The sequence below is a fragment of the Phyllobates terribilis genome, unplaced genomic scaffold (genome assembly GCF_046119375.1).
Source record: "Phyllobates terribilis strain yellow unplaced genomic scaffold, ASM4611937v1 Scaffold_3__8_contigs__length_932513732, whole genome shotgun sequence".
NCBI classification, from domain to species: domain Eukaryota; kingdom Metazoa; phylum Chordata; class Amphibia; order Anura; family Dendrobatidae; genus Phyllobates; species Phyllobates terribilis.
The window spans coordinates 776,798,028-776,870,116 of NW_027362763.1; positions in this window are offsets into that span (position 1 = coordinate 776,798,028).

Here is a 72,089-nt window from a genome sequence, read left to right on the forward strand (position 1 = left end):
ACCTGAGAGGAAGGTATAAATAGAGAAGCCATCTTGTTGAGTTCAGTTCAGTCTAGTCAGAACAGTGAGGAGTGAGTGAGAACAGTCTACAGTGAGTGGAGCAGGGCTCTGCAGGAGCTCTGCTCATGCAGAGGGCCTGAGGAGAGGCCCAGGACTAAATGAGAAGGAGAGGGAGCAGGAGAAGGGCTCCAGGAACGAAGGAAGGGACCCCAGGGGTACGCGCAGTGCTGGAGGCCACCCGTACGCCCGAATCTACCAGGAGGTGGAGGGGTCAGGCCACACAAAGGGGACCGGTCCCTCAACTAGCAGAGTACTTTATGACTCAACTAGAAACCGGAGGCTGCAGTATTTCAAGTCCTACAGCCAACAGTCCATATCAGTCTCACCAAGAAGGTAGCTATAGAGGACCCAGGGGACGGAACAGACGTCGCCCGACAAGGCCCGCAGGTACCGGATTTGGACACTTGGTATGAGGTGCAGGGAGACGGCCAGAGAAAGGACACAGAAGGGGGTCCCGTTAAGTACTCCAGGAGATATATGAGGGTTGCCCGAACCCCTCCCTTAGTAAGTGCAGCACGACGAGGGAAGTTACGCTGGTACCTGTAACTTGGACTGCAACAACCATGAGTAAAGACCCTGAGGACTGCACTCCATTGTCTCTGTGATTATTGCTGCGCCATCAAACCCTTCACTACAACGCGCAGCACAGCCTATCCCATCTACACTGCCCTGGAGCTAAGCTCTACCTGTGGAGAGCCACACCAGCTTTGCTGCACTGACAAAAGAGCCAAAAGACAACAAGAAACCGCCTCCCATCGTGGGCCGGGTTCCAGAATGGCGCCAAAAGAGGGGCCCGCCCGGAGCAACAGTGACCATGTATGTGGATGTGTCTATCAAGCTGAGGGGGCCGCCCCAAGGTGTGTCCGACAGCAAGTTGCCATGGAACCGCCCCCGAAAGGGGAGAAAAGAGAAGAAACCTGGGAGACAGGGCGGGGTCTCCAGGAGTCCAGACAGACCACACCCGGAGGGCAAGATGGAGAGTCAGGAGCCAGCTCCCATCCGAGGTCTGCAACAGACAGCAAGGCCTCTTACCTTGGAGGAGGCCATGGCAGAGCTATCCCTGGAGGATACTGAATTCCTCCAGACGGAAATCCAGAAGCTGGGAAGGAGAATGGAGAGGGCCCAGCAGGACGCCATCAACGGCTGGAAAAAGGAGCTGCTGGAGAAGCTCATGATCCGGCAGCAGCCAGCGCTGCACTCCACCAGCAGAGTCTCAGCCCCGGAGGAACCTGAACGGAGCCAGGAGGTAGAGGACGGCACAAGCGCGGCCACGGGAGCAGGTAAGGAGAGACTCCCTGTCCCGGGCACTGAGAGTGCTAGCCTGCTCCTGGGCTCCCCGGCGGAACCTCCGATCCCGGGCACCTGCTCCACCGACCTATCCCTGGGCCCACTGGCGGAACCTCGGATCCCAGGCGTCTGCTCCACCGACCGACCCCTGGGCCCCCTGGCGGAACCTCCAACCCCGGGCGCCTGCTCTGCCGATCTGCTCCCCGGTCTCCAGGCGGAATCTCCTGTCCCGGGCACCTACTTCACTGACTGGCTCCCAGACCCCCTGGCGGAAACCCCGATCCCGGGCACTTGCTCCGCCGATTTGCTCCTGGGCCCCCTACCGGAGCCACCTGCCCCCGCACCCAAGTGGGCCTACGGCAACACTGTCTATGACTGGTCCGCCTGATATGAGGACCAGCAAGGACCCCCACTAGCACCTGCGCCTGCACCCCCGGTTACCTGCCCAGGAGGAGAAGAGTTTTGGTGGGATAACCAGGAAGGGGACCTCATGGGGTTCCCGTGGGAGACGCAGGCCCAGGCCCTCCTGAGGGAAGAGCACTGCTGGAGGGAGCTCCTGCAGCTGGAGCGGGAACGTCACGACCGACAGGTGTGGTGGGAATGGATGGATGCCGGAACATGGCGGCCAAAACCCGGGCCCGCCAAGCAAAAGCTACCACCCTTAGTACCTGTCTGGAGGGGATAGTTGTCAAGTTCGATCTGGACGCGGGGTGGGGCTTTGTGAGGGAACCACATACCGACAGAGATGTGTTTGTGAACCGGCGGGATGTGGAACCCCACCTCCAACAGGGGAATCCCGGCCGAAATCTATATCCAGGTGACTATGTCACATTTACCGGTCACAAGGGCGAGCGTGGCTGGTATGCCCTTCAAGTATACCGTGTGGCAAAGAAAAGAGACATGCCTCTGACGCGCCCCTGGGCCTGTGTCGCGCTGCGTTGCGCACGCGGGAGCTTACCCGGAGCCGGATCTCTTGAGGGTTGTAGTCTCGTGGCGGTGATCCGGTCCGTGCCCAGGGAGTCAGACTAAGTGGCGCTGTATCAGCGGTAGATGATGGACGACTACGCCACCCGTTGAATGCAGCTATGGAGCTGCCGCTGCAGGGCAGACCGCTGAGGCCGGTGGTAGGATTGTGCAGCGTGATAGTATCACCCCCAACGGGAGGGGTATGGCCTCAGGGCAGCCGACGTGGATGATGGGGTATCAGGAATCACTCAGAGACGATGCGGTGTAATTCAGGGTCTTTACTGGTGATAAAGATAGACCCTCCCGGAGTACTGGCTAGCGATCGGGGCCTGGTCAGTCCTTGAGCAGATGGGATCTCCCCTGGCCAGGCGGAGTTGTAGGCCTCCCAAACTGACTGTACTCTTCTGGCTACCTTGCTAGAGGCGGGTATAAGTAGCCCACGTCCCTGAGTGTACCGTGTGGTGCTCACCCGTATGGCCGGTGACTCGGGGCCTTCTAGTGGCGTCCGCTCCACGACGGCGGTGCTGGTCCCACGCGTGTGACCGTGCCTTCGGGTTTCTTGGCCAGAGGACCTGAAATCCCCTGCCGGGCGGTTTCTGCTGCTGGGTAAAGATTGGTCCCCACAGCCTCGGACTCCGGGTCCGGTGATAGCTTCTCAGTCAGGGCGAGCTCTGCAGCTGCCAGCCCCTGACTCCTTATAGCACTGCTCCCACAGAGCTCCTGATGTTCTTTTCCTATATCTGCTTCTCTTCTCTGTCTCTACTTCTTCTCTACTCCTGGCATGGCCCAGGAGCTGGGCCCAGCCGGAGCCACAGCTCCCTGTCAGCCCTCCTGGCTCAACTCTCCCTCTGAACTCTCTAACCCTGCCTCAGCCCCAGGTTTATATAGGGGAAGTCCTTCCCCTCCCAGGACTGGGCAGGAGGTGTGGCATGCATAGGATTCCTGACCAAGAGACCTCCCACCTGCTCTCAGACATAACATTGCATTACTGTGGAAACCAGACCCCTGGGGTGCCACACCTCCACAGCCCCAGGCTGAAGGCCCGGCTGGGTCAGCCTGCAGGAATGAAGAGTTACCCCAGAGGGAGCACCCCTGTTAAAAACTGTTTACTTTAAAGAGACTGTTTATAGTTACCTGGAAGGGTACAACCCTGCCAGTTTAAAAAAGTTAAAATGTGTGCATTTAAAGTTTTATAGTTACCCGTTTAAAAAGACTACCAGGTTATGGACGGTGAATAACAAAAGAACTTTCCATTGTACATAATTGCACTTCTTAAAGTGCCCCTTATTGGTTTTATGCAACAACAAATGACCTCAGAACAAAAACCCAGGGCCTACGTTGAGAGTTTTCGGATGGGTCTCTCATACTCAAGTTGCTAGTTGCACCTTTGTCAGTGATATGGACATTCGGTTGCAGATCGTGCTGTAACCTGTTAAATAATGTTTTATATGAAAAATGTTATTTAAAAAAGTCTTATAATGTTTTGATAAAGAAAACCAGTAATGTTAAAGTAATGTGCCTCCCATAAAGGGAAGATAAAGTTTGTTTAAAGTCTTCTATGCGAATGCATTCTAAAAATTGCATGTCTGTAAAATACCCTGTTTTTACTCTGTTCCAGCCCGCGGACGTGCTGTGTTTTACCAGGGGGGTATGCGGCACCCCTGAGGGTTCAGTCGCCACAGAGGTACTGCATCTCAACCAGAGGTGTGGTATCTCACTCTCCGGTAAGGAAGTACAGCTCAGGACCCTAACACCTGCATCCAACACATACCCACAGTGGGGGTAGGGCGAGATTGCTCCTAAGGGAGAGCACAGTCCCGGGTCCCTAGCTGAGGGGAGGAGCTAAGTAGTGGGTGTGGCTGGAGGATGTAGTTAGGGGAGCACCTGAGAGGAAGGTACAAATAGAGAAGCCATCTTGTTGAGTTCAGTTCAGTCTAGTCAGAACAGTGAGGAGTGAGTGAGAACAGTCTACAGTGAGTGGAGCAGGGCTCCGCAGGAGCTCTGCTCAGGCAGATGGGCCTGAGGAGAGGCCCAGGACTAAATGAGAAGGAGAGGGAGCAGGAGAAGGGCTCCAGGAATGAAGGAAGGGACCCCAGGGGTACGCGCAGTGCTGGAGGCCACCCGTATGCCCGAATCTACCAGGAGGTGGAGGGGTCAGGCCACACAAAGGGGACCAGTCCCTCAACTAGCAGAGTACTTTATGAAATTTTAGATCGTAGAAGAAATTTTAGAACCACTCTCCATAATCTTTGAAAATTCTTGGAGAACAGGAGAAGTCCCAGAAGACTGGAGAAGAGCAAATGTTGTTCCTATCTTCAAAAAGGGGAAGAAGGTGGACCCAGGGAACTATAGGCCGGTGAGTCTGACTTCTATACCAGGAAAGATCTTTGAAAAAATTATTAAACAACATGTATGTAAGTACATGGATAAGAATGAAGTGATTAACCAGAGTCAGCATGGGTTTGTAACTAACAGGTCATGTCAGACTAACTTAATTTCCTTCTATGACAGAATCACTGACTGGGTGGATCAGGGAAATGCTGTAGATATAGTATATCTTGACTTCAGCAAAGCATTTGACAAAGTATCTCACACCATCCTTATTGAAAAAATGACCAAGTATGCAATGGACCAGGCAACTGTTAGGTGGATTCATAACTGGCTTAGTGATCGGACTCAAAGGGTGGTTGTAAATGGCTTCACATCCAGCTGGATGAATGTCTCAAGTGGGGTACCACAGGGCTCCGTCCTGGGACCTGTATTGTTCAACATCTTTATCAATGATTTAGATGAAGGAATTGAGGGTAAACTGATTAAATTTGCTGATGACACAAAGCTAGGAGGGATAGCTAATACTAGAGAAGAGAGAGAGAGGATTCAAAAAGACCTAAATAAACTGGAGCAGTGGGCAGCAACCAACAGAATGGTTTTTAACAGGGAAAAGTGCAAAGTACTACATCTGGGCAATAAAAATGAAAAAAGCATATACAGAATGGGAGGAATAGAGCTAAGCAACAGTACATGTGAAAAAGACTTAGGTATACTAATAGATCATAGACTGAACATGAGTCAACAGTGTGATGCAGCAGCAAAAAAGGCAAATACAATTCTGGGATGTATTAACAGAAGCATACAGTCTAGATCACGTGAAGTCATTATCGGTCTTTACTCCTCTTTGGTCAGACCTCATCTGGAATACTGTGTACAGTTTTGGGCACCACATTTTAAAAAAGACATAGACAAACTGGAGCAAGTTCAGAGAAGAGCGACCAGAATGGTGACTGGTCTGCAAACCATGTCCTATGAGGAACGGTTGCAGGATTTGGGAATGTTTAGCTTGCAAAAAAGAAGACTGAGAGGAGACTTAATAGCTGTCTACAAATATGTCAAGGGCTGTCACATTGTAGAAGGATCATCTTTATTCTCATTTGCACAAGGAAAGACTAGAAGCAATGGGATGAAACTAAATGGGAGGAGACACAGATTAGATATTAGAAAAAACTTTTTGACAGTTAGGGTGATTAATGAGTGGAACAGGCTGCCACGAGAGGTGGTGAGTTCCCCTTCAATGGACGTCTTCAAACAGAGGCTGGACAGACATCTGTCTGAGATGATCTAGTGAATCCTGCTTTGAGCAGGGGGTTGGACCAGATGACCCAGGAGGTCCCTTCCAACTCTACCATTCTATGATTCTATGATTCTATGACTCAACTAGAAACCGGAGGCTGCAGTATTTCAAGTCCTACAGCCAACAGTCCATATCAGTCTCACCAAGAAGGTAGCTATAGAGGACCCAGGGGACGGAACAGACGGCGCCCGACAAGGCCCGCAGGTACTGGATTGGGACACTTGGTATGAGGTGCAGGGAGAGAGAGGACACAGAAGGGGGTCCCGTTAAGTACTCCGGAGATATCTGAGGGTTGCCCGAACCCCTCCCTGAGTAAGCGCAGCACGACGAGGGAAGTTACGCTGGTACCTGTAACTTGGACTGCAACAACCGTGAGTAAAGACCCTGAGGACTGCACTCCATTGTCTCTGTGATTATTGCTGTGCCATCAAACCCTGCACTACAACACCCAGCAGAACCTATCCCATCTACACGGCCCTGGAGCTAAGCTCTACCAGTGGAGAGCCACACCAGCTTTGCTGCACTGACACCAGCTCCAGAGGACCTGCTCCGCAGCGGCGGCTCCCTTTAGCCGCATACCACAGGTGGCGTCACGAACTTTGTACATAAATCCCCAGTAAATATTCCCCTGTTGAATGACCGCCCTGGGTCACGGACTGGGTCACCGCTGCTGTGACATCTTCCCAAATGACGACCGGCCCGGCACCGAGTACCCCACGGCCCAGTGGGCGCGTCATATGCTTCACCTATGGTCTGCTGTGTCTGTCTGATTTGATATTTATTAAAAAGAAATGTCTACAATTCAGGAAGTTTTTCCTTATCATCAAATAATAATGATGAACCTTTTCATATGGAAAAACTTAAAGGGGTTATCCCATAAACAAAGTACATTTTAATTAATATATCTTAGAATGAAATATTGAAATAACATAGTATGTTATTTAAGAGCAGTAAAGCGCATATGGCCCAATGGCCTAATTTAAATATGCAATAACAAACGATAAAAAACCTTGAATAATGCAAGTAATAAAGTATGATGCCAACAATGCTCTCCCACAAACACAGTAAGATATCCCCACAATGAATTCCTCCACAGTACCCTCCACAGCGCACGGTATGATGACCCTATGGTACCCATCCCCTCAAGCCCCCCAGCAAAGTATGGTAACCCTATCACAGTATGATTCCCTAACTGTAATTATCACGTAGCCCTCCAGACATTATAATGGACTCCGCATAGTTCTCCATACAATATAATGGACCCCGAATAGTTCTCAATACAGTATAATGGCCCCACATAGTGCTCCGTACAGTGTAATGGCCCCACACAGTGCTCCATACAGTATAACGGCCCCACATAGTGCTCCATATAGCAATAATGACGGGTGGGACCCACCTGAGCCCTCATTACACTTGTGGAGAACAAAATCTGTCTAATTTTATTTTTGCGCAATTGAAGACTAAAGGCCCCGTCACACTTAGCGACGCTACAGCGATCCCAACAACGATACGACCTGGCAGGGATCGTTGCTGCGTCGCTGTGTGGTCGCTGGTGAGATGTCAAACAGGCAGATCTTCCCAATGACGCAGCAACGATACGGCGACCCGTAGCGACCTGTATAACAATGCAACGCAAATGCACGCCTATGTGTCTCAGTTCTGAGTCGCCAACGAGGTCGTTGGTAAGGTGTCAAACACACCAATGCATGCTACCCAGCGGGACCTCAACGATCAAAAAATGGTCCAGGCCATTTCAACACGACCAGCGATCTCACAGCAGGGGCCTGGTCGCTGCTATGTGTCAAACGTAGCGAGATCGCTGCTGAGGTCGCTGTTACGTCACAAAACTTGTGACTCAGCAGCGATCTCGCTAGCGATCTCGCTTAGTGTGACGGGGGCTTTACTTGCAACATTTTAAAGAGTCGTGACTTTGTTCTAAAAGGATGCAAAAAAGGTAAAAGACAAAAAAGAGTATAGTTTGAAGTATTTGGAACAGAAAAACTGAATGAATACCAGATGACAAAAGAAAAACCTTAAAAATAACTGCAAATAATGAATCGCGGTCATAGTCTACTGTACAGTGGCATGTAAAAGTTTGGGCACCCCTGGTCAAAGTTAGTGTTATTGTGAACAGTTAAGCAAGTTGAAGATGAAATGATCTCTAAAAGGCCTGAAGTTAAAGACAACAGATTTCCTTTGTATTTTAGGCAAAAAATATATATTTTTTAATCTTTTACTTTTTAAAAATGACGAAAAAGGAAAATGGACCAATGCAAAAGTTTGGGCATCCTGCATGGTTAGTACCTAGTAGCACCCCCTTTTGAAAGTATCACAGCTTGTAAAAGCTTTTTGTAGCAAGACAAGAGTCTTTCAATTCTTGTTTGAGGGATTTTCATCCATTCTTCCTTGGAAAATCCTTCCAGTTCTGTGAGATTCCTTGGTCATCTTGCATGCACTGCTATTTTGAGGTTTAGCCACAGATTTTCATTGATGTTCAGAAGAGGGGACTGTGAGGGTCATTGTAAAACCTTCAGCTTGCACCTTTTGAGGTAGCCTATTGTGTATTTTGATGTTTGTTTAGGATCATTAACCATTTGTAGAAGCCATCCTCTTTTCAACTTCAGCTTTTTTACAGATGGTGTTATGTTTGCATCAAGAATTTGTTGAAATTTCATTGAATCCATTGTTCCCTCTACCCGTGAAATGTCCCCTGTACCATTGGCTGCAACACAACCCCAAAGCATGACTGATCCACCCCCATGCTTAATAGTTGGCGAGATGTTATTTTCCTGAAATTTGGTGGCCTTTTTTCTCCACACATACCTTTGATCATTGTGGCCAAAGACTTCTATTTTAACCTTTTTGGTTGGCAGAACTTGTTTCCAAAATGTATCAGGCTTGTTTAGATGTTCTTTTGCATGCTTCTGATGCTGAATTTTATGGTGAGGCTGCAGGAGAGGTTTTCTTCTGATGACTCTTCCATGAAGGTCATATTTGTGCAGGTGTCTCTTCACAGTAGAACAATGAACCACAAAGCTAGAGTCTGTTAAATCTTTCTGTAGGTCTTTTGAGGTCAAGCGGGGGTTCTGATTTGCCTCTCTAGCAATCTTACGAACAGCTCTCACTGAAAGTTTGCTTGGTCTTCCAGACCTTATCTTGTCCTTCACTGTTCCTGTTAACTGCCATTTCTTAATTACATTTCAAACTGAGGAAAGGGCAACTTGAAAACACTTTGCTATCTTCTCTTCTTATAGCCTTCTCCTGTTTTATGGGCCTCCACCATTTTCATTTTCAGAGTGCTAGGCAGCTGCTTAGAAGAACCCATGGCTGCTGTTTTTTTGGCATAAAGTTAGAGGAGGCTTGGTTTTTATAAAGCTGGGAAATTTTCATCACCTGGCATTTCCTAAACATGGTAGTGAACAAGCCATAACCCTAACAGGCTAATTAAGGTCAGAAACCTTGGTCAAAATTATCAAAGCACACAAATCTCCAAGGGTGCCCAAACTTTTGCATAGTCCCATTTCCCTTATTGTAATTTTTTAAAACGAAAAAAAAAAGACCATCTATATACCGTATATTCCGGCGTATAAGACGACTTTTGAAGACTGAAAAATCTTCTGTCTAGTCTGGGGTCGTCTTATACGCCGGTAATGCTTTTGAACTTTCAGAAATTGACATGTGGGGATACTCTGGGGGTGTTAATAAGCTGCCGTGGCCGTATCCCTGCCATGTCGGAGTTAATATAAGGTGGAGGGAGTTAAAATACGGCGGCGGTAGGTCCAGACAGTCAGCGCTTCTGTGCTGAAACTGACACATCGCTGCGTATTCCCAGCTCCGGACACAGCGCAGGGCTTCTGTGCCGACAGCTTTCACTTGTCACAGAAGCGCTGCGCTGTGTCCGGAGCTGGGAAGTTCGCATCGCTTCTGTGACAATATATGAAAAGCCGGCAATTCAGCAGCGGCATAAGCCGGCACCCGACAATTTAGAATAGAAAGAATAGAGCATCACACATAGATTAGATAGATAGAAACATGTCAGTCACATATATATGAAGTACAGTGACAGTGTTGCTTACTGTACTTGTCATTTAGTGTAAAGGATTTATTAAAACAAATAATAGTGTTTTCATGCACCGTCTCTTTAAAAAAGCCGGCCGGCAATTCAGCATCTGTACCCGACAATTTATAACAGAAAGGTAGAGCATCACACATAGATTAGATAGATAGAAACATGTCAGTCACATATATATGAAGTACAGCGACAGTGCTGGTTACTGTACTTGTCATCTAGTGTTAAAATAACGGATTTATTAAAAAAAAAATTGGCGTGGGGTTCCCCTTAATTTTAGTCTCTAGCGGAGGTTAAGCAGACAGCTGGGGCAAATGTTTGAAGCCTGGGAAGGGGGTAATACCCACGGAGCTTCCCAGGCTACTAATATCAGCCCCCAGCTGAATACCTAGCCTTTACTAGCTATTAAAATGGGGGATCCCAAAAAAATGACGTGGGGACCCCCCTATTTTAATAGCTAGCAAAGGCTAGGCAGACAGCTGGAGGCTGATATTAATAGCCCAGGAAGGGTGCCATGAATATTGGCCCCCTCCCAGGCTAGAAACACCAGCCGTCAGCCACCCCAGAAATGGCGCATCCATAGGATGCGCCAAATCTGGCACTTAGCCTCGCTCTTCCCACTGCCCTGTAGCGGTGGCAGTGGGGTAATAGGGCTGGGGTTGATGTCAGCTTATAATGCCAGCTGACATCAAGCCCAGGTTAGTAATGGAGAGGCGTCTATAAGACACCCCATTACTAACCCCATAGTCAAAGTTAAAAAAAACACAAACACCCAGAATAAAGTCCTTTAATTGAAATAAACACACAATTCTTTATTGTTCTAAATTAAACCATACTTACCATCACGCCCATTCCAGCTGAAGCCAACGATCTCCTGCAATAAAAGAAAAATAATAAAGCAACCTCATCCTTACCTTTCCATGGTTCCCAGGACAGCTTCAGCTCTGCTACATCGAGATGACAGGCTGGACCGCAACAGAACGCTGCCATCCAGCCTGTCATCCCGCAGACACTGAGAAGCGCAGGCATGCTTGCGCTCCTCAGTGTCTCGCTGTGACGGCATCCAGATGAGCCGACAATGAACTCAGCTCACCTCCTGGACGTCCGTCACTGACAGCGTGGGAAACTTCTACTGCGCATGCGGGGAGCAGGAGAATTTTCCCACGCTGTCAGTGACGTGCATGAGGTGAGCCGAGTTCATTGGACATGATCTCGGCTCATCTGGATGCCGTCACAGTCAGACACTGAGGAGCACAAGCATGCCTGCGCTTCTCAGTGTCTGCCGCATGGCAAGCTGAACGGCAGCGTTCTGCTGCGGTGCAGCCTGTCATGTGAATGTAGCAGAGCTGGACCGGTCCTGGGAACCATGGAGAGGTAAGGATGATGTTGCTTTATTATTTTACTTTTATTGCAGGAGATCGTTGGCTTCAGCTGGAATGGGCGTGATGGTAAGTATGGTTTAATTTAGAACATTAAAAAATTGTGTCTTTATTTCAATTAAAGGACTTTATTCTGGGTGTTGTGTTTTTTTTAATTACTTTACTAGAAATTCATGGTGGTCATGTCTAATATTGGCGTGACCCCATGAATTTCGGGCTTAGGGCCAGCTGATAATGCCAAGCTGGCCCTAACCCCTTTATTACCCAGTGAGCCACCGCACCAGGGCCCTGGATGAGTTGGGTACAGCGCCAGAAGATGGCGCGTCTATGAACGCGCCATTTTCCGGGGTGGCTGCGGACTGCAATTTGCAGCGGGTGGGGCCCAGAAAGCTTGGGCCTCCCTGCGCTGCAGATTCCAGCCCCCAGCTGCCTAGTTGTACCTGGCTGGACACAAAAATAGGGCGAAGCCCCACGTATTTTTTTTTTAAATTATTTCATGAAATAATTAAAAAAAAAAGGGCTTCCCTATATTGTTGTGTCCGGCCAGGTACAAATAGGCAGCTGGTGGTTGGGGGCAGCCCGTTCCTGCCTGCTGTACCTGGCTGGACACAAAAATATGGCGAAGCCCCACGTCAACATTTTTGGGAAAAATTAATTACAAAATTAATAATTTAGGGACTGCATCTTTATTAACCCCTCAATTGTCATTTAGTGTTAAAATAAAGGATTTTTTAAAAAGAAAATTGGCGTGGGATCCACCATCATTATAGTCTCTAGCGGAGGTTAAGCAGACGGCTGGGGCAGATGTTTGAAGTCTGGGAAGAGGGTAATACCCACGGAGCTTCCCAGGCTACTAATATCAGCCCCCAGCTGAATACCTAGCCTTTACTAGCTATTAGAATGGGGGACCCCCCCAAAAAATGACGTGGGGTCCCCCCTATTTTAATATGTTTATGAGTGACAGTTTTCCTGCTATATGCCTGCATGTCATAAGAATTTAAATTAAAAAAGGACCATGTTAAATTCAAATCAGTTTTTTTTAAATTTTTACCGGTGTTTGGTATGCGTTGGAAAAGGGGTAGTCTTATACGGTGAATATATCCTAAACTCTATATTTTAACAGGAAAGTAGGGGGGTCGTCTTATACACCAGGTCGTCTTATACGCCGGAATATACGGTACTTATTTGCCTAAAATACAACTGAAATATGTCATCTTTAACAATATGCCTTTTAGAGATCATTTCATCTTCAACTTGCTTAACTGTTCACAATAACAGTGATTTTGACCAGGGGTGCCCAAACTTTTACATGCCACTGTATATGATTTTATGCTTTGCTTTTAAAATCTATTTCTTAATTCACAGTATTAACGATCTGGTCTGATTTTAGCAATTCTGAAAATAAAAACTGTAAAAATGGCACCGTGTCCTGCTGTCTATATAAAATTACAGGTATTTGTATTCCAGAAAGCATCATAAAATATCCCAAAAAAATACAAATTATGGCTATTATGGAGCTGTCATATTTGAAGCCATCATAAGACAAGAGTACTGTCCAGAGTTTCTTTCATTGGTCTAGAATCTGCTAAAAGCACTTTAGTCCTGTCAACAGACTAGCAATCACTGAAAATGCCAGGGGAGAAAGCACAATAGCTGTTGATACACAACTCAAATGCTGAAAGTTGGTCTGCTACATTTTTTTCTGTGTTATTATTTACATAAAAGGAAATGTGTCTTTTACTATGGAGAAAATGAAATATTTTCAAAATACTACTTTTATCCTTTATCCTTAACCTTGTTCCAAACATAGTAAGTTATCCCCTATCCTATGGGTATAGGGGATAACTTACCGATCAATCAGTCTGACCACAGGCAACCCTAGTGATCCCAAGAACTGGGCTCTGGAACCCAAGTGCTTTGAATGGTGCTGCCCTCTTCCAGCCTTGTTATCCATGACAGCCAATTTTCACTTTTGCACCCAGCATCTTGAAACCATCATCCTAAGTATCCTAAGGTCATGTTCACACGTTGCTTTTTGCTACCTTTTTTTCTGCAGCAAAAAACTGATTTCTTGCTGCATTTTTTATGTGTTTTTTTGCTGTGTTTTTTCAGGATCCCAAATTTCAGCTTTGCTTCCACCATACATGCATGAACAATACAAGGTGTTAGGCCACTAATGCAAGACATATGTGAAACCATAAAACATTTTGGGAAAAAAGGGCAATTTGATCAAATTATTTAGTGAAGAAAGTTTTCTTATGTCGGAAAAAATAACAATTCTGAACAAAAAACTTCATATGAGTTCATGAAAAGTGTGTGTGGTGGGGGGTGAGTTTACCTAAGACATTGGCAAAGCATTGATTTGGAAGACATTGTTTATTTTCACACATTGGTAGGCCATTGAGATGGTCATACATTGTTTAATTTCACACATATCACTAATTTAATTAAACTGTACTAATATTAACATCCATGCTTGGATGAGGAGACCAAAACATTTTGATTTAAACTTGGGAAATCTCAAAAATAAATGTGTTTCACATCCTGCTGTACATGCTTTTTTTCACTAAAAACGCTGCAATAATGTTTTTTGCTGCTTTTTTGCACTTACTCATTGCTTTCTATGGGTGAAAAATTGCTGCGAAAACGCCGCATAAACGCTTTTCAGTCAGGACAAAAAAAAAGCAAGTGTGTGCAACAAATTTCTGAAATCTCATAGCTTTAGCTGGTACTGTAAAAAGCATGTTTTGCATAAAAAATGCAGCAAAAACATAAGGTGTGAACATAGTATTTTTTTCACACAGGGCCCTGTAGGTTTGGATTTCTTTTTCTCTTAATAATAAAGACCTTCATTGAAAAACTGTATTTTTTGTTTACTTGTGTTATCTTTGTCTAATAATTACATTTATTTTGTGATCTTAAACATTTAAGTGTGTCAAACATGCAAAAGAATAAAAAATCAGGAAGGGGCAAACACTTTTTCACCCACTGTATATTGTGATTGGGAGTACAGTCGACAATGAATCAAGGGGTTATGGCGAACTTTAGGCTAACAGCTTAGTAACTTTGGAGCAGAGACTACTAGAAATATCTTTATAGGTTCTAGAAACACTTTTGGGGGAGTTTAATATTTTAATAATACTTGTTCTTAAGCTGCTATTGTAGGCCTAGTTACTGGGGACAACAGCCTTGATAGTGAGACTGGGAAGAATAAAGGCAGAGCTGCCACTAAATCCAATAAACTTGCCTGCATAGTGCCCATGAAGTTGAACATGGTAGATTACCATTTTTTTAAGGAGCCATTATTCTACAATGCTATAGATACAAGGCACTGTAAAATAGAACACCTAAATTACCAAAAAAAACCAAAAAAACATTAACGTGAATACACAGAAACGAAAAGCAAAAAGAATGTGTTTATTTTTTTACAAGGGAAATAATGGAGAATAAAATTATTAAAATACTGTGTGAAGACAATACTATTCAGACAACACAAGGTGAGATAACACAGCTTTTCTTCTTAATTATGCCAAACCTAAATTCAGTAAGTCAGGAGCTATAATCTTTTAACTTGATGTTGACTTTTGCATTTGTGTTCTTCTTTGGTTGATTATCCGGTTCCCGACCGCCCACTGTAGATAAACGTCGGCGCTTGCTGGGCTCTGTGCAGCGCTGACATTTAAAAACGGTCGGTGGTCTCGCAGCGCTCAGGACCCCCAGGGTCCTGCAAGCGCTGCGATTCCGGTGCAGAGCATTAGCTCTGACAGGGGACATCATCGGGACCTGATTGGATCAGGTCCCAGTGATGTTAACCCTTTGCTATGTTCTATATGCCGCGATCTATAGTGATCGCGGCATATAGAAGATAGACAGAGGAGAGGGGGTCATCTTACTTACCTCTCCGACGACCCCTGATACCTTCCAGGACCTGGGGTTGCTATGGCAGCTGGAGGTCACATGACCGCCTCCAGATCTGCCATATATGGTGTCCTGCCTGGCTCAGCCTGCAGCTGAAGCCAGGCAGGAGACTCTGACTGTGAAACAGTCAGCGAAGATCTCATGTAATGTAATACATGTCTATTACATTACATGAGATCAGTGATCAGAAAAATAAAAATTAATGTCCCATACAGGGACTAAGTAAAAATGTAAAAAAAAGTAAAAAAAAATGTTTTTAAACAGTTAAAAAGAAAAAATCACAAAAATAAATAAAATATTAAACTTCGGCCCCAGCTGGAGGAATACATTGACCATTGGTGAACACTCAGAGACGTCTTGAAGAATCCAGGTTGGGACAAACAGGTCACCTGGCACCAGACCTCACTGCTCTCAGCTAGTTTCCTCCTCTCTTTGGAGGCCTGCCAAAAGCGAGGTGCCACTGCTGGGGGTAGTCGGCCCTGGAAGCCCCAAAATCGCAGCTACTCTATTCCCGGCGGGTCAGCGGAAGGATGAGGACGCTGTAATTTGCAACATCTTGGGTACTTGCTGGGACTGTTGTATCTGTTTATTGTCCACTTTGCACCAGGGCAATCGGGAAGAGCTGGGAAAAGCACCAATATTGGCACATCTAATGTGATGCGCCACATCTGGGGTGGCTGCGGGTTGGTATTTTTACGCAGAAGGGCCCAATAACCAGGGAATATCAGCCCGCAGCTGTCTGCATTACCTTTTCTGGTTATCAAAAATGGGGGGAACCCATGTTGATTTTTTCATTTATTTATTTTTTAGCTTTATACAATCTATATTTCTATCTATTATCTATTTACCCCATATCTATCTATCTATATCTTTGCACATCTTTAATGCCTAAACATTAGTGATGAGCGAGCACTAAAATGCTCGGGTACTCGTTGTTCGAGTTGAGCAAATTGGAATACTTGGGTGCTCGGACCGAGTAACGAGCCTGATGGAAGTCTATGGGAAACTCCCAGGTGGTCTGCAGAGGGCCTAAAAATTGCCCAAATCGATGGGAACAGTGCTCAAATGACATGGGAACAGCAGGGGGAAGACCCCTGGAAGCATTTTTGACCCCCAGGTCACTTCTGTCAACAACGTTGTCGGGTACTATGCCACTTTTACAGACTCACAATAAAACATACAAAAACAAAACCAAAATGGTGTTTCCTTGGAAATATGTTAACCCTAGAACGCATGACCATAAAAATCTACTTTTTCACATACCTGGGGCCTTTTAGGCCCGTGTGCAAATAACAAGGAATGACTCAAACAAAAATGACAAACAACTATATACCTGAGGAATACCTAGAGTTTCAAAATTCTAACTAAAGTAATCTTGCAGAAAATAGAAAACAATTAACAGGGCGGGCCTGCGAGGCCCCAGGTGTGCGCTCTAGGGTTAAGGAACATCCTTTCCAGGGTAATGACTTGTATTTAAGGCAAAATAAATAACCAAAAACAAAAATGCTACTCCACACCTTGGGCTATGTTCACATGTAGCGTTTTTGATGCGTTTTTTTCACTTTTGCATTGTTTTCAACCAAGACAAATGCATTCACCAAGAAATGTCATTTTAACATTTTACAACCTTATCTGGCCATGTGGTGTGTGAGACATGATCAGACACATATTGTTTCATTTATGATGGACGGACTCTGAAAGTCACAAAGACTATTTTTATAGGACCATCAGGTGGCCCTTACTATTCTTAAAGGGCCAGCAGTCGGCTATGCTTTGTTGTTCCTATTATTAACGAGTGGATCTCCTATGCTGTTATTGCATATGCAGTGAATGCAACGGCTGCCAAAAATTTTGAGGAACTCCAATGCCCCTTGCAAAAGACGTAGAGGTCAGAGGGCCTCCTGAAAACAATGTTCCCATTATTAGGAAGTGTGTCTCCCATACTGTTTGCCTATGTCGTGAAGCAACGGCTGCCAAAAATTTGGAGGGGCTCCAATGCCCCTTGCAAGAGACGTAGAGGTTGGAGGGCCTCCAGCAAAAAATGCTTCCATTATTAAGAAGTGTGTCTCACATACTGTTTGCCTATGCAGTGAAGTAACGGCTGCCAAAAATTTGGAGGAACTCCAATGCCCCTTGCAAAAGACGTAGAGGTCGGAGGGCCTTCTGCAAAAAATGCTCCCATTATTAGGAAGCGTGTCTCCCATACTGTTTGGCTATACAGTGAAGCAACTGCTGCCAAAAATTTGGAGGAACTCCAATGCCCCTTGCAAGAGATGTAGAGGTCGGAGGGCCTCCTGAAAACAATGTTCCCATTATTAGGAAGTGTGTCTCCCATACTGTTTGGCTATGCAGTAAAGCAATGGCTGCCAAAAATTTTGAGGAACTCCAATGCCTCTTGCAAGAGACAAAGAGGTCAGAGGGCCTTCTGCAAAAAATGCTCCCACTATTAGGAAGTGTGTCTTCCTTACTGTTTGGCTATGCAGTGAAGCAACGGCTGCCAAAAATTTGGAGGAACTCCAATGCCCCTTGCAAGAGATGTAGAGGTCAGAGGGCCTCCTGAAAACAATGTCCCCATTATTGGGAAGTGAGTTTTCCATACTGTTTGCCTATGCAGTGAAGCAACGGCTGCCAAAAATTTGGAGGAACTCCAATGCCCCTTGCAAGAGACGTAGAGGTCAGAGGGCCTCCTGAAAACAATGTTCCCATTATTAGGAAGTGTGTCTCCCTTACTGTTTGGCTATGCAGTGAAGAAACTGCTGCCATAAATTTTGAGGAACTCCAATGCCCCTTGCAAGAGACATAGAGGTTAGACGGCCTCCAGCAAAAAATGCTTCCATTATTAAGAAGTGTGTCTCCCATACTGTTAACCTATGCAGTGAAGCAACGGCTGCCAAACATTTTGAGGAACTTTAATGCCCCTTGCAAAAGATGTAGAGGTCGGAGGGCCTCCTGAAAATAATATTTCCGTTATTAGGAAGCGTGTCTCCCATACTGTTTGGCTATACAGTGAAGCAACTGCTGCCAAAAATTTGGAGGAACTCCAATGCCCCTTGCAAGAGATGTAGAGGTCGGAGGGCCTCCTGAAAACAATGTTCCCATTATTAGGAAGTGTGTCTCCCATACTGTTTGGCTATGCAGTGAAGCAATGGCTGCCAAAAATTTTGAGGAACTCCAATGCCTCTTGCAAGAGACAAAGAGGTCAGAGGGCCTTCTGCAAAAAATGCTCCCACTATTAGGAAGTGTGTCTTCCTTACTGTTTGGCTATGCAGTGAAGCAACGGCTGCCAAAAATTTGGAGGAACTCCAATGCCCCTTGCAAGAGACATAGAGGTCAGTGGGCCTCCTAAAAACAATGTTCCCATTATTAGGAAGTGTGTCTGCCATACTGTTTGGCTATGCAGTGAAGCAACGGCTGCCAAAAATTTGGATGAACTCCAATGCCCCTTGCAAGAGATGTAGAGGTCGGAGGGCCTCCTGAAAACAATGTTCCCATTATTGGGAAGTGTGTTTTCCATACTGTTTGCCTATGGAGTGAAGCAACGGCTGCCAAAAATTTGGAGGAACTCCAATGCCCCTTGCAAGAGACGTAGAGGTCAGAGGGCCTCCTGAAAACAATGTTCCCATTATTAGGAAGTGTGTCTCCCATACTGTTTGGCTATGCAGTGAAGCAACAGCTGTCAAAAATTTGGAGGAACTCCAATGCCCCTTGCAAGAGATGTAGAGGTCGGAGGGCCTCCTGAAAACAATGTTCCCATTATTAGGAAGTGTGTTTTCCATACTGTTTGCCTATGCAGTGAAGCAACGGCTGCCAAAAATTTGGAGGAACTCCAATGCCCCTTGCAAGAGACGTAGAGGTCGGAGGGCCTTCTGCAAAAAATACTCCCATTATTAGGAAAATTAGGAAGCGTGTCTCCCTTACTGTTTGGCTATGCAGTGAAGCAACTGCTGCCATAAATTTTGAGGAACTCCAATGCCCCTTGCAAGAGACATAGATGTCAGACGGCCTCCAGCAAAAAATGCTTCCATTATTAAGAAGTGTGTCTCCCATACTGTTAACCTATGCAGTGAAGCAACAGCTGCCAAACATTTTGAGGAACTTTAATGCCCCTTGCAAGAGACGTAGAGGTCAGAGGGCCTCCTGAAATCAATGCTCCCATTATAAGGAAGTGTGTCTCCCATACTGTTTGCCTCTGCAGTGAAGCAACGGCAGCCAAAAATTTGGAGGAACTCCAATGCCCCTTGCAAGAGACGTAGAGGTCGGAGGGCCTCTTGAAAGCAATGTTCCCATTATTAGGAAGTGTGTATCCCTTACTGTTTGCCTATGCAATGAAGTAATGGCTGCCAAAAATTTGGAGGAGCTCCAATGCCCTTTGCAAGAGACGTAGGGGTCGGAGTGCCTCCTGAAAAAAATGTTCCCATTAGGCTGCGTGCCCACTATGCGTTTTTCAAGCGTTTTGGCGCGGAATTTCCACAGCGAAAGAACTTAAAAACGCTTGGTAATACGTGCCTCATGGTCCCCAATGATAATCCGCATGTGCTGTGCAAATGCTGCGGAAATTTCCGCTGCGGATTATCATTGTGGAAAAATCTGTAGCATATCCATTAATTTTGCAGACACGCAGTGTAATTGCCGCCATTGACTTGCATTGAAACGCATATTATCCGTGTCAGTACATTTGTACACACAGATAATATGCCTTTCTTTGTGCGGATGGTACCCAGGTTTGGAGAAAATGAGACTCTCCTCCAGACCCAGGTACCATAGTACCTGTAAAAAAAAGAATTTAAAATAAAAAATAAAGATTATACTCACCTTCTGATATCCTCACAGTGTTTTCTCCGCTCCGTCTGGTCTGCTGTATGGCTCGCGGTGTTGTGAAGGACCTGCCATGACATCATTGAGTCACGTGACCTGACACATGACTCAATGACGTCACCGCAGGTCCTTCACACCACCGCGAGCCGCCCAAGACACTGGACAGAGCGGAGAAAACACCGGGAGGACATTGGAAGGTGAGTATTATCTTTATTTTTTATTTTTTACCATTCTTATTCTTTTTTTTTAACTAACTTGGTCACACTACTATAAATCCATGCCGGTTGCATGGATTTATATAGTGTGAACAGGAACAGGTTTTCAAGCACTTTTCCAAATGATGCTAAAATCGCATGGAAAAGCGCTTGATAACCCGCATGCAGAAATGCATGCAAAAACGCTTGACAAACGCTTCTACCTGGTGGGAAAAACGCATGTAAAATCGGCATGCGTTTTTCCTGCCAGGAGAAGCGGAAAAAATATGCAGCATTTCTGCATCGTGGGCACATAGCCTTATTAGGAAATCGGTCTCACATACTGTTTGTCTATACAGCAAAGCAACGGCTGCCAAAAATTTGGAGGAACTCCAATGCCCCTTGCAAGAGACGTAGAGGTCGGAGGGCCTCCTGAAAACAATGTTCCCAATATTAGGATGTTGGTCTCCCATACTGTTTGCTTATACAGCGAAGCAACGGCTGCCAAAAATTTGGAGGCACTCCAATGCCCCCTGCAAGAGACGAAGAGGTCAGAGGGCCTCCTGCAAAAAATGCTTCCATTATTAGGAAGTGTGTCTCCCGTAATGTTTGCCTATGCAGTGAAGCAACTGCTGCCAAAAATTGGGAGGGACTCCAATGCCCCTTGCAAGAGACATAGAGGTCGGAGGGCCTCCTGCAAGAAATGCTCCCATTTTTAGGAATTGTGTCTCCCATACTGTTTGCCTATGCAGTGAAGCAACGGCTGCCAAAAATTTGGAGGAACTCCAATGCCCCTTGCAAGAAACGTAGAGGTCGGAGGGCCTCCTGAAAGCAATGTTCCCATTATTAGGAAGTGTGTCTCCCTTACTGTTTGCCTATGCAGTGAAGCAACGGCTGCCAAAAATTTAGAGGAACTCCAATGCCCCTTGCAAGAGACGGAGAGGTCGGAGGGCTTTTGGCAATAAATGTTCCCTTTATTAGGAAGTGTGTCTTCCATACTGCTTGCCTATGCAGTGAAGTAATGGCTGCCAAAAATTTGGAGGAGCTCCAATGCCCCTTGCAAGAGATGTAGAGGTCGGAGGGCCTCCTGAAAACAATGTTCCCATTATTAGGAAGTGTGTCTCCCATACTGCTTGCCTATGCAGTGAAGCAACTGCTGCCAAAAATTTGGAGGAACTCCAATGCCCATTGCAAGAGACGTAGGGGTCGGAGGGCCCCCTGAAAAAAATGTTCTCATTAGGCTGCGTGCCCACTATGCGTTTTTAAAGCTTTTTTGCCGCGGAATTTCCGCAGCGAAAGCGCTTAAAAAATTATTGGTAATACGTGCGCCATGGTCCCCAATGATAATCTGCATGTGCTGTGCACATGCTGCGGAAATTTCCGCTGCGGATTTTCATTGTGGAAAAATCTGCAGCATGTCCATGTCACATTACTGGCGATACTGGACTGGAGGTCAGTGGCCGGAGCAGATGTGTACAGGTGACCTGACCGTGGGAAGACTTCTGGAGATGCAGAATATGGCGGTAGTAGTTCACTATGTCAGCAGATGCAGTATATGGCGGTAGTAGTTCACTATGTCAGCAGATGCAGTATATCGCGGTAGTAGTTCACTATGTCAGCAGATGCAGGGGCCTGCCCGAGCAAGGGCCGGCCGGGATCACACACGAGCACCAGGTTCGTTTAGGCAATAGAAGTTCGAGGTAGGAGCAGCAGAGTCTTCACAAGAAGCAGGAAAGCACCAGCAGAACACCTTCCAAATCAGGAGTTCAGATAATGCTTCACTCAGTTAGACTGAGCACCACAATACTCAGCAACAGGAAGCTGCACAGGGCCAGGTATATATAGCAGGTCCAATCAATCTCAATCAGGGCGGGAACAATCAGCAGGGCAGGTGATGATCTCTATCCCAGACTAAGTTCATATGGTTTCAGGCAGGAGTTAAACAAGTTCCGAATAGCTCCACAGCAAAGGAACTGACTAGCAAGCAATGGGTCACAGGTTCAAATCCTAACAATTCTCCCCTCTTAACGGCAGCCTCTGGACGCAATTTGCCCGGGCTTTGCAGGATACCGCTGATGAAATTGTCTAATCAAATGGGGAGCATTGACGTTGCTTACTGGTTCCCATGAATTTTCTTCCGTGTCGTAGCCCTGCCATTTGATTAAGTATTGTAAACAATTTCTGTGTATTCGGGAATGTAAGATCTTTTCCACCACAAACTGCATCTGTCCGTCCACTTCAATTGCATCGGGAGGCGGAGGGGAACGTTCTGGAAATGGATTGGCTGTGGCGGCTTTCAACAAAGACACGTGAAACACGGGATGAATCCTCATTGATGTTGGTAGCTGTAGATGTACAGCCAATGGACTCACAATCTTACTGATTTTGTATGGTCCCATAAACTTTTGTCCTAATTTAGGAGAAGGAAACTTCAATTTCAAATTCTTAGTGGATAACCACACTCGATCTCCAATCCTAAACGTGGGAGTGGGTCTTCGATACTTGTCGGCAGCTTTTTTATATTTCTCCTGAGCTTCCCTTAATGTGTCTTTCAGAACATTCAGATTTTGCTGTAGAAGAGAGATTCTTTCTGCGACTGCTGGTATTAATGGTGCCACAGGATTCTTGGGAAGGATGTTTGGGTGATATCCAAGATTTGCAAAAAATGGCGTCTGTTTCGTAGAGGCATTCTGTGAATTGTTATATGAAAATTCCGCAAATGGCAACAGATCTACCCAGTCGTCTTGCAGATGGCAAATATAACAATGAAGATACTGCTCCAGCGTCTGATTTGTACGTTCTGTCTGACCGTTAGATTGCGGATGATAAGCGGTTGACAATCGTACCTTGATGTCTAGCGCTGAGCATAGACTGCACCAAAATTTAGATGTAAATTGCACACCTCGATCTGAGATGACTTCATCCGGCACTCCGTGGAGGCGAAAAACATTGCAAATTATCAGATCAGCTGTATCTTTTGCTGAAGGCAGACCTGAACACGGGATAAAATGCGCTGCTTTCGTAAGTCGATCCACTACTACCAGAATGGATGTTTTTCCCTTGGAATCTGGTAGGTCTACTATAAAGTCCATTGAAATCGATCCCCATGGTCGAGTTGGGATGGCGAGAGGCTGCAATAGTCCCATAGGAGATGCACGTGGAGTCTTATATCTGGCACAGATGTCACAGGAATTAACGTACTTCTTCACGTCTTCTTGAAAGTTCGGCCACCAAAAGAAACGTGACAAAAATTCCTGCGTTTTCTGAACCCCTTTGTGCCCTGCAACTTTAGAATCGTGCACTAGTTGTAGAACTTTTAACCGAGCTGCTTCTGGCACATATAGTCGTCGACCATCGGTCCATACTTGATTTTCAAAAAACAGATGTACGTCCCCTGATGGACGTGATAGAAACGAGTCTGTTTCGTATGCTGCTTTCAAATCTTCCAGCAAATCTCCATCATGTATTACTCCCAAGATCTTAGTATCTGCCACAATGGGTTTGGGTGCTGTCACGAGGTTAGCCTCACTTGAAAACATTCGGGATAATGCGTCTGCTTTCTTGTTACGGGAGCCTGGTCGGTATGAAATTACAAAATTGAATTGATTCAAAAACAGACTCCAACGGGTCTGCCGAGGAGAGAGGCATTTTGCAGACCTGATAAACTCTAGATTGCGATGATCGGTCAACACCAGAATTTGTTGTGCAGCCCCTTGGAGATGATGTCTCCACTCTTTGAATGCTGATATGATGGCGAGCAATTCTTTATTTCCCACGTCATAGTTTTTTTCGGCTAAAGACATACGTTGTGAGAAAAATGCGCAGGGATGCAGCAACTTCTTTTCCCCTGTCCTCTGAGAGAGGATAGCACCGACCGCACAGTCTGAAGCATCCACCTCGACGATAAAAGCCAATTCAGGGTCAGGATGGCGTAGTATGGGAGCCGTCGTGAATTTCATTTTTAAACGAGAGAATGCTTCTTGCGCTTGGGGGGTCCAGATGAATTTTGCTCCTTTTTTTGTTAGTTGTGTGATGGGTGCCACGATTTCTGAAAAATTCTTGATAAAACGTCTGTAAAAGTTGGCGAACCCCACAAAACACTGAACTTCTTTCACATTTTTAGGGATAGGCCACTCGGTGATAGCTTGCGTTTTCTTAGCATCCATCCGTAATCCTTGAGGTGAAATGATGTATCCCAAGAACTGGATCTCTTCTTGATGGAATTCACATTTTTCTAATTTAATATATAACGAATTCTCCCTTAACCGTTGCAGCACTCGTCTTACGTGCGTCTGATGTTCCTTCACAGAGTTTGAAAAGATCAGGATGTCATCTAGATAAACGACCATGAACTGGTCCAACAGGTCTCGGAAAATATCATTTGCCAGGTGCTGGAGAGTAGCTGGAGCATTGCAAAGTCTGAATGGTATCACTAGACTCTCAAAGTGTCCATATCGGGTACGAAAAGCCGTCTTCCATTCATCCCCAGGTTTTATATGCACTAAATTATATGCCCCACGTAAATCTAACTTAGTGAAGATTTTCGCACTTTGTACTTTTTCTAGGAGTTCCGGGATCAACGGTAAGGGATAACGATTTTTGACCGTGACTTTATTATGCTCCCTGTAGTCCACTACTGGCTGTAGTGCTGCATCCTTCTTTTTAACGAAGAATATAGGGACTCCAGCGGGCGAGGATGATGGACGGATGAATTTTTTGCTTAGATTTTCATCAATAAATTCTTTGAGAGCCTTCAGTTCAGGACCCGCTAGAGGGTGGATAGTTCCAAATGGTATAGCCGCCCCCGGGAGTAGCTCTATTGGGCAGTCGTACGGTCGATGCGGGGGAAGTGTATCCTCTCCCCTCTTGTCACAGACATCTAGGAAATCTTCATACACCACTGGCAGCTGAGGCATTCTGGATTCTGAGCTGCTTCTAATGAGGACTCACTTGGAACCTCCGCCTGAACTTCCTTTTCGGGGAAACTAATCTTTTTCATCTCCCAATCGATGATAGGGTTTTGCTTCTGCAACCATGGCAGACCTAAAATGATGGGAAAATGTGGAGAAGAAATAATTAGGAATGTCAACATCTCGCGATGCTGCGGCTCAATATAGATCTCCAAAAGTCCTGTCTCATGATCCACTGGCCCCGAATTCAGTGGAGATCCATCTACTGTCTCCATCACAATAGGTGAACGTCTTTTCTGCTCATCTATGCCATGTTTTTGAGCAAATGCAGAATCCATGAAAGTCCCACTGGCCCCAGAGTCGATCATGGCTGATGCGGTGATCCACTGGGAGTTAACCTTCAGTTTGATAGTTACAAAATAATGGGATTCTCGGCTCTCCTTCCTGATATGTGGAGCTATGGATGATATGGACTGGATCTCATCTTTAGCGTAATCAGTCTCTGAGATGAAAGACTCCTCGTCGGAAGAATCAGGATCCATTAAGGCCACCACCATTTTCCTTGAACGGTTTGTAGGATGACTTGGACAGTTAATGAGAAAATTTCCTGCTTCCCCGCAGTACAAACATAGATTCTCTTTAAATCTCTGTTCTCTTCGTTCTGCACTCGCTAGTCTCTGGATCGCACCCACTTGCATTGGCTCTAATTCTGTATCTCAGAAATTTCGGCTACGCACTTCTTTAGTGACCGATGGCAGGGAGGAGTTATACGAGTTAGTTGAACGATTCATGGAGGCCCACTTCTCTTGTCGTCGTTCAGACAGACGGGTGTCAACCCGGATGAAATGCTTGATAAAATCATCCAGATCCGAAGGGGTCTCTTCACGGGCAAGTTCGTCCTTTACTGCACTAGAAAGTCCTCTTTTAAAGAAAGTTACCTTTGCTGCATTATTCCATTCGGTGTTGACGGCCCACCTCCTATACTCCATAGCATACTCTGCGACGGGACGTTTGCCTTGTCGTAATGCCAGCAATGTTGATTCAGCTGTAGTTGCACGATTTGGGTCATCAAACATCTGCTGCATCGCTCGAATAAACTCATTCAAATTGTCTAAACGTGCGTCCCGAGTCTCAATCAGAGGATTAGCCCAAGCGATCGCTTTGTGGGTTAACAGCATAATGATGCATAACACCTTTGACCTATCGGTCGGGAACTGATTAGCATGTGTATCGAAGAACAGGTAGCATTGATTCAAAAATCCACGAAATTTGTCTCGATCACCGCCAAAACGAAAAGGTGGTAGCTTGGGGGGCATGGCAGACGCCGAGACGGAAGCTTGTCCTTCTAGCTGTGTAATTCGAGCAGTCAACACTTGTACCGCATTCTGCAGATCTTGGATAGCTTGTTGGTGATTCTGAACATTATGATCGCTCTGTACAATAAATGCGTCTACCCGTGATTTTCCATTCATCTGTTCGGCGTGCAGACTGGATATTGCACCCTGCAGTTTTCTGACACGTGTCTCCATAGTTTCTGCCCCAGCGGCCTCCATTTTTGAGAGGCTGAGTATTCTGTCACGTTACTGGCGATACTGGACTGGAGGTCAGTGGCCGGAGCAGATGTGTACAGGTGACCTGACCGTGGGAAGACTTCTGGAGATGCAGAATATGGTGGTAGTAGTTCACTATGTCAGCAGATGCAGTATATGGCGGTAGTAGTTCACTATGTCAGCAGATGCAGTATATCGCGGTAGTAGTTCACTATGTCAGCAGATGCAGGGGCCTGCCCGAGCAAGGGCCGGCCAGGATCACACACGAGCACCAGGTTCGTTTAGGCAATAGAAGTTCGAGGTAGGAACAGCAGAGTCTTCACAAGAAGCAGGAAAGCACCAGCAGAACACCTTCCAAATCAAGAGCTCAGATAATGCTTCACTCAGTTAGACTGAGCACCACAATACTCAGCAACAGGAAGCTGCACAGGGCCAGGTATATATAGCAGGTCCAATCAATCTCAATCAGGGCGGGAACAATCAGCAGAGCAGGTGATGATCTCTATCCCAGACTAAGTTCATATGGTTTCAGGCAGGAGTTAAACAAGTTCCGAATAGCTCCACATCAAAGGACAGACTAGCAAGCAATGGGTCACAGGTTCAAATCCTAACAGTCCATTAATTTTGCAGACATGAAGTGTAATTGCCGCCATTGACTTGCATTGAAACGCATATTATCCGTGTCAGTACATTTGTACACACAGATAATATACGTTTCTTTGTGCGGATGGTACCCAGGTTTGGAGAAAATGAGACTCTCCTCCAGACCCAGGTACCATAGTACCTGTAAAAAAAAGAATTAAAAATAAAAAATAAAGATTATACTCACCTTCTAATGTCCTCACGGTGTTTTCTCCGCTCCGTCTGGTCTGCTGTATGGCTCGCGGTGTTGTGAAGGACCTGCCATGACATCATTGAGTCATTTGACCTGACACATGACTCAATGACGTCACCGCAGCTCCTTCACACCACCGTGAGCCGCCCAAGACACCGGACAGAGCGGAGAAAACACCGGGAGGACATTGGAAGGTGAGTATAATTTTTATTTTTTATTTTTTACCATTCTTATTCTTTTTTTTAACTAACTTGGTCACACTACTACAAATCCATGCCGGTTGCATGGATTTATATAGTGTGAACAGGAACAGGTTTTCAAGCACTTTTCCAAGTGATGCTAAAATCGCATGGAAAAGCGCTTGATAACCCGCATGCAGAAATGCATGCAAAAACGCTTGACAAACGCTTCTACCTGGCGGGAAAAACGCATGTAAAATCAGCATGCGTTTTTCCTGCCAGAGAGAAGCGAAAAAAATATGCAGCATTTCTGCATCGTGGGCACATAGCCTTATTAGGAAATGGGTGTCACATACTGTTTGCCTATACAGCGAAGCAACGGCTGCCAAAAATTTGGAGGAACTCCAATGCCCCTTGCAAGAGACGTAGAGGTCGGAGGGCCTCCTGAAAACAATGTTCCCAATATTAGGAAGTTGGTCTCCCATACTGTTTGCTTATACAGCGAAGCAACGGCTGCCAAAAATTTGGAGGCACTCCAATGCTCCCTGCAAGAGACGTAGAGGTCAGAGGGCCTCCTGCAAAAAATGCTCCCATTATTAGGAAGTGTTTCTCCCGTACTGTTTGCCTATGCAGCGAAGCAACTGCTGCCAAAAATTGGGAGGTACTACAATGCCCCTTGCAAGAGACGTAGAGGTTGGAGGGCCTCCTGCAAGAAATGCTCCCATTATTAGGAATTGTGTCTCCCATACTGTTTGCCTATGCAGTGAAGCAATGGCTGCCAAAAATTTGGAGGCATTCCAATGCCCCTTGCAAGAGACGTAGAGGTCAGTGGGCCTCCTGAAAACAATGTTCCCATTAATAGGAAGTGTGTCTCCCATACTGTTTGCCTATGCAGTGAAGCAACAGCTGCCAAAAATTTGGAGGAACTCCAATGTCCCTTGCACGAGACGTAGATACACAAGTGGTCAAAATTGTTGGTACCCCTCGTTTAACCCCTTTCCGACATGGTACGTAATAGTACGCACTACGTCGGCACCCCCGGTTCAGCACTGGCTCCGGCGGTGAGCCCGTACTGAACCGGGCACATGTCAGCTGATTCTTACAGCGATCCACCGCGGCTGTTAACCAGATAAATGCCGCTGACAGCGACATTTAACATCACTGCACCGAAAGTGTGGCATTAGCCTCGCCCATCGGTGACCCTTTCACGTGATCGCGGGTCACCGATGCATGGGCATGACAACTTGTGGTTGTGATATAAAGATTGCTATGAGCGCCACCTAGTGGTTGGCGCTCGTAGCACATGAGCCTTTCTACTACATAGAGGCGATCTGCTCATAGCCTCTATGTAGCAGAGGCAATCAGACTGCTGCTGCTTCTAGTCTCTTATGGAGAGTATAGAAGCATGCAAAAAGTGTAAAAAAATGTTTTTAAAAATATTTAAAAAATTAAAAAAATATAAAAGTTTAAATCACCCCCCTTGTGCCCCATTCAAAATAAAATAATTAAAAAAAAAACACATACGCATATTTGATATCGCCGCGTTCAGAATCGCCCGATATATCAATATAAAAAAAGAATTAATCTGATCGGTAAACGGTGTAACGAGAAAAAATTCCAAATGCCAGAATTACGTTTTTTTGGTCGCCACAACATTGCAATGAAATTCAATAACGGACAATCAAAACATCGAATCTACCCCAAAATGGTATCAATAAAAACGTCAGCCCGGCACGCAAAAAATAAGCCCTCACCCGGCCGCAAATCCTGAAAAATGGATCTCGGAAAATGCCGCCATTTTTTTTTTTTTAGCAAACTTTGGAATTTTTTTTACCACTTAAATAAAAAAAAAACTATACATATTTGGGGTCTGCGAACTTGTAATGACCTGGAGAATAATAATGGCAGGTCTGTTTTAGCATTCAGTGAACGTGGTAAAAAAAAAAAAAATACAACTGTGGAATTGCATTTTTTTGCAATTTCACCGCACTTGGATTTTTTTTCCCGTTTTCCAGTACACAATATGGTAAAACCAGTGATGGCGTTTAAAAGTACAACTTGTTCCGTAAAAAATAAGCCCACACATGGCTATACTGAACAAAAAATAAAAAAGTTCTGGCTCTGGAAACAAGGGGAGCAAAATACGAAAACGCAAAAACGGAAAATGCTCCAGTCATGAAGGTGTTAATGAAAGAAAAACCCACAATGGTCACAGAAATAACTTGAATCTGACAAAAGTAATAATAAATTAAAAATCTTTGAAAATGAACAAATGAAAGTCAGACATTGCTTTTCAACCCTGTTTCCAAAGAATTTAAAAAAAAATTAAACTCATGAAATAGGCCTGGACAGAAATGATGGTTCTTCTTAACTTAATATTTTGTTGAACAACCTTTTGAGGCAATCACTGCAATCAAACTCCTGTAACTGTCAATGAGACTTCTGCACCTCTCGACAGGTATTTTGGCCCACTCCTCATGAGCAAACTGCTCCAGTTGTCTCGTGTTTGAAGGTTGCCTTTTCCAGACGGCATGTTTGAGCTCTTTCCAAAGATGCTCAATAGGATTTAGGTCAGGGCTCATAGAAGGCCACTTCGCAATAGTCCAATGTTTTCCTCTTAACCATTCTTGGGTGTTTTTAGCTGTGTGTTTTGGGTCATTATCCTGTTGCAAGACCCATGACCTGCGACTGAGACCAAGCTTTCTGACACTGGGCAGCACATTTCTCTCTAGAATGCCTTGATAGTCTTGAGATTTCATTGTACCCTGCACAGATTCAAGACACCCTGTGCTATATGCAACAAAGCAGCCGAGGAACATAACAGAGACTCCTCCATGTTTCACAGTAGGGACAGTGTTCTTTTCTTGATATGCTTCATTATTCCGTCTGTGAACATAAAGCTGATGTGCCTTGCCAAAAACTTCCATCTTTGTCTCATCTGTCCTTAGGACATTCTCCCAGATGCTTTGTGGCTTGTCAACATGTAGTTTGGCAAATTTAAGTCTGGCTTTTTTTTTAATTTTTTTTCAACAATGGTGTTCTCCTTGGTCGTCTCCCATGAAGTCCACTTTGGATCAAACAACAACAGATGGTGACACTGATGTTCCTTGGGCTTGAAGTTCACCTTTAATTTATTTAGAAGTTTTCCTGGGCTCTTTTGTTACCATTCGTATTATCCGTCTCTTTGATTTATCATCAATTTTCCTCATCCAGGAAGGTTGGCTACAGTCTCATGGATCTTAAATTTCTGAATAATATGTGCAACTGTAGTCACAGGAACATCAAGCTGCTTGGAGATGGTCTTATAACCTTTACCTTTAACATGCTTGTCTATAATTTTCTTTCTAATCTCCTGAGACAACTCTTTCCTTTGCCATGTTGAGTGTGGTACACACCATGTCACAAAACAGCACAGTGAGTATCTGTAGCCCTATATACAGGCCCACTGACTGATTACAAGATTGTAGACACCTGTGATGCTAATTAGTGGACACAACTTGATTTAAAATGTCCCTTTTGCCACATTATTTTCAGAAGTACCATCATTTCTGTTCAGGCCTATTTCATGAGTTTAATTTTTTTTTAATTCTGTGGAAGCAGGGTTGAAAAGCAATGTCTGACTTTCATTTGTTCATTTTCATAGATTTTTAATTTATTATTAATTTTGTCAGATTTAAATTATTTCTGTGACTATTGTGGGTTTTTCTTTCATTAAACGAGGGGTACCAGCAATTTTGACCACGTGTGTATGTTCATATGGTACATGGTGGTGATATGGTGGTGGAAGATGAGGATGCGGAGAAGGAGGAGGACAAGAGCAAATAGACAAAATCAGGAAGCGTATACCCATGTCTGGGTGTGAAGACAGAGGTGCATGGGAATAAAGTTAAACCTCCCCGAAAAAAGACACTGTATTTGAGTTTATTTTACGCTGCTGTCATTCGGTAGTGTTGAGAAGTCTGGCCCAATCCAGCTCTTTTATAAGAGTCAGTCTGTCAGCATTTTCAGTTGACATGTGGATGCGCCTATCGGTTATAATTCCACCGGCGGCACTAAAAACCGACTCTGACAAAACGCTAGCGGCAGGGCAGGCCAGGACCTCCAAGGCGCAGAGAGCCAGTTCACGCCACGTGTCCAGCTTGGATACCCAATAATTATAAGGCACAAAGGAATCACAGAGGACGTTGGTACGGTCGGCAAGGTACTCCCTCAGCATCTTCCGCAACTTTTCCTCCTTGAGAGAGTACCCCACGTACCATGGCTTGTGAGATGAGAGGGTCTAAGAAAACTGTCCCAGAACTTTGACACTTTTCCTCTGCTCGATTGCATTTGTGTCTCTCTCAAATGTATTGGGCCAGGCATGGCATGTGTGTGAGTTTGCCTCGCCTCAGAGCCACCACCAGGTTCCGGCCATTGTCACTAGAGATGAGTGTTGTTCTACTCGAACTATTCGCCAATCTCAAATTCGAGCTGTTTTGGGCGGTGTTCGAGCCGTTCGGCGAACACGAACAATTTGAGAAAAATTCGGCTGTTCGAGGTTATGTTCGATAACTGTTCGTGCACCAAAATCATAACTGGATTTTTTCTCAGTAATGATGAAAATTAATGTTAATACGCAGTTTGAGTGTACAGCGGGGTGGGGGGAGGGGCAGGGGATGGATCTCTGCAGGAACAATGAAGATCTCCATTTTTTTTTTCTCTTTCCCGCATTTACAGTGGGGAGGTGCAATCTGTCAGCCTATCAGCAGCGCACACACGGAGCGAAGTGCTTTTTTTCACACAAGCAAGGGCATGTGTCATTGGCAGTGTATGTCACATGTCCTTGCCCTATAAGACCAAGCCATTTTCCCCGTCGCCACCATTTTCTCACTGCTGCAGCTGCGTGTTAGACGGCACCGCTGTTGCTGTGTGCGCTATACCTTGTTAATTTCAAGCCAATTTTCGCACAAATCTACAGATAGCTTGGGAGTAGGGAATAGTTGTGATTGCAGTCCTTTTAAGGACTAGGTTACAGCATTTCCTACGACTTTTATCAGGCAGGTCTGTGCTCTTAAATAGATAGATTGTGGGAGTAAAGACTAATTGTAATTGGAGTCCTTTTCAGGACTAGGTTACATCAGTTCCTATCAGTTTTTGCCAGGCAGGTCTGTGCCAGTGCTGTGCAAGTTTTTTCACAGCATTTGGCTGAATCTAGCAAAGCTAATCCTTTTTGGCCTACTGCAGAGTGTGTTAGTCAGTGGAGTAGCCTATCTGTGTTGCAAGATATACCACCTGTGTATAGAATACCATTTTTTTACTGCACCTAGTGAAGTAAAATCTTTTGGGCATAGCATCATTCTATTAGTCCATCTATACTGACCTCCATCAGGTTGCAAATTGAATATAATTTTTTTCTGCATCTAGCTCTGAAAAAATATTGGGCTTCTAGCTGTGTGTGGGACTTGTTGTATTAGTCCATCTATACTGACCTCCATCAGGTTGCAAACTGCATATATTTTTTTCTTCATCTACCTCTGAAAAAATATTGGGCTTCTAGCTGTGTGTGGGACTTGTTCTATTAATCCATCTATACAGACCTCCATCAGGTTGCAAACTGAATATATTTTTTTCTGCATCTACCTCTGAAAAAATATTGGGCTTCTAGCTGTGTGTGGGACTTGTTGTATTAGTCCATCTATACTGACCTCCATCAGGTTGCAAACTGAATATATTTTTTTCTGCATCTACCTCTGAAAAAATATTGGGCTTCTAGCTGTGTGTGGGACTTGTTGTATTAGTCCATCTATACAGACCTCCATCAGGTTGCAAACTGAATATATTTTTTTCTGCATCTACCTCTGAAAAAATATTGGGCTTCTAGCTGTGTGTGGGACTTGTTCTATTAATCCATCTATACAGACCTCCATCAGGTTGCAAACTGAATATATTTTTTTCTGCATCTACCTCTGAAAAAATATTGGGCTTCTAGCTGTGTGTGGGACTTGTTGTATTAGTCCATCTATACTGACCTCCATCAGGTTGCAAACTGAATATATTTTTTTCTGCATCTACCTCTGAAAAAATATTGGGCTTCTAGCTGTGTGTGGGACTTGTTCTATTAATCCATCTATACAGACCTCCATCAGGTTGCAAACTGAATATATTTTTTTCTGCATCTACCTCTGAAAAAATATTGGGCTTCTAGCTGTGTGTGGGACTTGTTGTATTAGTCCATCTATACTGACCTCCATCAGGTTGCAAACTGAATATATTTTTTTCTGCATCTACCTCTGAAAAAATATTGGGCTTCTAGCTGTGTGTGGGACTTGTTCTATTAATCCATCTATACAGACCTCCATCAGGTTGCAAACTGAATATATTTTTTTCTGCATCTACCTCTGAAAAAATATTGGGCTTCTAGCTGTGTGTGGGACTTGTTGTATTAGTCCATCTATACTGACCTCCATCAGGTTGCAAACTGAATATATTTTTTTCTGCATCTACCTCTGAAAAAATATTGGGCTTCTAGCTGTGTGTGGGACTTGTTCTATTAATCCATCTATACAGACCTCCATCAGGTTGCAAACTGAATATATTTTTTTCTGCATCTACCTCTGAAAAAATATTGGGCTTTTAGCTGTGTGTGGGACTTGTTGTATTAGTCCATCTATACTGACCTCCATCAGGTTGCAAACTGAATATATTTTTTTCTGCATCTAGCTCTGAAAAAATATTTGGCCTTCTAGCAGTGTGTGGGACTTTCTCTATTAGTCCATCTATACTGACCTCCATCAGGTTGCAAATTGAATATAATTTTTTTCTGCATCTAACCCAGCCAATAGTTTTGGCCTAATACCACAGTTTGGCCACTCAGCTCTGCTCGGTTCCCATCCATTGTTTTTTTGTGCAAACAACTCCAGAGTTGTTAATTAGTTAACCACCAAAATGAGTGGAAAAAGACCTGCTGCTGGTGGAAAGGGGAATAGGCGTGTTGGGAAGGGGAAAAAAGGTTGTGTCCGTGGGGTAGGTGTTAAAGCAACAGTAACATCTGCAGAAGAAAGACCATCTTCCAGCCAAACTAAAATGTCTACTTCTTTTAGCTAACAATGTGATAAGATCCCTTTCTTACGGCCACGCCAATCGCTACAAATTCCAGATGAGGCACAAAAACAGCAGGTGCTTCAACGGATATCAAGTGCTCCTTTAAGTGGGCTCTCCTCCACATCAACTTCAACATCACAAATACTCCAGTCCTCAAAGGTGTCACCCCAATCGCACTTGCTTCCTCACAGCTCCCAAATCTCCAGCTGCCCGTCTGAGTATGAGGTAGAACAGATGGTTGAGTCTGCAGAGCTGTTTACTCATACTATAGCCTGGGAATCAGAGGTCGACTCCAGCGCTTCTGTGAATCCAGACGAGGAAATGATCTGCACTGATGCCCAGAATCTTTATGAGTCGGATCCAGGACCAGACGCAGAAGGTTCTGACCATAATGTAGACCCTCATTCCCAAACTGTAACTCCTGTTGGTGGAGACAATGAGGAAGACGATGATAAGACTCAAATACCTGATTGGAGCGACAACTTTAGTTTTTTGTCAGGGCAGGAACAGGTTGGCTCTGAGGACGACGGGTGTGATAACGCACAGGGTGATGATGATGAGGTTGGAGATACCACTTACTGTCAACCCACAGTCAGCCAAGAGATGAGGTCAGCAGAGGAGGTGGAGGAAGATGCTAGTGACGACGAGGTCAGGTTGCGCCTTCCTGGACAGAGACGTAGTACTGGAAGCACGTCAACAACTGCATCCTCAAACACAACTCTGCCTCTCACCACAAGTCGTGGTGGCTCTTCAGGTCGCATGGGTGCTAAGCCTTGCATAGCCTGGGCATTTTTTCAGATCGATAAAGATGACCCAACTCGTGTTATCTGTAACATTTGTCAGCAAAAGCTAAGTAGAGGCCAAAAAAGACATAGTTTGAGTACTTCATGCATGAACCGGCACATGGACATGAAGCATAAGTTGCAGTGGGAAGCTCAGTGTGCTACAATGCGGCCTAGCCGGCCGGGCCAACCACCGTCTGCCATATCTTGTGCATCCGCGGCCTCTTCATCCTCTGTGACTGGGGGGACAGCAGTCACACCTGTTTTGGGGCGCAGACCTGCCACCTCTTTACCCGCAACAGCCAGCGTGATTGGCAGGTCATCATTTTCTTTGGAGGTGGTAACACCAGCTGGTGTTGAGCGCTGTCCGACATCGATAGCACCACCTTTGGATCAAGGCAACCTAACATGTCCGCCTGCATCTTCCTCACAGACCGGCAGTTTGCCGGGGACACCCTTATCAACCCCGTCTAAGCACAATAGCCAGCCCTCGGTCCCTCAGATGTGGACAAGTAAAAGACCATTTCCTCCTAGCCATGAGAAAGCTAAGAGGTTGAATTTCACCATCTGCAAGTTCTTGGCTACAGAAATGCTGCCTTTCCGCCTGGTGGACACAGAGGATTTTCGAGACCTTATGTCCGTCGCAGTGCCCCAGTACCAGATGCCCAGTCGGCACTACTTCTCAAAGAAAGGTGTGCCTGCGCTCCACCAGCATGTCGCACACAACATCACCACTTCTTTGAGAAACTCTGTGTGTGACAGGGTGCATTTCACCACAGACACTTGGACGAGTAGGCATGGACAGGGGCGTTACATGTCGCTGACAGGGCACTGGGTAACTATGGTGACAGCAGGACAAGGGGCTGCTGTCCAAGTCTTGCCGTCCCCACGAGTTGTGCGTCAATCCTCTTTATGTCAAAGTTCCTCCACTGCTTCTGCCTCCTCAACCTCCTCTCGGTCTTCCACCTGCACCCAAAGCCTGTCTGGTCATGCCACAAGCTTTCTAACTGCGCAGAAGGGATCCTTCACACCTCCTTACTATGCTGGCAGTAGGGCTCAACGTCATCAGGCGGTTTTTACATTGGAATGTCTGGGAAATGTGAGTCACACAGCTGAGGAGTTGTGGTCAGCTCTGGAGAACCAATTTCATGAATGGTTGTCTCCACTGGACCTGAAACCAGGGAAGGCCGTGTGCGACAATGCTGCAAACCTGGGTGCGGCCCTTCGCCGGGGCAATGTCACACACGTGCCTTGTATGGCTCACGTGTTGAACCTGGTTGTCCAGCAATTTTTAGCCCACTATCCCAGACTAGATGGCCTTCTGCAGAGGGCACGGTCGCTGTGTGCTCACTTTCGCCGTTCGCATCTCGCAGCTCAGCGACTTACATCTCTACAGAAGTCGTTGGGCCTGCCACTTCACCGGCTAAAATGCGATGTGCCTACCCGGTGGAATTCAACTCTGCACATGTTGCAGCGACTGTGGCAGCACCGACAAGCCCTGGTGCAATACGTTCTGACGTATAGCCTGGGCCAACGAGATCCAGAGGTGGGGCAAATCACGCTGGAGGAGTGGTCTCAGATCAGGGACCTATGCACCCTTCTGCACAGTTTTGAAATGGCGACGAAGATGTTTACTGCTGACGATGCATTTATCAGCATGACTATTCCGGTGATTTACATGCTGGAGCACATGTTAAACAGAATTCGGAGTCAGGTGGTGGCACAAGAGGAGGTGGAGGAAGTAGAGGAGGAGGAGTTGTATGCGGAAGGGCTAACATCTGCAAGGTCCAGATGGTCGGCAGCACCAAGGCGGCAGGCATGTGAGGGTGGGGGAGATGGTTTTACCAGGGCGCATGGTAGCAGCCAAACTAGTGAGGAAGGTGCAGGAGCCCAGGAAGAAGTGGAGGACGAACTGATGGAAGACTCATCAGATGAGGGAGACCTTGATCACATTTCTGTTGTGCGAGGTTGGGGGGAGAGGACAGAGGAAGGAAGCATGATTGTTACCTCGCCACCAACACAACAGGGACTTGGTGCTCCTGGATGCGCAACACACATGAGTGCCTTCTTGCTGCACTACCTGCAACATGACCCTCGAATTGTGAGAATTAGAAATAATCCTGACTACTGGGTTGCCACACTGTTAGATCCCCGGTACAAAAGTAAATTTTCAGAAATTATTCCTGCCATAGAAAGGGATGCACGCATGCAGGAGTATCAGCAGAGACTGTTGCAGAATCTTACATGTGCTTTTCAACAAAATACCAGTGGTGCACGTAGTTCCAACTTGCCAACCGTGGGACCGTCAACTGTTCAGCACTCAAACCGTAACAGAACCACAGTATCTGCTGGTAACATCAATTTTGCGGAATCATTTCACCACTTTTTTAGCCCATCCTTTGCAAGGCCACAGGAGACAAGAAGTCTGACACATAGTCAACGCCTAGAGACGATGGTACAGGAGTATCTCCAAGTAAACGTTGAAGCCACGACTGTGTCACTGGACCCTTGCTCTTTTTGGGCTTCCAATCTGGATAAATGGCCGGAGCTAGCCACTTACGCCTTGGAGATCTTGTCATGCCCCGCAGCCAGCGTTCTGTCTGAACGTGTGTTCAGCGCTGCTGGTGGTGTGCTGACAGATAAGCGCACGCGGCTCTCCACTGATAATGTAGACAGACTCACGTTCATAAAGATGAACAAATCATGGATCCGAAACGACTTTTCTACCCCTGTGTCATCCTGGGGAGAGTAAAAGCTTGATGATTGGTTAAAATCACCCTACCAACCGTTTTAAGCTTTCAAATTACTAATCATGTTTATCTGTATCTTGGCTGGAAAATAATTTGGGCTTTGTAGCAGTGTGCAGCACTGATTCTATTAGACCATCTATAATAAGCTCCACCAGATTTAAAATTACTAATCATGTTTATCTGTATCTTGACTGGAAAATAATTTGGGCTTTGTAGCAGTGTGCAGCACTGATCCTATTAGGCCATCTATACTAAAGCTTCACCAGATTTAAAATTAATAATAATTTTTAGCTGCATCTAGCCCGGAAAATAATTTTGGGGCTCCGAGATGCGCAAGACACATAAGTGCCTTCTTGCTGCACTACCTGCAGCATGACCCTCATATTGTCAGAATTCGAAGTAATCATGACTACTGGGTTGCCACACTCTTAGATCCCCCAAACTTTTCGATCAACCTTTTCATTTTAATAAAGACCAAAAAAATGGTCATTTTTGAAATTATAAGCATTAGCAGGTTGTTAGAAACTGAAATCAAACAGTTTTCAACTCAAAACTTTATTCTAGGTGATGTTACATTTTCACATAGGACCCCTTGTTCGAAAGGAGCTTCTGAACTCTCTCGTCCATTGAATTTGTCAGGTTTTGGATGGTTTCTGCTTCAATTGTTTTGCATGAGGACAGAATACCCTCCCAGAGCTGTTGCTTAGATGTGAACTGCCTCCCGCCATCATAGACACTCCTTTTAATGATGCTCCAAAGGTTCTGAATGGGGTAGAGGTCAGGGGAGCATGGGGGTCACACCATAAGTTTGTCCCCTTTTATGCCCATATCAGCCAGAGATGCAGATGTTTTATGTGCAGCATGAGATGGTGCATTATCATGCAGAAAAATGATCTTGCTGTGAAATACACGGTTCTTCTTCTTGAACCATGGCAGGAAGTGCTGTTTGAGAAAATCCACATACATTATGGAGTTCATCTTTAGCGCCTTCAGGGATCCTAAAGGGGCCGACAATCTCTCTCCCCATGATTCCAGCCCAAAACATTACTCCACCTCCTCCTTGTTGGCGCTGTAGCCGTGTTTGCGTGGGGTGTCCATCAACCAGCCATCCTCCACTCCATCCATCTGGACCATCGAGCGCTGCACGGCACTCATCCGTGAACAAAACAGTTTTGAAATCAGTCTTCATGTAATGTTTGGCCCACTGGAGCCGTTTCTGCTTGTGTGAAGTGGATAGAGGAGGTCGACAGGATGGCGTATGCACAGCTGCAAACCTCTGAAGGACCCTGCATCTTGTTGTTCGGGGGACGTTGGAGGCACAAGCAGCTTCAAAAACTTGTCTGCTGCTATGACAAGGCTTTTTTGCCGCTGCTCTTTCAACCTGACGTAATTGCCTGTAGGAAAGAGTCCTCAATTTGCCCTTATCAGCACGCACACGTGTGTACTGTGAATCAGCTACATACTTCTTGATTGCCAAGACACTTCATCCTGATCATCGCACAATGTTGATTGTAGTCATGCCTTGACCTAAACACTCCACAATTTGTTCCTTCTCAGCAGCCGACACATCCTTTTTCTTTCCCATTTTGGCAGAAAATGTAGGCTGCTTAATAATGTGAGACAGCCTTCTTAAGTAGTCTTGCCTTTCATTGGACACACCTGCCAAACTAATTAGCACAGGTGTCTGCAATTGCTTACAGTGATATAAAGAGCCCTGACACACATCACCATCAATGAGTTTAACTGACAAACAAACAAATTCTTCCCTTATCACTCCTAAACACTTTTTGCATAATAATTTGGAACACAGTGTACATGTGCTTTTCCACAAAACACCAGTGGTTCACGTAGTGAATCTTACAGTTCTAACTTGCCAACCGTGGTCTGTATGGAGTTGTTCAATAAAGGGCCCAAAATTAAGATAACATAGATGGGAGAGGTCTCTATGAATAGGAATTCCTAAGTATTTGATACCCTGTGAGGGCCAGGCAAAGGGAAAGTTGGACTGGATGGAATCCTATATGGATTTGGGGAGGGAGACATCGAGGGCCTCAGACTTCGCTGCATTGATTTTAAAATTTGACCATGTAACAAAGTGATCTATTTCAGCCATAACAGCATGGATGGATATATGTGATTGAGTGATATATGCTAGGACATCATCAGCAAATAGAGAGCACTTGTACTCGGTGCCTCCCACCTCAATCCACCTAATATTGGGGTTATGGTGAATTGATGAGAGCAGGTGCTCCGTCACTAGGATGTATAAGAGAGGGGACAGAGAACATCCCTGCCTTGTCCCATTGGTGATTGTGAAAGGTGATGAAAATGTTCTGACGCGCCCCCTGGGCCTTGGGACACCCGGAGCCGGACCCTTTTTGGTGGATGCTGGTGGTGGTAGTCTCCGTGGCGGCAACCCGGTTCCGTGGCTCAGGGCGGTCAAACCAGTGGCGGAACTATTTATGTGGTTTTGATGTTTAAATGTCCGACTACGCCACCCGTGGATTGCGGTCAGAGTGAACCGCCGCTCCAGGGCAGACCGCTGAGGCTGGTGTTGTGGGTGCAGCAGAGCGTAGCATAACTCCCCACGGGAGGAGTATAGTCTCAGGGCAGTGTATGCGGAGGATGGGGGTGATGGTGCAGGGCAGCAGCAGTAATGACACGGAGTCAGTGATGCAGTCCAGGGCCTTTACTCACAGTTCTTATTATCCAGACCACGTCTGCAGGTAACGGCTGCCCACGTCGTACTGTGCTCACCAGGTGAGGGGCTCAGACAACTCCCAGATAACTTTGGAGTGCTTCACAGGACCCCCTTTGTGTGTCCTTTGTCTGGCCTTTCTTACCAACCCTTCTGTCCGGCTGCCTCGGGCCTCCTCTTGGTAAACTTGGTGCCAGTTTCCCTGACCCTATGTGGTGCCTTCCTAGCGGGTGTAGCGAGGGGCTGCGCCACATAAAATGTCACAGCCTCCTGTTTCTAGCTGAGGGTCGTTTCCTGCCTCCACTAGTTTCGGGGACCGGTCTCCCCCTTTGGCCTGACCCCTCCACGCAGGTGGATTCGGGCGTGCGGTGGCGACTCGCCCGTCCGCACCCCTGAGATCCCTTCGTTCCTCGTTCCTGGAGCCTTCTCCGCTCCTCTTCCTTCCTTCTCCCTCTTCCAGGCCTGGGCCTCTGTTACTAGGCCCGCCTCCGGAGCAGAGCTCATGCAGAGCCCCTGCTCCCTGCCACTTCTGCTCAGACTTCTCTGCACTGAACTAAGATGGTGCCCACCTTTTATACTCCCTTCTCAATGCACCCAGGAACTGCTTCCTCCCTGCTCCTGCACTACAGGGTTCCCCTTCCTCAGTGTTCCCTCCCCCCACTCCAGCCAGGGACAGGGACTGTCGTGCCCATCTCAGGGGCATATTGGTCGCCCTGCCCCACGGCAATGTGGTGTAATGCATGCAGGTGTCGGGTCCTGATCCACACTACATCCTTACCTGAGAGTGAGATATCACACCTCTGGGTGAGGTGCAATACCTCTGTAGCAACCGAGCCCTCAGGGTGCTACAGTTCCATTTATCTTCAGCCTAGGTGACGTATTGCGATACAGGGCCGTGATTTTGGCTATAAAAGGGTCCCCTAGACCCCTACCCCCAGCTTTTTAAGAGAATCATATATGGCGTGCCAGGAGACTGTATGGAATGCTTTCTCAGCATCCAACGAGAGTATCTAATTACAAATTTTTAACTGCATCTAGCCCAGGAAATACTTTGTGCCTAGTAGCAGTGTCTGCTAGTCAGCGGATTATCCCGGCTGTTAAGCAAGCTACACCACCTGTAGTTTGGACACTTCATTTTTTCAAAGGAAATGCTTCGGGACCACGGGATACTCAGTGAAGAGCATCAGGAGTAGAGATGAGCGTTGTTCTACTCGAACTGTTCGCCAATCTCAAATTCGAGCTGTTTTGGGCGGTGTTCGAGCCGTTCGGCAAACACGAACAATTTGAGAAAAATTCGGCTGTTCGAGGTTATGTTCGATAACTGTTCGTGCACCAAAATCATAACTGGATTTTTTTCTCAGTAATGATGAAAATTAATGTTAATACGCAGTTTGAGTGTACAGCGGGGTGGGGGGAGGGGCAGGGGATGGATCTCTGCAGGAACAATGAAGATCTCCATTTTTTTTCTCTTTCCCGCATTTGCAGTGGGGAGGTGCAATCTGTCAGCCTATCAGCAGCGCACACACGGAGCGAAGTGCTTTTTTTCACACAAGCAAGGGCATGTGTCATTGGCAGTGTATGTCACATGTCCTTGCCCTATAAGACCAAGCCATTTTCCCCGTCGCCACCATTTTCTCACTGCTGCAGCTGCGTGTTAGACGGCACCGCTGTTGCTGTGTGCGCTATACCTTGTTAATTTCAAGCCAATTTTCGCACAAATCTACAGATAGCTTGGGAGTAGGGAATAGTTGTGATTGCAGTCCTTTTAAGGACTAGGTTACAGCATTTCCTACGACTTTTATCAGGCAGGTCTGTGCTCTTAAATAGATAGATTGTGGGAGTAAAGACTAATTGTAATTGGAGTCCTTTTCAGGACTAGGTTACATCAGTTCCTATCAGTTTTTGCCAGGCAGGTCTGTGCCAGTGCTGTGCAAGTTTTTTTCACAGCATTTGGCTGAATCTAGCAAAGCTAATCCTTTTTGGCCTATTGCAGAGTGTGTTAGTCAGTGGAGTAGCCTATCTGTGTTGCAAGATATACCACCTGTGTATAGAATACCAATTTTTTTACTGCACCTAGTGAAGTAAAATCTTTTGGGCATAGCATCATTCTATTAGTCCATCTATACTGACCTCCATCAGGTTGCAAATTGAATATAATTTTTTTCTGCATCTAGCTCTGAAAAAATATTGGGCTTCTAGCTGTGTGTGGGACTTGTTCTATTAATCCATCTATACAGACCTCCATCAGGTTGCAAACTGAATATATTTTTTTCTGCATCTACCTCTGAAAAAATATTGGGCTTCTAGCTGTGTGTGGGACTTGTTCTATTAATCCATCTATACAGACCTCCATCAGGTTGCAAACTGAATATAATTTTTTTCTGCATCTACCTCTGAAAAAATATTTGGGCTTCTAGCTGTGTGTGGGACTTGTTCTATTAGTCCATCTATACTGACCTCTATAAGGTTGCAAACTGAATATAATTTTTTTCTGCATCTAGCACTGAGAAAATATTTGGCCTTCTAGCAGTGTGTGGGACTTTTTCTATTAGTCATCTATACTGACCTCCATCAGGTTGCAAATTCAAAATAATTTTTTGTCTGCATCTACCTCTGAAAAAATATTTGGCCTTCTAGCAGTGTGTGGGACTTGTTCTATTAGTCCATCTATACTGACCTCCATCAGGTTGCAAACTGAATATAATTTTTTTCTGCATCTAACTCTGAAAAAATATTTGGCCTTCTAGCAGTGTGTGGGTCTCATTGTATTAGGCCATCTATACCAAGCTCCACCAGCTTTTCAATTAATAATAATTTTTCGCTGCATCTAGCCCTGAAAATAATTTTTCTTCCCAATAGTGGTAGCAATAGAAATATGGGGCGCGCTCCTGGCTTACAAAAATATACGCTTCATAACAAAAAACACCAGCTTAGCGCACTGCATTAATAAGATGGCATCATTGTCTCTCCCAGTGCTAGGCCTACTACCCAGGCTAGCATTCCTGTGCCTAAAACACAATGTATGGGTCCGCGCTAGCCACTATGCTGAGGGGTCTAAAGCTGCTGCTAACGCTTTATAACAATTCAATTGGCAGATTTTCACAGAGCTCTTCCACAATGCCCACCCATCGGGACAACAGTTGCCCACCTTCCCTATGGGATCTAGTGGCGAATAGTTGATGCCATTAATCAGAGCGTCAGTTGCCCCGTTGACGTGGCAAGCATACGGTAAGGCATGGGAAGAGTGGACACGACTAGTAGCAGGCAGACGGGTTGACCAATGTGAACAAGCCAGATCACAAGTCACCATAGAATTTCTCCACCAGCTAATGATGAGGGACATATCAGGGGCGTCAGCGCAGCGGTGTCTGACCGGAGTAGCATTTCACTTCCAACTACTGAATTGGGGAGATGTGACAAAGATTCATCATCAGACAATCCATAAAAGGGTGGAAAAGGGGTCAGCCAAGTCAGGAGTGTAGACGTCCCGTCCCGTGTCACTAAAACTGATTTCTCACATCATATCCCTAACACCATTAACATGACACTCACAATTTGAAGCAACACTACTGTCTACTGCATTTGTGATCGCCTTCTTCGGGGCGCTATGCATAAGCGAATTAGTCCCTCAATCCAAAATTAGCACCAGTGGAGGCTTATTACACCAGGACGTAGTCATAGGCAATAATGCAATACGTCTACGCATACACAAATCGAAAATGGTTCCAGCGGGCAGGGGCACTTGGGTACTTCTACAACCCACAAACGGTACACTGAGTCGGGTAACAATAGTAAAACCATATCTAACCATCAGATCACAAAGTAATTTGTTCCTATCACACATTGATGGGACGCCATTATCAAGATACCAGTTCCAAGCTATATTTAATAAATGCATAACATCGGCAGGGAACCACCCCAAAGATTACGGGACACACTCATTCCGTATAGGCGCGGCCACAGAAGCAGCAAGAGCAGGACTGTCAGAAACGGAAGTTCAGAGGATAGAGAGATGGTGATCCACATGTTTGGCAAGATACATAAGACCGGACTTGTTATCTTAACGTGGTTTGTTTCTTTTACAGGTGACGCTAAGCCAACAGTGTGGGTGATAGGCCACTCGTATATATATTGGGCAGATTAAAGGGCGAAAGTCCGCCCAGGCGGGAGGAAATTAGAGTTTCATAACACATATTTCAACTGGAGAGGTATTAGAGGCCTGCTATGGCCACAGGTACTAATGGAGGTAATCAAGGTAGGGAGAGAGGCAAGATGTCTGGTCATCTTAGTTATACAGGCCGGGGGAAACAACCTAGGTCATCACAAGAGCGCATAACTAATGGCAATAATGAAACTAGACACTGAGCGCTTCAGAGAATTTTTCACAAAACTAGCTATAGTATGGTCAGAGATTGTGCCGATAGCGGTATGGCAAGGTGCGCGAGACATCACGGCCATCGAACAGACAAGGCGGGTAATAAATATTCGGATGGCAAAATTTAGAAGATACAGAGGCGGTGTAGTGGTACGACACCGACAACTGGAAGGAGATAAAGCAGGGCTCATACGGCCCGACGGTGTTCACTTAATGGATATTGGACTGGACATATTCCTGTCAGGACTCCAGGACGGAGTGGAACAAGCGTTAAGAGTGATGGGTGGGGGTCAGAGTCCTGCATACGAGTACGCAGGATCCTCCGTGGCCTGGAAATAGAAAGGACATGTTGGAGAGTTACACTTGTTGGCCAAGTTGCCGGAGTGGAGACCCAGGGCATGCTGCAACAAGCTGAATTATTTTAGAAATAAAATGTCTTTCTAATGGAATGAGTATAAAGAGTTAATAAAGCTGTGACCGATCCTCACCCATCCAGTTGTAAGAGTTACATTATTGTATTGTCAAGGAAAGGGGGGCGGTAGGGGGGCTGAGCGTCTGGGTTTGGTTGGGGGTCCCCACAGTCTGCCTAGGCTAGATGCATTTAAAAATTCTTATTAGATACACAGGCGGTGCAGCTTGCTTCGCAGCTGGGCTACTACGCCCAAAGTATTGCCTAGGCTAGATGCAGTTAAAAATTCTACGCTGACTAGCAGACACTGAAGATTTGGAGCAGACCTCTGAGTAAACAGCTCTTCAGACTCAATCATCTGTGTTACCCCAAGCCATAGTGTATGTAGTTTCTTACAGTTAAAAAGGGGGGGGGGGGGGCGACCCAACCCACCTGGAATTGACGATGCCAACGTCACGTAAGACACAGCAAGGGGACTCCAAAAAGAGTTTCCATTTTTTCCCAAAATTGTGGCACAGACACCACTTAACCCTAGAACGCATACCTGGGGCCTCGCAGTCCCGCCCTGTTAATTGTTTTCTATTTTCTGCAAGATTACTTTAGTTAGAATTTTGAAACTCTAGGTATTCTTCATGTATATAGTTGTTTGTCATTTGAGTTTGAGTTTTTCAATGTAATTTGCACACGGGCCTAAAAGGCCCCAGGTATATGAAAGTGTAGATTTTTATGGTCATGCGTTCTAGGGTTAAGTGGCATCAATTGCCCCACAGTTGCTTAAAACGGTTGGTGAGGTGATATTACCAAATCCTCAAGCTTTTAGCCTCCCAAGGATAACACAGGATTAGAAAAGTCCTTGCGAATCCATGATTTGTTCATCTTTATGAACGTGAGTCTGTCTACATTCTCAGTGGACAGCCGCGTGCGCTTATCTGTCAGCACACCATCAGCAGCGCTGAACACACGTTCAGAGAGAACACTGGCTGCAGGGCATGACAAGATCTCCAAGGCGTGAGTGGCGAGCTCCGGCCATTTTTCCAGATTGGAATACCAAAATGAGCAAGGGTCCAGTGACACAGTCATGGCTTCGATGTTCACTTGGAGATACTCCTGCACCATCCTCTCTAGGCATTGACTATGTGTCAGACTTCTTGTCTCCTGTGGCCTTGCAAAGGATGGTCTAAAAAAGTGGTGAAACGATTTCACAAAATTGCTGTTACCAGCAGATACTGTGTTACTGTTACGGTTTGAGTGATGAAGACTCGACAGTCCCGCGGTTGGCAAGTTAGAACTGTGAGATTCACTTCGTGCACCACTGGTGTTTTGTGGAAAAGCACATGTAAGATTCTGCAACAGCGTCTGCAGATACTCCTGCATGCGTCAATCCCTTTTTATGGCAGGAATTATTTCGGCAAATTTATTTTTGTACCGGGGATCTAAGAGTGTGGCAACCCAGTAGTCGAGATTACTTCGAATTCTGCAATCTGAGGGTTATGTTGCAGGTAGTGCAGCAAGAAGGCACTCATGTGTCTTGCGCATCCAGGAGGACCAAGTCCTTGTTGTGTTGATAGCGAGGTAAGAATCATGCTTCTTTCCTCTGCCCTCTCCCCCCAACCTCGCACAACAGAAATGTGATCAAGGTCTCCCTCATCTGATGAGTCTTCCATGCCCATCGCCAGTTCATCCTCCACTTCTTCCTCGGCTCCTGCACCTTCCTCAACAGTTTGGCTGCTACCATGCGCCCTGTTTAATCCCTCTCCCCCACCCTCCCATGCCTGCCTCCTTGGTGCTGCCAACCGTCTGGACCTTGGCGATGTTATCCCTTCCGCATACGACTCCTCCTCTACTTCCTGCACCTCCTCTTGTCCGACCACCTGACTCTGAATTCTGTTTAATGTGTGCTCCAGCATGTAAATCACCGGAATAGTTATGCTGATAATGGCATCGTCGTCAGCACTAAACATCTTCGTCGCCATTTCAAAACTGTGCAGAAAGGTGTGTGGCGCCCCTGAGGGTGCAGTCACCACAGAGTTACTGCATCTCACCCAGAGGTGTGGTATCTCACCCTCAGGTAAGGAAGGCGTATGGCTCGGGACCCTAACACCTGCATCCAACACATACCCGCAGTGGGGTTAGGGCGAGATTGCTCCTAAGGGAGAGCACAGTCCCAGGTCCCTAGCTGGTGGGAGGATCCTATGTAGTGGGTGCTTAGGGGAGCAGCTTAGGGGAGCACATGACAGGGAGAGTATAAATAGGAAGCCATCTTAGAAAGAGCAAGCCAGTCAGAGGAGGAAAAGTGACAGGAGCAGAGGCTCGGCATGAGCTCTGCTCCGGAGGCGGGCCTAGCCTGGGAGGCCCAGGACTGAAGGAGAGAAGAGAGGATTGGGAGCAGGAAGGCTCCAGGAACCGAAGGGACCCTAGGGCTACGGGCCGTGCAGAAGGCCACCTGTACTCCCGCTGCTACCAGGAGGTATAGAGGGGTCAGGCCAGATAAGGGGAACCGGTCCCTCAACTAGAGGAGAAACAGCAAGGCTCAACTAGAAACCGGAGGCTGCAGCATTTCATGTACTGCAGGCAAAAGTCCACACCAGTCTCACTAAGAAGGTAGCCACATAGGACCCAGGGGACGGAACACAAGTCGCCCGCCAAGGCCCGAGGATACCGGATAGAAGTGTCACTGGGTGTGAGGTGCAGGGAGAAGGCCAGAGAAAGGACACACAGAAGGGGGTCCTGCTAAGTACTCCGGAGCTATCTGGGGGTGAACTGAGCCCCTCACTGAGTACGCACAGCACGACGGGTGAGATAGCTCTGGTACCTGTAATCTGGACTGCAACAACTGTGAGTAAAGATCTTGGGACTGCATCACACGGACTCTGTGTTCATTACTGACTCCCTGCACTACAACCACCATCATCCACCCACACTGCCCTGAAGCTACACTCTTCCTGTGGTGAGTAATAATACCATTGCAGCAAAACCACCAGCTTCAGAGGACTGTTCCGCAGCGGCGGCCCCTTTGGCCGCACTCCACAGGTGGCGTAGTCGGACATTATAAAATCCATATATACAAATTACCGTTGGATTGACCGCCCTGGGTCAAGGACCGGGTCACCGCCACAGTGACTACAACCCCCAGCGTCTACCGGCCCGGCTCCGGGTACCCCACGGCCCAGGGGGCGCGTCAACTTCATAGGTCCCTGATCTGAGACCACTCCTGCTGTGTGATTTGCCCCACCTCTGGATCTCGTTGGCCCAGGCTATACGTCAGAAACTATTGCACCAGGGCTTGTTGGTGCTGCCACAGTCGCTGCAACATGTGCAGAGTTGAATTCCACCATGTCGGCACATCGCATTTCAGCCGGTGAACTGGCAGGCCCAACGACTTCTGTAGAGATGTAAGTCGTTGAGCTGCGGGATGCGAACGGCGGAAGTGAGCACACAGCGACCGTGCCCTCTGCAGAAGGCCATCTAGTCCGGGATAGTGGGCTAAAAATTTATGGACAACCAGGTTCAACACGTGAGCCATACAAGGCACGTGTGTAACATTGCCCCGGCGAAGGGCCGCACCCAGGTTTGCAGCATTGTCGCACACGGCCTTCCCTGGTTGCAGGTCCAGTGGAGACAACCATTCATGAAACTGGGTCTCCAGAGCTGACCACAAGTCCTCAGCTGTGTGACTCACATTTCCCAGACATTTCAAAGTAAACACTGATGCCGTTGAGCCCTGCTGCCAGCATAGTAAGGAGGTGCGCAGTTAGAAAGCAGGTGGCATTACCAGACAGGCTTTGGGTGCAGGTGGAGGACCGAGAGGAGGTTGAGGAGGCAGAAGCAGTGGAGGAACTTCTAGATAAAGAGGATTGACGTACAACTCGCGGGGACGGCAAGACTTGGACAGCAGCCCCTTGTCCTGCTGTCACCATAGTTACCCAGTGCCCTGTCAGCGACATGTAACGCCCCTGTCCATGCCTACTCGTCCAAGTGTCTGTGGTGAAATGCACCCTGTCACACACAGAGTTTCTCAAAGAAGCGGTGATGTTGTGTGCGACATGCTGGTGGAGCGCAGGCACACCTTTCTTTGAGAAGTAGTGCCGACTGGGCATCTGGTACTGGGGCACTGCGACGGACATAAGGTCTCAAAAATCCACTGTGTCCTCCAGGCGGAAAGGCAGCATCCTCTGGGAAGGGAGGAGAGCCAGGCGGAGGTGACCGAGCGGACCGGGAGGACCAGTAGGAGGCGACCGGAGGGACGAGCGCAAGAGAGCGCTGTGGCAGCGTGCAGTGCCGGCCAGCGGAGGGTGCCAGGTGGTGGTTATCAGGAGGTGATCAGGAGGACCGGTAAGAGGCGACCGGAGGGACAAGCGTGCTGTGATAGCGTGCAGCGTCCCTAGAGGAGGTGAGTGAGGGGCAGGAGGCCGCGATAAGCGGCCCTACTGAACCCAAGTGTGTACTGTACTGTATTGTATTTGTATCTGTATTGTAATTGTATTGTATTCCCTAGTCCATATTTAATTGATTACCCCCCCGTCCATATTTAAATTGATTCCCCTGAACACCCCCGTCCATATTTAACTGATCCCTCTGACCACATTAAATTGACCCCCCCGTCCTCATTTAATTGATCCCCGACCACCCCCCGTCCATATTAAAGTGATCCCCCTGACCACATTTAAATGATTGACCCCCCCAGCCCATAATTGATTGATCCCCCTTGTCCTATTTAATAGATTCCCCTTGTCGACTTTTACTCATCCCCAGTCCCTATCTATTTGCCTTATCCCCCACCATATTTAATTAACCCCTGTCCATAATTAATTGATTGATTCCCCAGACCACAATTAATTATTTCCCCAGTCCATATTTATTGATATTATTGATACTTATTGATCCCCAGTCCTTAGTTAATTGACCCACCGTCCATACCTATTTTTTTGCTTTACCCCCCATCCTATTTAATTAAACCCCCTGTCCATAATTAATTGATTGAATCCCTAGTCCACAATTAATTATTTCCCCAGTCCATACTTATTGATCCCAGTCCATAGTTAATTGACACACCGTCCACACTTAATTAATCCACCTGACCCACTCAGCTGATCCCCCGTCCATACTTAATTGATACTTAATTGATCCCCCGTCCATACTTAACTGATCCCGCGCCGATATCTAATCGATACACTTGCACATCCCTAATTGATCCCCGTCCATACACCTATATATAAATAATTGTGTTTTGTACTTGTACATATATACTGACTGTATCCCCATATTTAGAATGACGTCCATGTTGGCCGGAGCCGTGCAGTGTACATCTTGCGCAATGTATGCATTCCCTGAGCTACCGCTCAGGGATCCATACTGCTGCGAGAGATGTGAGCATATCGTGCACTTGGAAGCCCAAATCCTGGATCTAAGTGCTCAGATAGCGGTACTGAGGAGCATCGACAACATGGAACGGAGTTTGCTGCTCACCGAGCAGACACTCAATGGGTCAACACTGGGGGTGGAGCTTAGTGGGGAAGCGCAGGCTGAACAGGCAGGGAGCTGGGTAACGGTTAGAAGGGATAGAGGGAAGAAGTATAGGAAGGCTGGTTCAGAACCGGCATTATTGGAGCACGACAGATCCTCTGACCGCCGGGGGAGTGTATGCTCCAGTAATGAGGGGGAGGGGGGAAGTGTAGGGCAGGCTAGACAGGTCCTGGTAGTGGGTGACTCTATTATTAGGGGGACAGACAGGGCAATCTGTCACAAAGACCGGGATCGCCGAACGGTGTGCTGCCTCCCTGGCGCTCGAGTCCGGCACATCGCGGATCGGGTTGACAGGTTACTGGGTGGGGCTGGCGAAGACCCAGCGGTCATGGTCCACATTGGCACCAATGACAAAGTGAGTGGTAGATGGAGGGTCCTTAAAAATGATTTCAGGGATCTAGGTAGGAAGCTTAGGGCAAGGACCTCCAAGGTAGTTTTCTCAGAAATACTACCAATCCCGCGAGCCACACAGGAGCGCCAATGGGAGGTTAGGGAGGTGAATAAGTGGCTAAAGAGTTGGTGCAAGGCAGAAGGGTTTGGGTTCATGGAGAACTGGGCCGACTTCGCTGTCGGCTACAGGCTCTACCGTAGGGACGGGCTGCACCTCAATGGGGAGGGTGCAGCGGTGCTGGGGAAGAAGATGGCTAATAGGTTGGAGGAGTTTTTAAACTAGAGACGGGGGGGGGGAACCAAGGAAATAGGTGGGATGTGAGGCAAGCAAGGGGGAAGGGGAGAAGTGAATATAATGAGGGTGGAGAGGGGGGTGGGGATAGTACAGTTAGATCGTTAGAGAAGAATAGGATGCTAAATAACCCCAAAGTTTTATCTTGCATGCTGACCAACGCAAGAAGCCTGACCAATAAGGCGGATGAGCTGCGGGCGCTTGTATCGGAGGAGAGGTATGACATCGTAGGTATAACAGAGACTTGGCTAGATGATAGCTACGACTGGGCGGTAAATTTAACAGATTATAGTTTATTTAGAAGGGACCGGAAACAGGGGAAGGGCGGAGGAGTCTGCTTATATGTAAAGTCACGTCTAAAGCCGAGACTAAGGGAAGATATAGGAGAGGGAGAAGAGGGGGTCGAGTCCATGTGGGTAGAGATAGAGGGGGCAAAAAATAATAATAAAATATTACTGGGGGTCTGCTATAAGCCACCCAATATAACAGAGGAGAATGAGAAACTGCTATTAGGACAAATAGACAAAGTAGCAAAACATAATGAGGTGATTGTAATGGGGGACTTCAACTACCCGGATATTGACTGGGAAACAGAAACCTGTAGATCGCAGAAAGGAAAAAGGTTCTTGACAAATATCAAGGATAATTATCTCTCCCAACTAGTGCAGGAACCAACGAGAGGGAAGGCAGTGTTGGACTTAATATTGACTAATAGGCCTGATAGAATAACTGAGGTACAGATAGGGGGGCACCTAGGTAATAGCGATCATAATATTATCAATTTCAAAATGCCCTTCAGTAGGGTTATCAATAAGGGAACAACTAAAACATTAAACTTTAGGAGGGCGAAGTTTGATCAGCTGAAAGAAAACCTTCAACTTATAGACTGGGACAAAGTTCTTAATCAAGGAAATACGAATAGTAAATGGGAAACCTTCAAAAGAATTCTGAATACTCAGTGCGAGAGGTATATACCGTATGGGAATAAAAGGGCCAGAAATAAGAGGAAACCAATATGGTTGAATAAGAACGTAAAAGGGGCGTTAAATAGCAAAAAAGAGGCATTCAAGAGATTAAAACAGGAAAACAGCAAGGAGGCACTAATGTGTTACAAGGAAAAAACGAGAACCTGCAAAAAACAAATAAAAATAGCAAAGGAGGAAACAGAGAGACGTATTGCTAGGGAAAGTAGATCAAATCCCAAACTGTTCTTTACGTATATAAATAGTAAAAGGATTAAATCGAATAATATTGGACCGATAAAAAGTGATGAAGGCAAAATCATAGAGAAAGATGAGGATAAAGCTAATCTATTAAATAAATTTTTTTCGTCAACTTTCACAAAGGAAAAAGAACTAACAGGCGAAATGAGAAGTGACAAACTTAATCCTCCACTAAGTATGACAAATCTAACCCAAGCTGGGGTACAGAAACGCCTCAGTAACATTAAAATAAACAAATCACCAGGACCTGATGGCATACACCCACGGGTACTAAGGGAACTAAGTAATGTGATAGACAGACCGTTATATCTTATATTTAAGGACTCTGTTGAGACTGGGTCTGTACCACTTGATTGGCGACAGGCGAATGTAGTGCTAATATTCAAAAAGGGAGCAAAAAGTGACGCCGGAAACTATCGGCCGGTGAGTCTGACGTCCGTTGTGGGGGAACCAGTGGATGTCGTGTATCTCGACTTCTCAAAAGCGTTCGATAGCGTGCCACATAATAGGTTGGTATACAAAATGAGAATGATGGGGCTGGGGGAAAATGTCTGCAAGTGGGTAGCTAACTGGCTAAAGGATAGAAGGCAGAGGGTGGTTATAAATGGAATATACTCAGATTGGGTAAGCGTCACTAGTGGGGTACCACAGGGGTCTGTACTAGGCCCAATGTTATTTAATATCTTTATTAACGACATAGTCAACGGGATAAATAGTAAAATATCAATATTTGCAGATGACACAAAGTTATGTAAAACAATTAATACAAAAGAGGATAGTGAAGACCTTCAGAGGGATTTGGATAAGCTGGGTAGGTGGAGCATTAAATGGCAAATGAGGTTTAACGAGGAGAAATGTAAGGTCATACATATGGGAAGGAAAAATGGAAGTCACCAGTACTCACTGAATGGGAAATCATTGGGGAATTCAGAGATGGAGAAGGACTTGGGCATCTTGATTGATAGCAAACTAAATTGGAGTGCCCAAAGTCAGGCCGCTGCTGTAAGGGCAAACAGGGTAATGGGATGTATCAGAAGAGGTATAGCTGCAAAGGATGAGAACATTGTTCTTCCACTGTACAAAGCACTGGTCAGACCACACTTGGAATACTGTGCTCAGTTATGGGCCCCAATATATAGAAAGGATATAAATGAGCTTGAAAAGGTACAAAGGAGGGCAACAAAATTAATAAAGGGAATGGAGGGACTGCAATACCCAGAGAGGTTGGCAAAACTAGGACTATTCAGCCTGGAAAAGAGAAGGTTGAGGGGGGACATAATAAATGTGTACAAATATGTTAGGGGACAATATAGAGACCTTGCCCGGGATTTGTTCAAAAGGAGGGATATTACGGTAACAAGAGGGCACTCACTAAGACTGGAAGAGAAAAGGTTTCAGCACCAGCATAGGAAGGGGTTCTTTACGGTAAGAGCAGTGAGAATATGGAATTCACTGAGTGAGGAGACGGTAATGTCGGATTCACTACACCAGTTCAAGCGGGGACTGGATGCTTTTCTAGATACCAGGCAGATTTCTGCATATACTTAAAAATAGAATAAAATAGTAGGTTGATACAGGGATTTATTCTGACTGCTGGTTTCAGAGTCGGGAGGGAATTTTTCCTCAGGTGAAGATTGGCTAAATCATTTGGGGTTTTTGCCCTCCTCTGGATCAACTTTAGCAACTACAGAACTTACAGGTCGAACTTGATGGACGCAAGTCTTTATTCGGCTTTACAAACTATGTACTATGTATGTATTTCTGTAGCCAACAGCTTGCAGATGGTGAAATTCAACCTCTTAGCTTTCTCATGGCTAGGAGGAAATGGTCTTTTACTTGTCCACATCTGAGGGACCGAGGGCTGGCTATTGTGCTTTGACGGGGTTGAGTAGGGTGTCCCTGACAAACTGCCGGTCTGTGAGGAAGATGCAGGCGGACATGTTAGGTTGCCTTGATCCAAAGGTGGTGCTCTCGATGTCAGAGAGCTCTCAACACCAGCAGGTGTTTCCACTTCCCAATGAACTGACGACCTGCCAATCACACTGGCTGTTGCAGGTAAAGAGGTGGCAGGTCTGCGTCCAAAAACATGTGTGACTGCTGTCCCCCCAGTCACAGAGGATGAAGAGGCCGTGGATGCACAAGATGGGGCAGACGGTGGTTGGCCCAGCCTGCTAGGCCGCATTGTAGCACAGTGAGCTTCCCACTGCAACTTATGCTTCATATCCATGTGACGGTACATGCATGAAGTACTCAAACTATGGATTTTTTGGCCTCTACTTAGCTTTTGGTGACAAATATTACAGATAACACGAGTTGGGTCATCCTTATCGATCTGAATAAATGCCCAGGCTATGCAAGGCTTAGAGCCCATGCGACCTGAAGAGCCACTACGACTTGTGGTCAGAGGCGGAGTTGTGGTTGAGGATGCAGTTGTTGACGTGCTTCCAGTACTCCGTCTCTGTCCAGGAAGGCGCAACCTAACCTCGTCGTCAATAGCATCTGTGATGCCCCGCTGCGCTTGGTATCACAGATCCTAGAAGAGTGTATTGATGGAATCCTCCACAAGAGGCCCCCATAAACATTCACACATCTCCACCTTCCACCTCAGACCAGCAGAGGGAGCCCGTTAGGGATATAAATAGGGAAGGTGGAGCTAGGCAGTTCAGTTCCTCTGAAGAGTTCCTGCAGTAGAGAAGCCTAAGAGAGGTCAGTCTGCAGTGGAGCTCAGTCTAGTCTAGAGAACTCAGTTAATAGTTCAGCAGTGGAGCACGAGGCTCCTGCTAGCTAGATTCAGGGAGCCCAGATAGAGCTTAAGGTGTGCCGGCGTCATAAGATCGGTGAAGCGCGGCAAGCTGCCGTTAGTGTGTATAGCCTATTGAGGGCCCGAGTAGGCCGAAGGCGAGTGGCGAGTTAGTACATAAGGGGCAGAGGAGCTTAACCAGCTCACCCCGAAGCATTTACCGGACACCGGATCCGAGCTTACCGGGATCTCTATGACCCAGTAAGGCATAACCGGAATCCCTGGAGAACTACAAGTCCCAGGATCGCTAAGGTGCTGATACGTAACAGAGCCAGGAGACGCTTAGGCCCCGCATACTGGGAGCGTGAACTTCAAGAGAAGGCCCTACCACAAGGTCAGCCAGCGCAGGACAGAGACAAAGTTAGGCCTAGCTCCAGGCAGGTCAGAAACTTACTGCGCAGAGGCAAGAAACAGGAGGCCCTACACCCGCTCATTGGGGAGGATCCTGATATGCACCCTTCACCCTACAGTGCTCCAGGATGTGCCTGAATTTCCTCCAGTAAAAGGTACTGAAGTGACTACCGTGTCCGTTTCCGTTCTTGCTCTGACCCAGCTGGGTCTCGCCTGTCCTGCATTCCCCCTGCATACGCTGCCCTGAGACCTAGCTCCACCTGTGGGGAGCTATACCATCGAGCTGCCTTATCACGGGCCTCAGTGGACTGCTGCAGCGCTGGTGCTTCTCACCAGATACCACAGGTGGTGTCACAAACTCTTATAAAATTAACAATTATCCACCCTTTTAAAGAGTGACCCCAGGGTACGGGCCAGGGAGCCGACCACCGCGACATCCCAAAGGCCAGGCAAAGGCCCGGGTGACCTCATCGACTGGCTGACTGTGGGTTGACAGTAAGTGGTATCTCCAACCTTGTCATCATCACCCTGTGTGTTATCACACCCGTCGTCCTCAAAGCCAACCTCTTCCTGCCCTGACCGAAAAGTCAAGTTGTCGCTCCAATCAGGTATTTGAGTCTCATCATTGTCTTCATCATTGTCTCCACCAACAGGAGTTACAGTTTGGGAACGAGGGTCTACATTATGCTCAGAACCTTCTTCATCTGGTCCTGGATCCGACTTATAAAGATTCTGGGCATCAGTGCAGATCATTTCCTCGTCTGGATTAACAGAAGCTCTGGAGCAGACCTCCGTTTCCCAGGCTATAGTATGAGTAAACAGCTGTGCAGACTCAACCATCTGTGTTACCCCATACTCAGACGGGCAGCTGGAGACTTGGGAGCTGTGAGGAAGCAAGTGCGATTGGGGTGACACCTCTGAGGACTGGAGTATTTGTGATGTTGAAGTTGAGGTGGAGGAGAGCCCACTTGAAGGAGCACTTGATATCCGCTGAAGCACCTGCTGTTTTTGTGCCTCATCTGGAATTTGTAGCGATGGGCGTGTCCGTAACAAAGGGATCGTATCACATTGTCCACGAAAAGAAGTCGACATGTTAGTTTGGCTGGAAGATGGTCTTTCTTCTGCAGATGTTACCCCCCCCCACCGCGGGGGGCTCGACCCACCAGCGGACAGGCACCAGTATTAGGAGAGGGGGGCTGGCCGTCAGGGTCCACCGCGGCTCTGGCACAAACCCGGCGACACGGAGGTGGCACGGGCAGGAACGGACTGGCCGTGTCGGCTTCTCACTTTTTGGATTTTAGAAGGGCATGACATGCCTATATCTGTGTCTCCCCCTCCTTTTACTCCTCCACCTCTTTTATTTTCGCATGACTATATGTACTTGTCACTTTTCCATGTGTTAGTTATGTCTTCTGAGCAGTTTGTCAGCTTTTGGACACCTTTGAAGGTGTTTTCTATGTGTTTCTATGTGTTTTTGTTTGCCTGCCATTGGTTTTAACGGTGTTCGAAGGTGTTCGACGAACAGTTCGGCGAACACACGGGTGTTCGACGAACCGAACCGAACTCGAACACTACGGGGGTGGCTCAACACTAATCAGGAGGCACCCCAAGGCATAGGGGCTCGGACTGGCAGTAGGATGCCTTGCGGTGGACAGCCGAGCTCGATCCTTATAAAAGCTTTTTAACTGCAGCAGCTTTAGTGGACGCTACTGGAGCTGGAATTACGCGGCTGCTGGCATGAGACTTGCCCTCCAATAGATCCTTGTAAATGGATTTAAAGTGTATTTATTCAAATTAGAGAGACAATTTAAATTAAAAAGCTTAGAGCTGCCTCCACCACAGGGGGGCTCGCTCGACCCACCAGCGGACAGGCACCAGTATTGGGAGAGGGGGGCTGGCCGTCAGGGTTCACCGCGGCTCTGGCACAAACCCGGCGACACGGAGGTGGCACGGGCAGGAGCGGACTGAACGTGTCGGCTTCTCACTTTTTGGATTTTAGAAGGGCATGACATGCCTATATCTGTGTCTCCCCCTCCTTTTACTCCTCCACCTCTTTTCTTTTCGCATGACTATATGTACTTGTCACTTTTCCATGTGTTAGTTGTGTCTTCTGAGCAGTTTGTCAGCTTTTGGACACCTTTGAAGGTGTTTTCTATGTGTTTCTATGTGTTTTTGTTTGCCTGCCATTGGTTTTAACGGTGTTCGAAGGTGTTCGACGAACAGTTCGACGAACAGTTCGGCGAACACACGGGTGTTCGACGAACCGAACCGAACTCGAACACTACGGGGGTGGCTCAACACTAATTGTCACACACGACCATGCCTGGCTATAGGTTTAGCTGTGTCAGCCACAGATCTGCCTGCTCTTTCAGAGCTGTCCACAACTCTTCAGCATTGTGTGGTTTGTCACCTAAGCATATTAGCTTCAGCACAGACTGTTGCCGCTTGGCCGAGGCAGTGCTGCAGTGCTTCCAGCTTGCGACTGATGTGGACATTTCGGAGATGGAGGCTGAAGAGGAGGAGCAGGAGGTTCAGGAGCTGTAGAATGTGAGGGCAACCTCGATTGACCCAGGGTCCGCAATCCTTGGTGTCGGGAGGACGTGTCCGTCCCAAGGGCTGACTAGGTGGACTTTCCCAGTAACTACATTGTTGAGGGCACGTCTAATGTTGTGGGACACGTGCTCAAGCAATGTGGGGACGGCACACAGAGAGAAATAGTGGCGGCTGGGGACCGAGTACCAAGGGACTGCCGCCGCCATCAGGTTGCGGAAAGCTTCCATCTCCACAAGCCTAAAAGGCAACATTTCGAGCGCAAGCAGTCACGAAATGTGTGAATTTAGTAGTGTGGCCTGTTGGGCGTTGGCTGCATATTTGCACTTGCGTTCCAAGGACTGGGGTAGGGACAATTGAACGTTGCGCTGGGACAAGGACGTAGACGTGCTTGCTGATGGTGCTAGTTGAGAATGTGCAATGACAGGTGCAGGGCGGGAGGCATCTTGGCATGCGCCATGGACAAGGGATTGGCGTGCACTCACAACAGCGGAACAAGCAGTGGTGTCACCTGCAGACACTGTTGCTGGACTCTGGGGCTCGGCCCACTTAGTCGGGTGCTTTGATGCCATGTTCCTGATCTTGCTGGTGGTGGTCAGGCTCCTCCTCACATTCTGCCAATTGTGTCTCATCATCATCATCATCCACCTCTTGCGACAGTAATTGCACTTTCCCACTGTTGCCTTCATGTGACTGTGGCTGCTTCAATATTTGGGCATCGCTACACACGTTCTCACTTGAAGCTGGCCGGGCGAGAGACCCGAATCTACAAATGGAAAAGTGAACAGCTCTTCTGAGTGTCCAAGTGTGGGATCAGTTGTCTCCGGGCACTCGGCACGGTGGGAGGAAGGAGGAACAGGGTGAGGAATATGCGGCCCAGACTCACGGCTACTGAAACTTGACCGTGTGGAAGACAGGGTGGTGGTGGCTAAGTGACTGGAAGTATTATCTGCTATCCAACCAATAACCTTTTGACACTGCTCTGTTTTCAATAGTGGTGTTCTGCGGTCCCCTATTAATTGGGACAGGAAGGTCGAGCGACAAGATGTGGGTGTTTGTTGTGCCACAATTTCAGCTTGCCCATGGCCACGTCCTCTGCCTCTGCATGCACCATCACCATCACGTCCACTTTCCCGTCCCTTGCCACGCACCTTGCCCATTTTTAATGGAGGAAAATATTTGGCTGATTTTGCAACTCAGTTATATGTGATACATCTGTCAGAGAGCCACAAATTTAAATAGCAGGCCTGTAGTTTGCTAATACTATCCTTCACAGACACTTAGTGTGAATAGCTTGACCGACACATTGCAATGGAATGAAAATGGAAGAAATTTCAGATTTTGGAACACTCTTATAGGTGTTATGTCTGACAGAGAACCATGGTTTTAAATAGCAGGCCTGTAATTTGCTAATACTATCCTTGACAGACACCTAGTGTGAATAGCTTGACCGACACACTGCAACGGAATGAAAATGGAAGAAATGTCAGATTTTGGAACACTCTTATAGGTGATATGTCTGTCAGAGAACCATGGTTTTAAATAGCAGGCCTGTAATTTGCTAATACTATCCTTCACAGACACCTAGTGTGAATAGCTTGACCGATACACTGCAACAGAATGGAAAATTTCTGGATTTTTGTCTCTGAAATATATGAACAGATCTGGCTGTATTCTGCAGTGAGAACAAGCAAATGGAGCAGAAAAATGGTGTACTCTGGATTGCTTTTTAAGCAAATAACCAGGATTAAGATAAAAAAAAAATTTCCCTGGCCCCTGATATCTGGAGCTATGTCTACAAATATCAATAAGAACAGCAGCAGCAGGAACGTTCAATGGTCCCTCTTGCACTATATGCACTGCAGTCTGCTTCATACACTGCCTGCCTGCCTAACTCCTGCTAACACCACTGAATATATGCAGCTGGATTAGTCCTCAGAAGGACTGTTAGTTCAGTTGGATAGATGAGCATGGCGGCGCCCGGTCTTATATACACCTGATAATGCTGTGCAGCCAGCCAATCACTGTAATGCCCACAACCAACATGACTACGGCATTACAGTGCATGGCAGGCAATCCCTGTATGTTCATTGCCTCTCTAAAGAGCGCCAAACATGCAGAGAGGGGACCCGAGTTCCCGCCCGAGCAACCGGGAAATACTCGCCGGGGTGTCTCTGTAATAATTCATCTCTTGTGAAATCAGGTCTGCGAATTGTGCACAAATAGAGAATGCACAATGTTTTGACAAATGATTTAGCATGTTTAGCAAGTAAATGGAAGGCAGATTTAAATGGATGCTATAGTTTCAGGAAACTCTTATAGTGTATTATAAAGGTTATGGAACTTTTCAATATAGTTTGTGCATCGATTTCTCATAGCTTTCAAAATATCTGCTTGTAGTCATGGAACCTTCAGTATTTATTTACAGGTGGTAATAATCTGTCTTGATCATGTGATGATTATGTGATGATCATGTGATGAAAAATGCAAAGTACTACATCTGGGCAATAAAAATGAAAAAAGCATATACAGAATGGGAGGAATAGAGCTAAGCAACAGTACATGTGAAAAAGACTTAGGTATACTAATAGATCATAGACTGAACATGAGTCAACAGTGTGATGCAGCAGCAAAAAAGGCAAATACAATTCTGGGATGTATTAACAGAAGCATACAGTCTAGATCACGTGAAGTCATTATCGGTCTTTACTCCTCTTTGGTCAGACCTCATCTGGAATACTGTGTACAGTTTTGGGCACCACATTTTAAAAAATACATAGACAAACTGGAGCAAGTTCAGAGAAGAGCGACCAGAATGGTGACTGGTCTGCAAACCATGTCCTATGAGAAACGGTTGCAGGATTTGGGAATGTTTAGCTTGCAAAAAAGAAGACTGAGAGGAGACTTAATAGCTGTCTACAAATATGTCAAGGGCTGTCACATTGTAGAAGGATCATCTTTATTCTCATTTGCACAAGGAAAGACTAGAAGCAATGGGATGAAACTAAATGGGAGGAGACACAGATTAGATATTAGAAAAAACTTTTTGACAGTTAGGGTGATTAATGAGTGGAACAGGCTGCCACGAGAGGTGGTGAGTTCCCCTTCAATGGACGTCTTCAAACAGAGGCTGGACAGACATCTGTCTGAGATGATCTAGTGAATCCTGCTTTGAGCAGGGGGTTGGACCAGATGACCCAGGAGGTCCCTTCCAACTCTACCATTCTATGATTCTATGATTCTATGATTCTATGATTAGATATTAACAATTTGTAAAGAATGAAATTTGCTACAAACTTCCGGTAAAATTAAGATTCTCCAGAATCGATTTGCATGTGTGTAGCAAAATGTAAAATTGCCAGCCACCACTTTGCTGTGTTCTATTGAAAGTTGAGAAAAAGTTAAAAGAAAAAAATGTTATACTCACCTCTCCTCACCTGTTCTCCTGCCTCTGCTGCAGCTCCAATCTTCCACTCTGGTCGTCTTTCTGCCATTGCTCAATTCTGGCGTGAGATCAATCTCAGGCCTCAGATTGGCCTTGGTGCCACAATGGAGTAATGGAAAACGGAAAGAGGGAAGACTGAAGGAGGAGTTCCGCAGAGGCAGCAGAACATGTGAGGAAAAGTGAATGTAGATTTCTTTTCACATTCTTTCTCCTCACATCAATGAAGGTGACTTCAATTTGGACTGAAATATACTTATATATATACAGTACATATATATATTTTTTTATTTTTTCTAATGGCCTTCGGCTTAATCTCGAGCCATGGTGACTTGATGGATGAACGATCTGTAGGAAGATTGATCTTGTGCAAGCCTAGTTAAGTCCACCAGGGTCTTGTCCGCCGTTATCTTGATAGTATCAAGCCATTGGGTTGCTTATCTTCCTTTTCGCCTTGTAAAGTTGTAACTTGGTGATTCTTGCTTCGAGTGACATGTCTGTCTTGATTTGTTCCAAAATTGATTTGTTTGTTCTTCTTGACATCCATGGTATTGAGAACATCCTTCTCCAGCACCAGGTTTTGAAGGCATCGATTCTTCTTCTGTTTGTTTCTTTATTGTCTAGGTTTCACATCCATATGTTGCTACAGAAAAGACCAGAATATGTACGAAAAAGAAAAACTGAAATATCACATGGTCATAAGTATTCAGACCCTTTGCTCAGACACTCATATTTAAGTCACAAGCTGTTCATTTCCTTGTGATTCTCCTTGAGATGGTTCTACTCCTTCATTGGAGTCCAGCTTTGTTTAATTAAACTGGTAGAACTTGATTTTGAAAGGCACACACCTGTCTATATAAGATCTTACAGCTCACAGTGCATGTCAGACCAAATGAGAATCATGAGCTCAAGGAGCTCAGAGACAGAATTGTGGCAAGGCACCGATTTGGCCAAGGTTACAAAAGAATTTCTGCATTACTCAAGGTTCCTAAGAGCACAGGGGCCTACATAATCCTTAAATGGAAGAAATTTGGGACCATCAGAAGTCTTCCTAGACCTGGCCGTCCAGCCAAACTGAGCAATCGTCGGAGAAGAGCCTTGGTGAGAGTGGTAAAGAAGAACCCCAAGATCACTTTGGCTGAGCTCCAGAGATGCAGTAGGGAGATGGGAGAAAGTTCCACAAAGTCAACTGTCACTGCAGCCTTCCACCAGCCAGGCCTTTATGCCAGAGTGGCCAGACGGAAGCCTCTCCTCAGTGCAAGACATATGAAAGCCTGCATACAGTGTGCTCAAAAACACATAAAGGACTCCCAGACTATGAGAAATAAGATTCTCTGGTCTGATGAGACGAAGATAGAACTTTTTGGTAATAATTCTAAGCAGTATGTGTGGAGAAAACCAGGCACTGCTCATCACCTGCCCAATACAATCCCAACAGTGAAACATGGTGGTGGCAGCATCATGCTATGGGGGTGTTTTTCAGCTGCAGGGACAGGACGACTGGTTGCAATTGAAAGAAACATGAATGCGGCCAAGTACACAGATATCCTGAATGAAAACCTCTTCCAGAGTGCTCTGGACCTCAGACTTGGCCGAAGGTTCTCCTTCCAACTAGACAATGGCCCTAGCACACAGCTAGAATAACAAAGGAGTGGCTTCAGAACAAATCTGTGACCATTCTTGACTGGCCCAGCCAAAGCCCTGACCTAAACCCAATTGAGCTTCTCTGGAGAGACCTGAAAATGGCTGTCCACCAACGATCAACATCCAACCTGATGGAACAGGACAGGATCTGCAAGGAAGAATGGCAGGGGATCCCCAAATCCTGGTGTGAAAAACTTGTTGCATCATTCATCATTGCATTATATTGTAGGCGTTTTACTCACTTGGGTGCGAGTGGAAGAAAACAGGAAGCATGTTCCTTTAAATGTCCATATCGATTTATTGCTTCATAAACCAACAAGCAAAAAGGAAAAACAAACAGCCTTTAGTTCCAGCAAGCAAAAGTAAAGTGTCCTTTATTTAAGCAGGTCTCTGCTTAGGCAGTCCTGTGGGAATACACAGGCTGGGTAGCGTCCAATATCCTGGCTCGGTTTGGAGACCACAACACACAGGAGGCCTTCTCTCTCCAAACACACAGACCATGTGCCAAACAAACGGCCTCCATTTTATAGGCTGTTAACCACACCCAGAGGTAGAGGTTTTCTTTCTATAAAGAAAAAGGCAATAACTAGAGTATACAATGTAATGGTATGTAAAACACCTCAAAATTCTTCAAAAAGATCAAAACAAAATGATCCAAAATGTTATGTATGAAACTTGCCTCCAAAGGGGATTACAATACATCACAGATCCAATTTCTTAAATAAATAAATAAGTCATACAATATTCCTTTGCACATATATAATACAACAAAGTAATAAATCATCCATTATTATAAACCATTTGTGATACCTGCTGGGAGACTACAAATACAACCACAAACAGATACAACTGCATGCTTGAATTAATCTGCATTACTGCCATGTTATAGTATGGAGCAATGTTGAATAGCTTTTTCTTTTTCTCATGCCTAGTCGGCATGAGGAAAAATTCATTGCATGGTGCAACTGGCAGCATATATAGAACGGCGTGCACACATACAAGTCTATGGGTGCGTGCAAAACATGTAATCCGAGTGCAGTCTGATGATATACGCAGACTCACAGAATGGAGAAATTAAATTCTCCATCCTCTCCGCATTAGCAGATCTGATTCTTGCATGCTAGATAATCGGATCACAGTAAGATGACACTCGGCTCACGCTCGCAGCAGAGTTTGAGCCGAGGGTCATTTGCACATACCATCCGATACTCTCGCATCAGAGAATCATCAAATGCTTTACGCTAGTGTGAGTGAACCCTAAGGGTATGTGCACACGATCTGGAGCCGCAGCGTCAAACCCGCAGCGGCCAGGCGTTACTAGAAATCTCATGTCTACTATGCGTCTCTGTGCACTTGCGGATCACCCGCGGACACAGACATACGAAGCGTCTTTCAGATTCGCAGCATGTCAATTTCTCTTGCGGGTCTGTATGTGGACATCTATGAGGAAAGTTCGCATGTAAAAAAAAAATGGCGCTGCATAATGAGCGGAAGCCTTGGCCGCTATTCCGCAGCTCCGGGGTTGCAGGCTGGTACGCATCGTGGGCACTTACCCCAAAACTGACACTCTTAGCACACAGTTTGATCAAATTGTGTGAACCCATCTGACAGCAACAAAGCAACCTCTTTAGATGGGATTGGAAACTACATTATGTACACTAACACACTTCCCCTAGGTTTAGGTCTACAAATGTAAAGGCCGAGTAGGATACAACTCTAATCCACAGTCTGATGTTAATGTCTGTCTGCTATTTGTGTCCTGTATCACCAAGGTTATTTTTTAATTGGTCATACAAAAGTATTTGGTTATTTAAGGTGGCAACCGGTGAGTGCGTGGATACATCAGCAGTAATACCTACACTAATGCTATGGTATATTTGAGACTGCCTTTTACATCTGCGGATAAAAGGTGTTGGAGAATTCAAATGCCCCCTCCCAGGTTTTCACTGTTATTAATAGTGTAAATTTTGATAAAAAATGGTTTCATACAAAGTACATTTTGCATTTCTTAATTAATGGCTACTGTAACCATTGGAACCAAATATCACACAGTGTGGTTCTTTTACTTATTTGGAAGGATAAGATTTTAAGCTGGAGTTGATCTACAGTAAACACATAGTCATGCATACTTTGGTCAAGGCTCTATATACATCTCCCCTAATCTGTGGGGCAGAGGTTGTAATTCTCAAGTGACTGCAAAAGACCGGCAGCAAGATTTATTGTCAGTAGGGACTGATGTCTAAGTTTGCAGAGCAATGTGCATATTAAACACTGGAAGTCTCAATGCCAGGAATTATCCAAGACATATACAGGCGCATCTCACTAAATTAGAATATCATCAAAAAGTTAATTTATTTCAGTTCTTCAATACAAAAAGTGAAACTCATATATTATATAGAGTCATTACAAACAGAGTGATCTATTTCAAGTGTTTATTTCTGTTAATGTTGATGATTATGGCTTACAGCCAATGAAAACACAAAAGTCATTATCTCAGGAAATTAGAATAATTAACAAAAAAACACCTGCAAAGGCTTCCTAAGCGTTTAAAAAGGTCCCTTTGTCTGTTTCAGTAGGCGTCACAATCATGGGAAAGACTGCTGACTTGACAGATGTCCAGAAGGCATTTTCATTACAGCCAATGTGCCACTGCACATGGCTGAGCTTTCACGTGGACCGATGGTCTATATGTAAAAAGTCACAGCATGCACAACTTCAGACCACATAACAGACCAGAGTAATACAAGCAATGTGAAGACAACTCTGCCACCCGTCCATCTGCAATGAGGACAATCACACGGAGCCAGGCACAAACACCCAACCCTGCCTAAATGAAAGAAATAGCAACAGGTTTGTGCCAGGGCATCCAGAATATACTCAATCCATCCCTACTTGATTAATTTACAGATATGAGCCACAACATGTCTTTATAACACATGCACATTCACTACGAACATTTACAAAGTATATTTCTATATACAAGTATTTCTTGACTTGTCAGGATAAGAATAGCAGTATGGAAACTAATTCTCATTTACCATAAGATTAAGTCACATACATCTTCTACTTTAATTGAAACCACGTGTTCAGCAATTTACATAGGAAGGCTCGAAATCTTACATCATGCAGTATGTACGTTTCTACAAGCTGCAGGTCTTGCGTGCCAGTTTGACTTTTGGCACTGATTACACATTCTCTAAATTGAATGTTTCATATATATTAGTCATGTATTCTCCTATGGAAATAAACAGGACAGTTGAAGATCATCATGACCTATGCTGAATGACACAGAGAGTACACCGCTGGGGAGCTATAAATATTAACACAGTATAATCCAAACACAACAAGGAAGTATAGATGCAATAAAATACAAATTTTATTCAAAAACGTTAAAAAGACATCAAATAAAAGTTCAAGGGAGGAGAGGTAAAAATAGAAGACACCCACAGTGACAACAGGTATATATATTATAATCATGTGGACATAATGACAGCTCCAGTCATGTAAGCAATAGTAAGGCAGCGGGATATGTAAAGTGACCAGTGCATAGTGCATATAAGAAATAATTACCACTTTTCTAAAGCTGATAAATAAGCATACATGAAGGAAGCACAATAGTCTATCACATGTGAATTATCTATAATAGAAAATATATAGGATTCAAGAAATAAAGCTTCAAAAATCAAAAAAACCCTCAATATTGTAAGGTACAAGGACAGTGTCCCTGGCACGATTAACAATTGCAGCTGTCAGTCAGCAAGAAGTCATAGAGGAATGAGGGCCAAGTCAAAGGGATATAAGAGACTGAAGCAATACAACCTGTGTCACTGCTGGGACCAGACAACCCCAACGCACGTTTCGCGTTTCGCTTCTTCTTCCCCCCGAAGAAGCGAAACGCGAAACGTGCGTTGGGGTTGTCTGGTCCCAGCAGTGACACAGGTTGTATTGCTTCAGTCTCTTATATCCCTTTGACTTGGCCCTCATTCCTCTATGACTTCTTGCTGACTGACAGCTGCAATTGTTAATCGTGCCAGGGACACTGTCCTTGTACCTTACAATATTGAGGTTTTTTTTGATTTTTGAAGCTTTATTTCTTGAATCCTATATATTTTCTATTATAGATAATTCACATGTGATAGACTATTGTGCTTCCTTCATGTATGCTTATTTGTCAGCTTTAGAAAAGTGGTAATTATTTCTTATATGCACTATGCACTGGTCACTTTACATATCCCGCTGCCTTACTATTGCTTACATGACTGGAGCTGTCATTATGTCCACATGATTATAGTATATATACCTGTTGTCACTGTGGGTGTCTTCGATTTTTACCTCTCCTCCCTTGAACTTTTATTTGATGTCTTTTTAACGTTTTTGAATAAAATTTGTATTTTATTGCATCTATACTTCCTTGTTGTGTTTGGATTATATTGAATTGAAGTATTGCACCTTATAGGCCCTCATATGTTCTTTTGGATTTAAATATTAACACAGTTTGCTTTATATGAGAACATGGTTCTGTGCTGCTTAATAAACTTAACACTTAGTAGAACAGAAGAATATTGACTGTGAAATAGAAACACCAGATTGTTAATGGACACTCATCAGAATATATTATTTGAACACTTTTTCACTTTAGTGAAAATTTGTTGCATGGGCATGGCAGGGGAAAGGGGCTAGTAGGGTATAAGCTGTAGGTGCTTGGTGCCAGGGGGCAGCAGCTAGCCACTATGGCCTTGGTCATGTAATTTTCATATAGGGGTAGATTTTAATAAGAAGTTCCAATTGGAGGAGTGGGGGAGAGCTCTGAATATCACGTACAAATCAAACACTTGGGTTACCCTACATGAAACCTATTATAAGTTACTTACTAGATTGTATCTCACACCTCAAAGATTAAATAAAATCTCTTCATCCCAATCTCTCCTTTGTTGGAGAGAATTGGACACAGATGTAATTTAAAACACTTGTTCTGGGATGGCAGTAGTATCAACGTACTTTGGAAAAAAGTTCAATCTCTTATTAATGAAGTCATAGGTAACCAAATCTCACTCACCCCTTCCCTAGCAATTCTTTCCTTGGGCATTGATAAACTGTTAAAAGAGCACCAATATATTGTCTCCCATATCCTAATTACTACCAATCATTTAATAGCTACATTCTGGAGACGTAAAGACAATCCTTCTATCGAATGTATCATTGAATGAGTAGCAACACATAACATATATGAACATAACCAAGGTCTTTAAAATAGCAATATTTTAAAATATTAGAAAGCTTGGTCTCTTTGGAACAAGAAATTTTCAATTTCTTTGTCTTAACTCCTTTACATTAGGCATCTATCTTTCAGTCCCTTCTCTCAAGCAGCGGGTAACTCAATTTAATAGATGTTAAGCACACCCATTTTCAAATTCAATTGAAACTAAGTTTACTGTGTATGCATTGGTCAATTCTTGACCACATACTTTGTGGTCATAGACTCCTTTGTTTTCTGTCTTCCACCCCAACCCCCCATTTCCCCTTTGTTCTATTTATCCTTCCCCCATTACCCTTCAACTTTAACAACATTTTGGTTGGAGTTAAGATTTTTTCCCTAATTCCTCAACCCTTTTCCCATTTAAACTATTAATTGATATGTTATTATTTATGTTCCCCTGCTAAAATATTAATTTAATAAAATGTACTTGTTAAAAAAAAACAGAAGAAAAACAGCAGCAACTAGGATAAAACCAGGATGACACCATTGAAAGAGATCAGTCCGATTTTCATGAGTGATAACTCGCACACGGATTTTTGAATGTAGCCATACATGGCATTAACACATCTATGTGAAATTCCCATGTGCTGTCCAACTTTTTGTTGAATGGCCCATGGATCCTTTGAGTAGAATGAATGTATGCAGACATATGTAAATATCACGGATCTGAGAATGAGATCTGTGAAATTTAGAGGTGTCCTATTCTGGTCCGATTTTGAGGATGTGTGAATGCAATCTAACTGTTGCTGTGTCAGCATCTAAAAGGTTATTGTAAAAAAAAATTCCTTTTGTCCACTATTGAACAACCCCTTATTAAAGGGAATTGGCAAGCAGTTTTTTGCTATGTAAACTGAAGACAGCACGGGATAGGGATTAAAACACAGAATTCAAGGATGTGTCACATATCCAGCTATGTGGTGTTGTATACTTAGGCTGAAGGTTTTATCCCCTTATGATTATCATTGTCTGGTCTATAGAAGCACATGCCTGGTCTGACTCTGCCCCCTCCTGTGATAAGTAGCTCACTGTCAATAGACTATGTACACACAGAGAGCCTGGTGTGGACTGGGGGCGCTTTCTCAGCTCTGCTGCATGGCTAAATCTAAAAACTCTGTGTTAGAACTGCTTCAATCAGTAAACTTAGTGATACATCATTGGATTCAGTTTCTTCGCCTACATCAGTCTGCTCTCAGATGAAGTAGCAAAAACCTGCTGACTGATTCCCTTTAATGGTTTCCGGAGTGAGAAAAAAATTGATACTCACTTCCCATGCTGATGATCCTTCTCCATAGTCAGCTCTTCGTCCCCTGCCAGTCTACTAGGGTCAACATCCAGTTGTGGGCATCCCATGAACATTACAGACAATCAGCGACCGCTGACCAGCTGCAGTGTTCACATTTTGTAGACCATAGACCATCTGTATCTGACACAGTAACTCTACAAAATGTTGTGTGTGCTATATAATAAGCATCTAAATATTCACTCATTACTTTTTGGAACAGAGTGGTAAATGTAGATATGTTTCAGGAATCTGCTTTTACCGTTTTAATGCCTGTTTATGACTCCACTTCCGAGTAAACTGGAGCTTAATAATTTATACACACAGTAATAGAATTATCTTTGCAAAGAGAGGTTTACCCTTCTGACGTAAGTGTATACAGCGGCATTTAAATAACTCATAATGGCTGTTCAATGCATATTGCTGGTAACGTATAAGATGTGACATTTTAATGTTCATGAGCCGTTAGGGAATTTTACATGACAAAGTCTTATATAATTTGATGGCATGTAAAGCACAAGACAGCGCAGAAACATGGTGACATCCCACTTAATTCTTTCCTGCAAATTAGCCATAATGAGGTTTGAGATCCATCTCTATACAAATGAAATTAATGATGATTAAAAGTGAAGCAAAATAAATTATAGCACAAAGTATCTTAGTAAGAAAGATGGATAGATAGTTTTATTTATTGATGATTTATTGATGCCCGCACTACTGTAAATTATAAATATGTTAGAAGTCACTATAGAGTTCCATTAGCACTGTCATATGCAGATCTCTGGTAACTCTTTATATTATTAAGATTTACTTGAGAGTAGTGTTGAGCCACCCCCGTAGTGTTCGAGTTCGGTTCGGTTCGTCGAACACCCGTGTGTTCGCCGAACTGTTCGTCGAACACCTTCGAACACCGTTAAAACCAATGGCAGGCAAACAAAAACACATAGAAACACATAGAAAACACCTTCAAAGGTGTCCAAAAGCTGACAAACTGCTCAGAAGACACAACTAACACATGGAAAAGTGACAAGTACATATAGTCATGCGAAAAGAAAAGAGGTGGAGGAGTAAAAGGAGGGGGAGACACAGATATAGGCATGTCATGCCCTTCTAAAATCCAAAAAGTGAGAAGCCGACACATTCAGTCCGCTCCTGCCCGTGCCACCTCCGTGTCGCCGGGTTTGTGCCAGAGCCGCGGTGAACCCTGACGGCCAGCCCCCCTCTCCCAATACTGGTGCCTGTCCGCTGGTGGGTCGAGAGAGCCCCCCTGTGGTGGAGGCAGCTCTAAGCTTTTTAATTTAAATTGTCCCTCTAATTTGAATGAATACACTTTAAATCCATTTACAAGGATCTATTGGAGGGCAAGTCTCATGCCAGCAGCCGCGTAATTCCAGCTCCAGTAGCGTCCACTAAAGCTGCTGCAGTTAAAAAGCTTTTATAAGGATCGAGCTCGG